The 72,089-nt window shown below is 39.3% G+C and overlaps 2 protein-coding genes across 2 annotated transcripts; both read left to right on the top strand.

Moving 5' to 3' along the window:
• The first annotated feature begins 39,225 nt into the window (after positions 1–39,225).
• Positions 39,226–40,796, top strand: LOC122029737 (peroxidase 31-like). Its single transcript, XM_042588853.1, has 2 exons — positions 39,226–40,271; positions 40,362–40,796. The coding sequence occupies exons 1-2, from the start codon at positions 39,577–39,579 to the stop codon at positions 40,687–40,689; spliced, it is 1,023 nt and encodes a 340-aa protein (XP_042444787.1). The 5' UTR covers positions 39,226–39,576; the 3' UTR covers positions 40,690–40,796.
• A 255-nt stretch (positions 40,797–41,051) lies between these two features.
• LOC122029736 (metalloendoproteinase 2-MMP-like) lies at positions 41,052–42,334 on the top strand. Its single transcript, XM_042588852.1, has one exon. The coding sequence runs from the start codon at positions 41,052–41,054 to the stop codon at positions 42,123–42,125; it is 1,074 nt and encodes a 357-aa protein (XP_042444786.1). The 3' UTR covers positions 42,126–42,334.
• The last annotated feature ends 29,755 nt before the right edge of the window (positions 42,335–72,089 follow it).

Below are 72,089 nucleotides of genomic sequence, written 5' to 3'. Positions count from 1 at the left end.
CTGTTAGGGTCGAAATGTGCTAGAGGGGGGTGGGGGGGGGGGGGTGGGGGGTGGGGTGAATAGCTCGTCGCGCTTGATTGCTTGCTTCGTTGTTATTGATAGGCAGTGGAATAAGACTACGAAGCACTCTACAATGCTAACACGAGGATTTACTTGGTATCCACCTCAAGAAGAGGTGACTAATTCAAGGATCCACACACGTCTCACTCTCCACTAATGAAATACTCCTTCTTGGTCGCAGTCAGAGGCGGAGAAGCCTTGTACAAACTTACACAACGAAAATACAACACACACAAGAAGATAATACAAAGATACAAAGAAAAACTCTTTCTTCTTGCTTACTTGTTGCTTGTTGTTACCTCTTGAACTTTAGAAGTGTAACTACACTTGTCTCCAAGAACCTTTAAGATCTGGTTGTGAAAGTGTGGAGAAGCTCGCTGAGATTGCCGCTGTAGTCGCTGGAGAGGCATCGAAGATCTACGGAGGAAAGCACTCGCCAACGGCTATAACCTGCGCAACGGTCGGATCCCAATTGATTGAATGACTCTCAATCGATTGGGGAGGCTCTGAATCGATCGATAGATCGATCCAGAGCGCCTATGTGCTCTTTGGAAAAAGCTTGAATCGATCGCCCGATCGATTCAGCTTCTATGCGCGATTTCCAGTTCCCCAATCGATCGACCGATCGATTGGAGGTGCCCAATGATCGGCTGATCGATTGGGAATGCTTTTGTGCGCGCGATATAAACTCCTAATCGATCGGCCAATCTGTAAAGACCACCCTTCTTACTACTACTACTACACTCTAAGGATGACCGTTACTTGACTACTAACTCTACTTAACCGGTATGATTAAAAATCACATGGAAACCCTACCGAAAAATTTCGACAGAGTCTCCCTTGTACCGGTGACTATAAACCAAGATACAAGCATAGTATACATCAGCCACAGGCGGCTGGTACATTTATCAAACACCCACGCAGTTAAATCAGTATTAAACACACAAATATCTACTTACTAAACTGAACTCATCCTACATGCAAATCTAAACAGAATAATCTCAATGACATGAACTTAAAATACAACTCAAATGTTTACAATAACTAAAATGCGGAAACTAAAATTAAAACTTCTTTCCTAGTCCCAAGGCTTCCATAGTCCTGGCATCGCACATCCTTCGAACACCTCCTTGTTGCCTTCCTTTCTATATCTTTTCCTTTCCTGTATCTGCAGTAAGAGGAAATGCAAACTATAAGCAAAATGCTTAGTAAGCGCTATCTAACTCACAAAAACTCGATATGCATGTGAATATACTGAAAACTAAAACGGAATGCTCAACAGAAAAACTACTCATGCTCATCTACTAGTAAATAAACAAACATACTGAAGTGTTAAACATGTAAAGCTACTCATGCTCTTCTAAGAACAGTAAGTTAATCTAAATAACATGCTAGCATAAAAGGAAACTAAACCTGCTGATTTTAAGACAAAGTGAAACTTAATTCATTTGTTGTAAACTTATTCTTTTATACCTTTATACTTATGTGAAACTCATTTTGTTTGTTCAAAAACTTATACTTATAATACTTCAAAATAATAATCAATTTCTTCTTGGGCCCGACAACTGTACTTGCTATGCGCGCATCCCTAACTAGACCCGAGATAGCTGGTCCCGAATCTAGTAGGGTTTACTAGGTTATCTAAACCTAGGGACCCGAGGTAGCTAGTCCCGAATCCAGTAGAGTTATACTAGGTTATCTAAACCTAGGGACGACTATGAGAGCCCAACCCAAGGACAACTGAGAGTCCAGTACAGTGCCACTGATAAAAGTAAAATACTTGTTATCTTTTAATACTTCTAATATATAATGTCTCGGCATTTTAATAAGCACCTTGTGTGCCAAAATCCCTAAAGTCTTGACTTTGGGATCTACTTAAGGCCTTGGCCTTTTTCTTTCTTTTCTTTATCTTTCTTATACTTGTTAATACTTCTAACAAAAGAATGCTTCTTTAAAACTAAAATATTTAACAAAAATCTACATATAAGCTTAATAAAAATCTGTTCTAAAATTGGAGTTCTGCATGCAACACTTATCAAAATCTTTAAGCAATACTTATAAAAATCTGCACTGCTACAAAATGCAAAAATCTGCATTTAATAGGTTTACACTTCTAAACTGTTTCCAACAAAGCAAAGCATAAGGAAAAGTTATCTGAGCAGATGTCAAGAAGAGGAACTAATTGACAAGTTATCATATACTACTGTATTGATTCGAAGATACATATATAAACGAGTGGTATTGCATAATGATAACAAATGGCTAATAAATCTCTTTATAAAGGAACTACAAACTGTTATTGACTTTCATAATGATATACATACTGATATCATTGCAGTTATTCTAAATACATCAGGATGATATGTTAACTGAGAAACATTTGTCAGTTACATATTTAATGGTGCCACTAGTCACACCATTAACTCCAAAACATTTGATATTATCACTACTATTAGTGTGACCAATTTATTATCTCTGTTCTGGCATAAACGACCGAGAAAATAAAGCAAACAAAAATCTTGAATACCAGCCTATACAATAGAGGTTAAAGGTGATCAATTCGAAAGATTCACTCTTTTAGTTGTTCCTATTTATTTAAGGAAACCCAAAGCTCAATCTACAATGCTTTCAAATACAAGGCTGGTTATATTCACAGCATAAATTCAAAACCCTAATGCTACAAGAAGGATTGTTCATGCTTGGCAAGGGAGTAAAGAAGAAAACAAAGTCATGGACTACTGTAAACCCAAACTATATCTGTTCTTTACACCATGTGTCATGGCAACAGGAGGTCTTATGACATGCCACAGCTGTAATGCAAAGGAGAAGGCAAACCTCGATCCTACTCCCAAATCTCTAACAAGCTACATCTGTCCAGTGTATTCCGAAAGCCAAAAAAATGCAACCATATTCATCAGGCATGCTTCAAACAACTAAAAGGAGGCTAATCTAATCCGGAAGCAAGGAAAAACAAAATTCCAACATCCTCAATTCTCCACAACTAAAATCTGAATTCAAGTTATAAAGCTTGAGGTATAAAACCATACGTTTGAACTTTACCCATCCTGGTCTTTCTTTGAAGGTCACGGCAGAATCAATGAATCCCATGGTCATCGAATAAAATTCACAAAAACATAGCTGCGCTAGAAACCAAAACAGGATTCAAATCCAACCACACTGCATCTAAACCTAAAACTACTCTAGGGTTTTCAATAAGCTCCGAGAGAAACAAGAGGCTAACAAAAATCCGAACTACTCCTACCGCAGGTGAGAAAACGCTTACCTTGCTGTTCTTGAACTCACAGCCGGCAAAAATCCCTTCTACGGTTCGGAGGAGCCCATGATCTCGGCCTTCCTTCTGTGCCCGCGTGTTCTCTTCGACGAGAAGAGCTCGGATCCGTGAAGATCTCACGGAAAGACCCCTTGGCCGGCGCCGGAGATGAGCCCTAAATTCGCCTCTGTTTTCCGCTCAAGGGGAGTCGCCGACTCGAGAGAGGAGAAGAGGAAAAGAGAGAAAAGAAAAATAACTTAACCCCTCTCTTACTTATCCTTTTATAACCTAGGGTTATGGATTAAGACCAATTCGTGATTGATTTGTTCACGAAACATCAGCGAGCGCGCTTGGTCTGCTGGAAAAGCGAATTCCCGAAGGTCTCGGGTTCGAGCCGCCCTCGGCTCCTTTTTAAACGGAAATTTTATTTCGTTTCTTAAGACCGCTTAACTATATTTAATTCCCTTAATTATAACAAAACAGCCGTGGATCAGCTGGTTGTCTGAGTTCGGTTAAGACTCGGATTCGGGTCCGAGATCTTGGGTTCAAAACCCGACTTCAACATATTCTTTTTCTTTTTTTTTTTTAAACTTCTTCCTCTTGGTAAAAATACCAAACTAACTCTAAAAATTACATAAAAATACTCTAAAAATTTCTAAAAATCCCTAGAATATTTCTATGGCATTTCTAAATATTTTTAAGAACTTTTAAAACTCCTAATGAGGAAAATTGGATCGTTACACAATCGATTGGGCCACTGCTTGTCGCAGCACAACCCTAATCGATCGGTTGATCAATTGAACCCCTGTTCAATTGATTAGTTGATCGATTGGTCTCCCTTTGACTTGCTTAAACCAAGTCTAGGGTCCCCAATTCAAACATCTGGTCAACCATGACCTATTGGAACATCATGCCAAGCATCCGGTCAACTCAACCTGCTAGAACTCCTTCACCAAGTGTCCGGTCAATCTCTTTGACCCACTTAGACTTTTCTTCTCATGCTAAATATCCGGCCAACCTTGACCCACTTGGACTTACCGTCTCGTGCCAAGTGTCTGGTCCTTCATGACCCACTTGGACTTCCTTCCACCAAATGTCCGGTTATCCTTAACCTATCTGGATTTCCTTGTGCCAAGTATCCAGTCAATCCTTTGACCTACTTAGACTTCTCAATACCAGGTGTCCAGTCAGTCTTGACCCACCTGGATTTCCACGTGTCTAGCTTCATCACCAGGTCTTTCCATCTGCCTAGCTTCACTCACTAGGACTTCTCATCTGTCTGGCTTCACTCACCAGGTCTTTCACTTAGCTTCACTCACTAGGGGTTTTACCTGGCTTCACTCACCATGATTTTCCCACTGCCCGTCTTCACTCACCGGAACTTTCACCTGCCTGTCTTCGCTCACCTGAAATTTCACCTAGCTTCACCCACTAGGATTTTCCAACTGTCTAGTGTCACTCACTAGGTCTTTCACCTGGTTTCACTCATCAGGATTTTCCATCTGCCTAGCCTCCAGTTAGGACTTTCCTAGTCAAGTATCCAGTCAACCCTTTGACCTACTTGACTCTTCTTCATATCTAACTGGTCAACTTTGACCAAAGGGGAATTGTATCAACAATTTCCCCAAACGGATAATTACATCTGTAATCTCCATGTATTGTCAAACATCGAAACCCAAATATCAAGACTTAAGCCTAGGGATATTACACCAACAATCTTCCTCTTTTTGATGTTTGGCAATACCTTTAAGTTAGGCTAATCTCATAGCCTTAACTTCCTTTCATGCCATGGCATGAATGAAGATTTCCTTCATTCTCCCCCTTTCCTAGAAGGCAAACTCTCTCTTTAGATAATAAAGGCCTAACTTAAATCCTACATTCTCCCCCTATTAACACACATCAAAAAGAACTCCCCCCTGAAGAGTTACTCACCGTTGTTCACAACTTCACTCGTTGTTCACAACACGACAATGAAGGTCCCATACCATTCATTATCTCCAATGCTCACCCTTGAGTATTAACCAATCCAACAATGAAGGTCTCATACCCTTCATTATCTTCAATACCCACCCTTGAGCATTAAATCTCTTTACAAACACAATGAAGGTCTCATACCCTTCAATGTATCCAATGCTCATCCTTGAGCATTTTTCAAGCGAAGGATATAACACCTTCCATGGGGTCAGAAAATAATTTCCATGTCCTTAGCGAGTGACTCCCCCTAAAGACATACTCTAAACTTCTGCCATTGCACCAACAATGACTTGGGATCCCTAAACCTTTAAGAAATTCAAAATTAGAAGTTTTGAATTTCAAAACTTCAATATTGAAACCAAACCTCAACCTAAACTCCTACTTAGTCTCCCTTAACCAATCCATCCTTTTTTCATCATGAAAACTCCCCCTAAATGTATACAAATGTGTGTCAAGAGGTTAGGAATGATTGCCTAGACTAAAAATAATTTAAAATACCGAAGTCAGACATTTACAGTCGAAAATAGCTTTCTCAATCGATTGAAGTGTTGGTGCCGCGGGACCGGCAAGAGGGGGGTGAATTGCCTGCACGATAAAAGAGTATACTCTCCTCAAGACTTTCAACTCAAAAAATACAACAGTAATAAAGTAAACTAAAAGAAAAAGACTCAGCAATTTATTTGGTTACAACTAAGAAGGTTGTTAATCCAAGGTAGTAGAAAAAGCTCTGAAAGATCTCCTTCTCTGAAGGTGGAGAAGCCTTTTACACACTAGAAACTCAGAACTATTGCTAGAAATGAATACAGAGTTGAATACTTGATTAATATCTCTTTCTTAGGTCCAGGGGTCCTTTTAAAGCCCCTGGAAAGTCTATCCCGTAGGTCGAAGGCGCCTCCAACTGAGGTCCAAGACGCCTCAGCTCGGGTGAATGGATAGAACTCTATCCGGTCGACAACGGTCATTTTGACCAGGGCTGAGGTGCCTCAAACAAGCATGAAGGCGCCTCCAAGGTGGAGGTGCCTCCAATACTTGATGAAGGCGCCTCCAAGGTGGAGGCGCCTTCAATACTCGATGAGGGCGCCTTGAGCTTCATTTCCAGCTTGCTTTCTCTTTTGTTTTGACTTCCAAAGCTTCACGCGTTTGGGTGATTTCGGCCAATCGATATAGGGCTCACCTGAACCTAATTTTCAGCCTTCTCCTCGAATAGTCTTCCGTCCCGGCTTTACATCCCTCGAACATCATGCACGTTCTTCTAGCCCACCGGTGTACTCTTCCGCAGCTCTCTCGTCCTTCGGACGCACCGAGCCCATTGGCTCCCTTCCCGTGCTGTCCTTCTCGCTAGCTACGTCTTCCGCTCGACTTCCTGCGCTCCTAAGCTCCTGCACACTTAGACATAGGGATCAAATAACAAACAGGACCTAACCTAACTTGGTTGATCACATCAAAACAATCACGGGGTCCAACAATCTCCCCCTTTTTGATGTACATCAACCCAAGTTCAAGTTAGGGTAAAACAAACAAGTAATAATTTAAAGAAATGATTAAACTACTAGTTTAAGCATAAATTTGTAATTAAAATAAATTACAACATAAAATTTAGTTCTACCAATTTTTGAAAAGAATATCATTTTACAAAAATTCAAACGGAATGTGAAAATTTTTCTAAGTAAAACTTAGGTAAGATAATTTTCTGAAAAAATTCTAATTTTAGAAGAAATTTTAACTTAGGTAAAAAAATATTATTTGAGAATTTTCCTAAGTAAAATAAATTTATGCAAGAAATATTTTTCTAAGTTTAAAAATATTTTTGATGAATTAAAAAAATGTTTTTTTAAAAAACTTTCTAAAGCATTATTTAATTCTAATTTTAATGCTTTTCCAGAAAGTTAATTAAACATTTTATTTCAATATTTTGGCTTCCAGGTCGTGGCGAGGCACTAGGCCTTCTTGGTTATTGGAGCATCCACCACTTCCTTAGACAAAACCTCATAAAGAAATTATTGTTTAATTTTCTCGCTATAAGCTCTAACTTAAAAAAAAATTTAATCTAGTAAGGATTTTGGAATCCAGTAAAGGTTCGTTCCTGCTGGATTAACCAAAAACTTAGGAGGTACATAGTTTCTAGGAACTTTTCTAAGTTGTCCCTGATGTTTTCTAATATACCAATTTAATTTTCCATAAGTTCTACGTTTTGATTTTGAAAATTTATTTAAGCATGTATGATTATTCTTCAATTTTTTAATTTCAATTTTTAATTTTAATTTTCTAATTTTAAATTATCATACATTTTTAGGGGACATGCTTTTGTTAATTTCAATTTCAATTCAACATTTTCTTTTTCTAATTTTGCTAGATCTTTCGTAAGTACTTTGATAAATTGAAAAGATTGAGTAGGGGTTAGAGCACGTACCTTACTTACCTCACTTGGTGATGCTCCCCCTTCATCACAATTTTCTTTTTCTGATGATCCTCCCCCTTCATCTATGCTCATCTCTGAGCTGGTTTCTTCAAAAAGGTGGTTGGCCATCAGTGCTACTCCTGAGAAGGCTTCGACTTCAGATTCCGAGGATGAAGATTCATCCCATGTAGCCTTCAAACTCTTGCGTTTAGAGGGCGTCGATCTACGAGACTTTTTCTTGTCATTTTTCTTTAATTTGGGGTAGTCATCCTTGATGTGCCCTTCCTCGTTGCAGTTGTAGCATCGGACCGTCCTTTTGTTGCGTTGACTCTTCCTTGACTACGATCGAAATTTATTAGTTTTAAGAAATTTACTGAAACGTCTTACCAGTAGCGCCGCCTCAGTTTCGTCAATCGACGCTTCGGAGTCAGGATCGTCCTCTTCGGCTTGTAGGGCAATGTTGAGGTTCAACTTCTCTACTTGTTTAGGCTCTGCAAGTCGAGACTCGTGAAGTTCGAAATTAGAAAATAAACTTTCTAAACTACTTACCTCAAAGTCCTTAGAGATGTAGTAAGCATCTACTAAGGACGCCCACTCTGGAGTTCTAGGGAAAGCGTTGAGCGCATACCGGATAGAGTCTCGGTTCGTTACCGATTCACCGAGATTTGTCAGTTGCGTTACTAGCTCCTTGATTCTTGCTTGGAGTTGCGCTACCTTCTCACCGGTGTTCATCCGGAGATTCATCAACTGAGTCCGGAGGATGTCCCGCCTTGCTAATTTCGCTTCTGAGGTGTGTTCGTTGAGCTCCAAGAATTTATCCCAGAGGTCTTTAGCAGAGTCGTAGCTTCCATCCGATCCGACTTACCTCTTGGGGCGGAAGAACGCTGAGCAAGTGAAATTCCACCTTTCCGTTAGCCACGAAATCGGCTTGATCCTTCTTCGTCCAGTTGTATTCTTCTTTGTCTTTTGGCGCTGCATATCCATATTTCATTATTAAAAGTATATCAAATTCAGTCTTAAAGAATACCTCCATTCGGTGTTTCCACGTAGTGAAGTCTCCGTCGAACTTCGGGGGATAAATGTTTGCGCCGGCCATCGTCTTGATCTTTGTGCTTCAGTCGGCGGTTAGTCCTTTTAAGGCTGTCGGGCTCTGATACCAGTTGTTGGTGCAGCGGGACCGGCAAGAGGGGGGTGAATTGCTTGCACGATAAAAGAGTATACCCTCCTCAAGACTTTCATCTCAAAAGATGCAACAGTAATAAGGTAAACTAAAAGAAAAAGACTCAGCAATTTACTTGGTTACAACCAAGAAGGTTGTTAATCCAAGGCAGTAGAAAAAAGCTCTGAAAGATCTCCTTCTCTGAAGGCGGAGAAGCCTTTTACACACTAGAAGCTCAGAACTATTGCTAGAAATGAATATAGAGTTGAATACTTGATTGATATTACATTCCTAGGTCCAGTGGTCCTTTTAAAGCCCCTGAAAAGTCTATCCCATAGGTCGAAGGTGCCTCCAACTGAGGTCCAAGGTGCCTCAACTCAGGTGAATGGATAGAACTCTATCCGGTCGACAACGATCATTTTGACTAGGGTCGAGGTGCCTCAAATAAGCATGAAGGTGCCTCCAAGGTGGAGGCGCCTCCAATACTCGATGAGGGCGCCTTGAGCTTCATTTCCAGCTTGCTTTCTCCTTTGTTTTGACTTCCGAAGCTTCACGCGTTTGGGTGATTCCGGCCAACCGAAATAGGGCTCACCTGAACCTAATTTTTAGCCTTCTCCTCGAGTAGTCTTCCGTCCCGGCTTTACGTCCCTCGAATGTCACACACATTCTTCTCACCCACTGATGTATTCTTCCGTAGCTCTCTCGTATCTTCGGACGCACCGAGCCCATCGGCTCCCTTCTCGTGCCGTCCTTCTCGTTAGCTGCATTTTTCGCTCGACTTTCTGTGCTCCTAAGCTCCTGCACACTTAGACACAGGGATCAAATAACAAACATGACCTAACCTAACTTGGTTGATCACATCAAAATAATCACGGGGTCCAACATGAAGTTGGGACTCAATTGATTGAAATCATTCCAATCGATCGCCTGATTGATTCCGCGAACTTCTGTTCACGGAGAAAGTGCTTGGATCAATCCACTGATCGATCCAAACTTGAGTGAATCGATCAGTTGATCGATTTAGTGAGCTTCTGCTCATGGGAAACCCCTCTCAATCGATCACTTGATCGATTGAGACACTCCAATCGATCAGGTGATCAATTGAAGGTATGATTTCCTGAAAATAAATTTTAGCCGATATTCAAAAACTCTCCAAAAATTCTACAAGATTCAAAAAATCATAAAAACTCATGTAGACATTACTTAGGTATATACTATCATGGAAAAATAGTTTTATATGAAAATACTTCCTATTTTAAAAAATTAACATAAACTTAAAAACTTCTAAAAACTTTAGTGTTTTTTTCTAGTTTGTGTTGAACTTTTCAATGATGATTACTATTAAAAGATAGTCTTCACAAAGGTTTTCCAAAGTATATTTAAAATATTTTTAAAAACCAATTTCCAACCATGTTCCTTGAGCTCAATGCACATGACTTGTACATTAGCTTTCCCAATGATTGGAGTACACATAACTATATGTTTTGATGAATCTAAAACTCAAAAAGAATGCACTAAATCAACATCTTGAGTTTTGTTCATCATCCTAACACCTCACTTGTATCTAATGTGTACTAAAACACATACAAGTCATCTTATGGTTCTTTGTGAGATGTAAAATTTGATTTTGCCCTAAACTAGGGATCATACATATCTATCTAGGCATTTTAGAAATTTTGACCATCCACCTAGGATGTCACTTGTTAGTAAATGTCATTTGCCCTTAATTGCAAGGAAATTAAAATAATACATGATGATATATGACATACCAAAAAAAAATTCAAAAGAAAATTTACTATAACTACATGATGTATGTATGCCATGACATGGTATTTTTGTGTTTTTCATAATAAGCATGAATGTAAAATATGATGTCATGGCATATGATGAGCAAACAATCATGGAAAATTAGCATAAATAAAGTATACCTAAATTACCTATCTAAGTATCCTTAACCTTAGCTAACTTAACATTAAGTCCTAGATTGCTCACTTTTTCTCAAGAAAATGTCAAACTCTCAATTTTGACATTTCTTTTGCTTTTCTTAATTTGTGTCAATTTAAATTAAGCATAATTCCTCAAGGCTTGACACATTTTACTCTTTCAAAGAGTAATCATTTTAAATTAAGATCTAAATTTTACCCTTAACTTCTTAAGAAAATACTAAAATCCCAACTTGGCATTTCTTTTACTCTTGATTTGTTATGCCAATTAAAATTATATCAAATTTATCAAATTATGACACATTTTACTCTTACAAAGAGTAAATAAATAAATAATCCACTTCATTTTCAAAGGTTAATAATAACCTTGAAAATGCTCTCCGAGTGTCAACTTCATCAAGGTTGGATTAACTACCCTTCCAATTAGAGTTGATACTCTCTAACCCATCTAAGGGGTAGAGAAAATGCTCCTAGGAACTCAAAATCTATTGGTACTCCTTGGATGCTCTAGGTACTCAGTAGGGATAACCTCCCTAGTTACCTTCCTAATGACCTTCCTAGGCTTCTTAGAAGCCTTGGTCACCTCCTCTAGATCAACTCTCGTGATTGCTTCCCTTGTGACCTTCTTAGTGGCTTTCTTAGACTTCTTAGAAGTCTTAGTCATATTTGTCGTTGCAAAAATACTCCTAGGGATAACTTTCCTTGTATCCTTGACTTGACCCCTAGACCTAGAGTTCGTTCCATAGGTATATGGAACCCTATGATAAGAAGTCTCATCCTTCTTAGTCTTAGGTTTGTATCCCAAACCTCTATGGCCATTGGATGACTTTTGTACTCCTAGACTTAGGTTATGCTCATTTTGCCCTTTTAGGACATATTCCATCCTTTTTAGGGTCTTTTCCATTTTATCAAGCCTTGACCTCAAGACTTGATTTTCTTTCCATAAATCCTTAGATTTTGGTTTTTCATTTGGTCCTTGAGCATTTTTATTTCTAGGCCTATAACTACGATCCTTAGAGTTATTGCCTAAATTTTTATCTACCTTCCTAATCCTAGGTGTGGTAGCCTTATCATGAAGAGCCACATGATTTTCATTAATTCTATCATGCCTCCTATGTTTATGATAAATAGCATTAAAATGATATACCTTAGAACTAGCATGTTTTTTATCATGATTTAGAGGGATAGACTCAATAAATGATACCTTGGGTTTTACCTTGGAAGCTTCCCCTCAACTTGTGCTTCCTCCCTTAGGCTTGACCGATTTTTTCCTCTTAGGACATTGACTTCGATAATGTCCTTTTTGCTTGCACAAGAAGCACATAATGTACTCCTTGCTCTTCTTCGTTGTAGGGTTGGTCTCCTTGGGCTTCTCCTTGCCCTTTGGTGCCACTTGACCCTTATTCTTGGCCAATTTAGGGCACTTACTCTTGTAATGTCCTTTTTCCCTACACTCAAAGCAAATGATATGATTTTTATTATTAATAATTGAAACCTTTATACCTTCACATGTAGGGGAGGTACCTGATTCTTTTGATCTGGATATAGAGGCTTCTTCTTGATCCGACAATGATGGTCCATGCCCCCCCTCAATCCTAGAGGTGGAGGCTTCTTCCTCTTCATCCTCGGATGTTGAGAATCTCTCAACTTCCGAATCCTCATGCATATGAAATAAGGAGTACACTCCTTTTCCTTTATCTTCGTGCCCTCTTGAGGATGGACCTTCCTCTCCTTCTTCCGATGTTGAGCACCTCTCAACCTCGGAGACCTCTTTCTCTTGGTCTTACTCCAATGAGTTGCTCTCTTTAGATTTGTCTTGATTTGGTACAGTGGAGGGTTCTGTTGGGGTTGCAAGGTCGCAAACATAGTCCCACATTGAAAACACATGGAAAACATCATGGATTTATAAGAGAAAAAGATATCTCCATTGGTATGAGGTCTTTTGGGGAGAGCCCAAGAGCAAAACCATGAGGGCTTAGGTCCAAAGTGGACAATATCATACTATTGTGGAGATATCCAAATTCTTTTTGATCTTACAATTGATATCAGAGCCCGGACTACCAGAAGGTTTAACCGCCGACTGTGCACAAGAGTTATGGGTTGATTGAGTCATGTGGTATAATATTGACCTCGAACAAAGAAAATGAGGGCTCCTATGTTCGGATCAAGAGGACCAGACACCAAGCAGGAAGTCCTAGCTGCGACTTGGCAAGGAAGTCCTAGTAGGTCGGGTGGACCGAGGGGCAGGAAGACCTTGTGGGTCAAGGATCGGACGTGCGAAGCCTGTGGTCCTTTGTTTGAGGGGGGGATTGTTGGGGTTGCAAGGTTACAATCATAGTCCCACATTGAAAACACATGAAAAAGATCATGGATTTATAAGAGAAAAAGATATCTCCATTGATATGAGGCCTTTTGGGGAGAGCCCAAGAGCAAAACCATGAGGGCTTAGGCCCAAAGTGGACAATATCATACTATTGTGGAGATATCCAATTTTTTTTTGATCCTACAGGTTCTTCATGAAGCTTGGCCAATTTGCTCCATAGCTCTTTTGTATCTTTAAATTCTCCAATTTGAGCCAAAATATTACTTGGCAATAAATTGACCAATTGCTTGGTCACTTTGTTATTTGCCTCGCTCCTTTGAATTTGTTCTTGGCTCCATCTATTCTTCTTGAAAATTTTCCCCTTTGAATTTGTTGGAGCTTCAAAGCCTTCCATTAGAGCAAACCATTACTCTATCTTCATCATAAAGAAATTTTTTATTCTTGATTTCTAAGAATCGAAGCTCGTCATTGTGAATAGTGGAGTCATCCTTGTGTCGAATCTGAGTCCATCTAGGAATTCCATCTTGAAGTTGAGCTATTGATGAATTCTTTGAGTTGATGAGTTTTGCTCCAACTTCTGCACCCTCTAGCCTTTTTGCCCCTTTCGACGATGATTCTGGTAAAGAGTGACCTCACTCTGATACCACTTTGTTAGGGTTGAAATTTGCTGGGGGTGAATAGCTCATTGCGCTTGATTGCTTGCTTTGTTGTTGTTGATAGGTAGCAGAATAAGACAACGAAACACTATACAATGCTAACACGAGGATTTACTTGGTATCCACCTCAAGAAGAGGTGACTAATCCAATGATCCACACACGACTCTCTCTCCACTAATAAAATACTCCTTCTAGATCGTATCCGGAGGCGGAGAAGCCTCGTACAAACCCACACAACAAAAATATAACACACGCAAGAAGAAAAAACAAAGATACAAAGAAAAACTCTTTCTTCTTGCTTACTTGTTGCTTGTTGTTGCCTCTTGAACCTTGGAAGGGTAACTACACTTGTCTCCAAGCGCCTTCAAGATCTGGCTGTGAAAGTGTGGAGAAGCTCGCTGAGATTGCCGCTGTAGTCCCTAGAGAGGAACTGAAGATCTACGGAGGAAAGTGCTCGCCAACGGCTATAACCTGCGCAACGGTCGGATCTCAATCGATTGAATGACTCTCGATCAATCCAGAGCACCTCTGTGCTATATGGAAATAGCCTGAATCGATCGCTTGATCGATTCAGCTTCTGTGCGTGATTTCCAGTTCTCCAATCAATCGACCGATCGATTGGAGGTGCCCCATCAATCGGCTAATCGATTGGGAACACTTTTATGCGCACGATATAAGCTTCCAATCGATCGACCGATCGATTGGGCCACTGCTTATCGCAGTACAACCCCAAACGATCGGCTGATCGATTGAATCCCCTGTTCAATCGATCAGTTGATCGATTGAACCCCTGTTCAATTGATCAGTTGATCGATTGGTGTCCCTTTGACTTGCTTAAAACAAGTCTAGGCTCCCCAATTCCAACATCTGGTCAACCATGACCTGTTGAAACATCATACCTAGCATTCGGTCAATCTCGACCTACTAGGACTCCTTCACTAAGTGTCCGGTCAATCCCTTTGACCCACTTGGACTTTTCTTCTCATGCCAAATGCCCGGTCAACCTTGACCCACTTGGACTTATCGTCTCGTGCCAAGTGTCTGGTCCTTCATGACCCACTTGGACTTTCTTCCACCAGATGTCCGGTCATCCTTGACCCATCTGGATTTCCTTGTGCCAAGTATCCAGTTAATCCTTTGACCTAGTTAGACTTCTCAATACTAAGTGCCCAGTCAATCTTGACCCACCTGGATTTCAACGTGTCTGGTTTCATCACCAGGTCTTTCCATCTACCTAGCTTCACTCACTAGGACTTTCCATCTGCCTAGCTTCACTCATCAAGACTTTCACCTAGCTTCACTCACTAGGGTTTTCACCTGGCTTCACTCACCAGGATTTTTTCACTGTTCGGCTTCACTCATCGAGACTTTCACCTGCCTTGCTTCACTCACTAGGACTTTCACCTAGCTTCACCCACTATGATTTTTCAACTACCTAGCTTCACTCACTAGGTCTTTCACCTGACTTCACTTACCAGGATTTTCCACTTGCCTAACCTCCAGTTAGGACTTTTTCAGTCAAGTATCAGTCAATCCTTTGACCTACTTGACTTTTTTTCATATCTAACTGGTCAACCTTAACCAGAGGGAAATTGTATCAACAATCTCCCCAAACCGACGATTGCATCTGCAATCTCCATGTATTGTCAAACATCGAAACCCAAACATCAAGACTCAAGCCTAGGGATATTGCACCAACACAAACCACAACAAGACCTAACTTGACTTGGTTGATCACATCACAACTACTATGGTGTACTTACAATCTCTCCCTTTTTGATGTGAGTAACCAAAGTTAAGTTAGGGTTAACCAAACATAAATAATAGAAAACTAGCAAGTACATATTTTGTATTTAAGAAAAATATGAAAAAATTAAAAATGTACCCTCCCCTTAGACTTAACCTCTACTTCTTCTCCTTTGATCACATTAAAAATGGGATATTTTATTAAAATAACTTGAAAAAAAGTGTAAGAAAAAGTGTAAAGGATAAAAATAAGATGACTAACATCCAAAAAAAAAAAAAAAAAAAAAAAAAAAGAGAAATCATTAAGCTTAAATTTCAAAAATCTAGATTTTTATAACTTATAACCCATTTTTTTAAAAAATAATTTAAAAAATATTTTTAATCTGAAAATTTTTATAGCAGTAAAGCAGACATAACCAAGACTATAATATAATCTTTATGAAATTATGAATTTAATTTAAGTAGTAATAAATTTTCTTCTACACCAGTTGAATTTTTTTAAAAAAATTTTAAAAATAGTTTTTAAGTTTAAAAAATTTCTAAGTATGTATTAGATCAAGTAGCTTTGGAGAGAAAATAAATTTTCAAAAAATAACTTTTCTAGAATTTTTAATATTAAAAAATTTTATTTAGATAAATAATTCATAGAAAAATCATCAATGGTTAAAAAATTTCAGAAAAAATTTTCATAGATAGAGAAAATAATAATGTTTCATAGAAAGATAAATTTTATAGAAATTAACTCGGAAAAATAATTTTAAATTAAAAATAAGAATTTTGTTAAAAAATTCATAGAAAAATAATACAACAGTCAAAAAATTTGAAATATTTTCTATAGATGAGTAATAAAATCTTTTTTTCTCATAAAAATTTGGATCAAATTTATTGTTAATAGAAATTATGCAAAACATTAGTTAGTCAATTCTAAGTAAGAAAAAAAAATATTCAATCAATTCAAATGTAAAACACACATAAAAATTTAATCCATGCATGATTTCGAAATCCAAAATAAGTTCCTTCCTATTGGAATAATTAAAAACTTTTAGCCATATATTTTAATGACAACTTTCTAACTTAGCCCTTATGATATCTAAAATACTAATTTAGTCCTGAATTATTTCTAAAATTTGAAGAAATAAAAGTTGAACATGCAGAATTTTTCAAATTTTGTATTTATTCTTTTAAAATTTTATTTTCTATATCTAGTTTGTCGAAATCCTCCAATTAACAAGATGTTGTTAGGGTTCCCTTTAAATCATTATTTTCTTTTAATAATTTTTTATTTTCTATTTCTAATTTGTAAGAACTTTTTGACAACATTTTTATAAATTTAAACAATTTATCCGGAGGTAGAGATTATACCTGACTTACATTGCCGATCTTAGACGCTCCCCCTAAAGAGTTGCTTTCCTCTAACGTTGCTTCCCCTTCATTTATACTCTCGATGCTCATTTCTAATGAGCTTGCTTCATCACCATCTTCGTGACTTGCCATCAGTGCAAATCCGGTGTAGGCTTTGATTTATGATTCTGATGAAATTTCATCTCATGCCGCTTTAGATTCTTGTGTCTTTTCTGGGTCACCTTTATTTTTTCCTTATCCTTATTCTTGTTCTTCAATTTTGGGCAATTGTCCTTAATGTGCCCTTCTTCATTGCAGCGGTAGAATCTTACCTTTCTTTTCCTTCTATTACTTTGCACTTGATTAAACTTATTAGTTTTAATAAATTTTTTAAATTTTCTTACCATAAAGACCGTTTCATCATCATCGAGAGTCATTTCAGATTCTGATTCTTCTATTTTTTCCCTTAAGGCAATGTTGCGCTTGAGCTCCTTCTTCAGATCTGCACATCTAGATTCATGCATGTCAAGTGTAGAAAATAATTCTTCTAATGTACTTACTTCTAGATCCTTAAAGATGTAATAAGCATCACTAAGGTTGACGATTCAGGATTCCTAGGAAATACATTAAGTGCGCACCTTAGTGAATTTCGGTTGGTTACCTTTTCTTCGATATTTGTGAGTCTGGTAATGAGTTCCTTGATCCTTGAGTGAAGGTGTGCAACGGTTTCACCTTCTTCTAGCTGAAGGTTGCTGATATGATTCCAAAGCAAGTCCTGTCTCATGAGTTTAGCTTCAGATGTACCTTCATGTAGCTCTGGGAACTTCTCCCAATCTCCTTTGCTGATTCGTAGGCGCCGATTCTATTGACTTCTTATGGAGGTAGCATGCTCAGTAGATGGAATTTCGTTGGTCCATTTGCTACAAAATTTGCTTGTACCTTCTTGGTCCATTGATACTCTTCTTTGTCTTTTGGAGCTATAAAATCATATTTTAATATTAGTAATAAATCAAAATCTATTTTGAAGAATACTTCCATCTTTCTTTTCCAAATTGTAAGCTCCCCCTCAAATTTCAGTGGGCAGATACTTGGTTCGGTCATCTCTTGTACTTTGGTCGACGGTTAGTCCTTCTGAAGCGTCCTTACTCTGATACCAATTGTAGGTCCCTTGGAGGCCAAAAAGAGGGGTGAATTGCCCTGCACAAAAAATGAATATCCTTCTTAAACTTTACAGCTTAATTAAAACTAACACTTGTATAAAAAAGAATTTAAACAACTAATTAAAGAGAGAAAGAGGCACCAAGGTTTACTTGGTTTACAATTAGGAGATTGCTAATCTAAGATGTTGAAAGTTTACTAAAATCTCCTTCGAACGGAGAAACCTCTTACAGTAGTTGAAGCACTGAATTACAAAGCTAAACAGGAAAAGAATTGATTACAAGTGTTGTGTTTAGCTTCTATGATTAGGATTATATTTATAGCTTTGATCGGGACACTTGGAAGGGTTCCAAGCACCTGGATATGGATAGAATTTTATCTGTGTTGTACTAGATCACGATTGCGCACATTTGATAAGTTTTCTAGTCCAGGCACCCATACCAGGCTGAATTGACCCGTGACCATGGGCTTACACCCGGGCCGCCTTGGCTGCCCCAGATAATCTAGGCGCCTGGATCAGGGTCAACTCAGAGTTGACTTCCTGTCAGGGTCTTCCGCTCCAGCTCCACTCCGGTTGATTTCGGTCATCCGGAATAGGGCTCACCCGAAGTCATTTTCTGGCCTTCTCAAGCAACCTTCCACTCCAGCTTCTCGTCCCTCGGAACTGCCATGCACTTCCTTCTCATCAGCCAGTATACTCTTCTGCAACGCCTTGTTCCTCGGATACACTGAGCCCATCAACTCTCTCCCATGACATCCTTCTCGCTAGTTATATCTTTTGCTCGAGTTCCTGTGCTCCTAAGCTCCTACTGCACAAGGATCAAACAACAACAGGACCTAAATTAATTTGGTTAATTACATCAAAACTACCATGCGGTACTTATAGACTATTTATGTCTAGTGGATTTTACCTACAGTTAGCTAGACAATAGTGCGAGAGTAGTGGAAGCATAGTGAACTCATAACCCACAAAGTCATCACCATCTACTAGGAAGTGGATCATCTTGTAGTTCTAAGAGAGAACCTTTAATCTCTCATGGTTGGAGATTTATTCATGATACTAGGATGGAGTAGTATATGAGTATGTTGCTTAGTTGCTACCATTATATAAGGATCCCTGAGTTAGAGTAGTAGATTTAGGGACTAAATTTTTATTAGTGGAGGAGAATGTAAGATATGACAAATAAATAATATGTGTTATTGGAGAAATAATCTTATAGAATTTGTTGAGAATTTTTAGAAATTTTTTAGCATTTAAATAGAGTCTGTATGACACATTTAAGGGGATGAATCAATTAGATTTAGGGAAAGTCTGTTTGAATTATCATCTAAGTGGGAGTTGATTAACTTGATTAACCAAAATTGTAAATAAAGAAATGGACAATAACCTAATATATTCTTCTCCCAATCCACCACCGACACTTTCCTCTCTTCCGCTTCGGTCAACGTCGACGACCATCTCATCATTGGCGCTGACCATCTGGCCTCCAATCTGGCCGACATCTTTCTCCTCCTAGTCGCGGACACTCGGGGCTCACAGGAGCCTTGGATCTCCCGATCACTTGACATCCTCTACTTCCACTGATTGCCCAAACGTCGTAGTTTCGCCATTGCCTGTCGTTAGCTATGACCTCAGTCATTGGAGACGTCGGTGCCCTACCCGATTCCTCCTCTTCCTCTCCTAATTTGTGCCCCTCTTCATCGCTGACAGTTCCTCTTTAGCCATGAGCCACAACTGCCAACCATCCTTCTGCCTTTCTGCCTCTAGGACCTACACTGAACCTCAGCCTCTGGTTTGATGAGAAGTTTTTGGCCAAACTTTACTGTTCTGGTGATGTGACCAGAAGGTGAGGGTTAATTAGGGATAAGTGGGTAATCTAAAGGTCGTGGATTAAAAATTTGGTATTGTGCTCAGTTGAGGATGTGTTGATTTTGATATAGGGTACTTGATTTGGAAATCAAAAAGTCTACTTTACTTTAGCTATAATTTTTCAACAGCAATGGTTTTGGCTACAAATCAATAGCAGAGCGCACTGGAATTGGGTGAGTGTTGAATTGATTGTGGGTAAACTAAAACCTTATTGGATGGTGAAATGGTTAGAAAGGTTTAATTACTTGGTTATGGTTTTAACTAGTTGATATGAGTTTTTATGCTTGAAATTGATTAATCTAAAGGATGATTGTGTTAATTGAGGATTAACTGATATATAATTAAGTTATATAGTTGGATTGTGGAATGTGGGATATAATTTATCTATTCCAACGCGGTTGTGAAATGATTGAAGATTGATTGATGTTCTAATTTAATCTAATCTCTTGGAGGGATTAAACTAGGGTTGGATTAGATCTGATTTGACCGATAAGGGAATAATTAACCAAGGTTAATTAATGAGTTGATGTTAGCTACTTATTTTGGATTGTGGTTAAGCTATTTGTGACACCATGCAAGATTCTGATTTAGGTCGATTAGCACGATGTGGATTTATTCTGATACGATCGACATATCGAGGTGAGTATTTTCTGCTTTGTCTCTTTAGTACTATGACTTTAGAGCATTAGTTATATTCGGATAATTGCTGTATTTACCTTGACTCCACTCATATTTTTCCTGAGTTTGATACTTACCTACTTGAACTTTGAGATAATTGTTTTGATATCTATGCAATTTCTAGTTATCATTCATGATATTTAGGAGATACTGGATATCATGTTTACTTGCATTGATTATTGTATATTATGTACATTATTGAGCATGTTGGTTTTATTGTAGCATAGTTGATTACTATTTATATATCTGTGGTGATGACTGTTCACATCTTGCTCATCATGTCATTGTATACATGTCGGTGATCGTGTCTCCCTTATGGTTGAGAGAGTTGTTGGTCAGAGCCGCACACTCGGACACTCATGGATGGTTGTAGCTAGAGTACGTGTCGCTTGTCTTATCGTGCTCCCACTCGATCACTCATGGATAGTGGTGGTTAGAGTTGCCATCAGTAGGGGCCCTCATTACTATGTAGTTAGTTAGCTACTACGTAAACTGTCCACTCGGTCCAAGCATGAAGAAGCAACTACCAACTATTTTTAACTCTTTTTCAAAGCGTTGTCAGCAGTAGGGACCAAAAAGAGTTAATTTTGAAAGAAATAGCAATTCAAAAGTTAATTTTGCAATCTACCAAATATGCTGTAAAAAACTAAATCCACAATGAAGAAGCAACACAACATCGAAAACAATTTGCCATCTACCAAATATGCTACTAGCTTGAGGAAGAAATAGTACATCATTGAATCCAAACCCCGTTTCCCAAATCTGATCAACATTTGGAAGTACTAAAGCCTCTCAAAGAGCAGTACAACAAACTGAAACCCATCTATAAATCCTGAATCCTTTCCAATGGAACAGACCATTACAAGGAAGCAATGAAATCATCAAGAAAAACAACCCACATCTCTGAAATTCGGAACAAAACAAAATAAAAATTAAGCAAACACCCTTGCGCCTAAGCAAGGTCAACATCAAGTTTGATTTGCAAGCCAACAAGAATAACCGCTCATCCCATACCTACTAGTAGAAATCTACTTGCCTTGCCATCAAGAGTTCCCACACTTGGAGGAGTTGCATCGTCGACGAGCTTTTCCCCAACGAAGTTGCCCTCCGTCGGCTCTTGCCTAGACGATACCACCCCCCTTCTTTCCCCACCTCCTCTCCCTCTAGATTAATAACCCTACTTCCTTTAATTGGTCCCTAAGCATCACCAGTAAGCCCCTCCCCAATCCAGCCCATAAAACTTTGAAATAGGTATTAAATTAGAACCTTGTAGTATCTCTTAGAAATTTTTTCTTAGTCTTAATAAAACTCGCATGAACCACACACACACGTATATATATATATATATATATATATATATATATAAAATGTATTATTTATTTCCCCCTCATTTTCCCTTTGTCACTGATTTACCCTTGCCTTTGAAATTAACACATTAACTTTTAATAATTTTAAATTCCTAACTTCAACATTCACAATACATGAGCCCTTACATAGAGGAGACAACCTTCATTATATGAGATAAGTTTAATACCCAGAAAAAAATCAAGCATTATCCAAATCTCGAATAAGAAATTATTGATTGAGAATACTTAATAGAGTTGTGATATTCTTTTTATCATTGTTGGTTATTAACCTAGTATCCACATAAATAAGAAAAAATATATCATAGATCATTATTATATTAATAGAATAGAGAAGAATCAGCTTTTGATTCAAAAAATCCTTGAGTTTATAGTCAGTTAGATAATCGATGAAACTATACATGAGGAGCTTACCGAAAACCACATAAGGATTTCTTAAGTTGGCAAATATGAGATGAAAATTACGGATGAATGAACTTAGGTGGTTACTCCATAATTACAATTTTCTCAAGATGACCATGAATGAATGCATTAGAAACATCTAGTTGTCATATAAGTCAATTAGAACTAACAGCAACCAATAACAATAATTTGATAGATGTAATTTTATTGACTGGGTCAAAGGTGTCATTGAAGTCAATATATGGTTATTGACTAAATTCTTTGACTACAAGTCGAGCTTTGTACCTTTCAAGAGAACTGTCAGCTCGATGCTTAAGACAGAATACTCATTTGGAGCCTACAACATTTATAGAGTAAGTGCGTGAAACTAGACTCCATGTTTCATTATGAAGAAATGTATCAAATTATGTAGTCATTGCACTATGTCAATTCAGATCCTTGTTTGTTTATGAAAAATAAGTTGGTTCAACAAATTTTGAAGAGATCACTAGAGTTCATGGAAAAGGATATCGAGTTGTCATTGGTGGACAATGTGTATAGATATTGTAAAATATTGCCACAAAATAATAATTAAATAATAAGGTTTAATAGACAAATAACCTTAATGGAATTTTTAAAAATTTTTAGGAATTTTTCGGAGCTCGTATGACGTATTTTGAAGGGATGAATTTATAGACTTGAGAAAAGTCTGTTTGAAATACTCAAAAATGGGAGTTGATTGAGGAATAAACTTAGGTTTTGATTTGCCTAAACCTAAGTTCATATTATAAAAAAACCTAATCTCCTCTTCTCCTACCCGATTCCCTTCTCACGCCGACACCTCCTCATCTCCTTCTTCTCCACTGCGACCACTTCCCCTCCTCTGGTCGTTGCCTCCTTGCCATGGAGATCTCGATCGCGCAGGCACCATCCAACTCACCGCCGGTCAAGGCTTCCATTACCTCCACTCCTCATTGCGGCTCAGCCTCTACTCTCTCTCGTGTGATTCCGCTGTGTCGCCGGCCGATCCACCGTTGTTCTCTCCCTCTTCTCTCTGATTATCGAAGCTGGACACCACCTTCCTAATCCTAGCTATGGGCACCAAGCACTCACCGTGAGCCAAGCATTCGACCCTAATGTGGTGGCTGCGTCGGCTCAGATCCACCGTCTCCGTGCCGTAGTTTCCGACCCACTCACGGTGCTGAGCCTAACCTGGCAGCGACGCCATCCTCCATTGCTTCGAGTCAGTGCCACCCATTTGACCTAGCGCCACTGTGGCTTAGATTGCGGATGTGAAATCGTAACCATCAGATTCTTTTCTCTGTTCACAAGAGAGTATGGAAGACAGCAGCTCCATCTTCCTCTGATCATATTACTGGCAGCAAGTACTTCCGAGCGAGTCAACAGCAAAGTCTCTTGATTTGGGTAAGTTTGTGATCTGGTGATAAGGTATGATTCCTGTTTTAGCTTAAACTTGAGTTGATGTTGGTATGGTTAAGGATAGTTAATCATGTAGTTTGAAACTATGGAGGTTATCCGTTGGATTTGAACAAAGGTTTGGGTTAGATCTGATTTGTTAATTAACCAAGGTTAACTAGTACATTATAGGTGGCTATTCATTTTGGTATGTCTCAGTTATTTGTAGCATATGTAATTAGATAAATTACTCATGTGACACAGGACTTTGATTCGAGACGAGCGTCTCAATGCGAGATTTGTTCTGATATGAACTACTGATTAAGGCGAGTACCTTTTACTTATCTCTTTTGATATTGTCATTCTGATATACGTAATAGGTTATAACTAATAGTAATGGTTATGTTTATATTTGCTTGGTATGTCACTACTTGATATCCGTAGTATGCCTATATTATTATCTGTTATATATTTATGTTTATGCCTCTTGATTCTTGCCATGTGTACTTATGTTCATAGAAATAGTGACATTTCGGGTATAGGCCTAGCACTAGATATACGTGACATGTGTACATAGATTTATTATCTGGCATGTGTACCTAGTTTTATTATCTGGTATGTATACCTAGATTTATTACCTGGTATGTATACCTGGATCCTTGTTATGGACTCGGTTTTCCTTTTGGTACATATTATGTAGAGGTTGATATTTTCAAGAGTTACATGCTTTAGTGTCATGCACCATTTTACATGATTGCATGCTGAGCGATTGTCGGCTCATTTATAGTTGATTATATCACTAGTTACATGATCTACACACACAACCACTCATGGGTTAGTGGTACATCAAGTAGGGTATGCGCAGTTTGCTCTGTTAGGACTCCGTTGGTCCACTCATGGGTAGTGTGACTGTAACGTGGTAGCAAGCAAGGATCCCTCCTCTTAACTATGACACAGGGAGATGAGAGCTTAGACTCCCCCACTATGTTTGGGGTAGGAGGATAAGTGTACTCCGATAGCATCCTGTCCACTCGGTCACTCAAGAGTAGTGATGGCAGAGTGCATAGTTGTCATAACCCTACCCACTCGACCTCACCATCACGTGTGAGGTGGCTGACTGACGTCAGGGGTGACCATGTCATTTGCATCATATGCATAGATTGTATTTATTGCTTGTGATTGCTGCATTTTGGATGCTGCATTTTGGTGGTTGCATATGATTGACAGACATACAGGAGACATTATGTATTTGGTCTGACAACCCTGCACCTGTTGGTATGGTTCACACCCTTATGTTCGGATAGGAGGTCTTGGTGAGTACAATTTCCTCCAGTTGTTCAGTTTTTCATTACCTGTTATTGTTCGGGAGACTGTACTGCATGATTATTACTGATAGTTATATCTTACTATGTATGTCTGATCAATACCCGTTGAGTTCTTAAATTCACTCCATTGATTTATTCCTATTTCAGGTTAAAGCCGCCTGGAGATCCTGTCCGCTAGTCCCATGTTACATCGAGCGACTTCTTCCGTTATCGCTTCCATTCACTTTATTGATTTTGAACTTATTCATGTATATATATCTTTGTATGGAATTCAACTTTGTGTTTTTCTTGTATTTGGTTTGATGTTATTGTATCAAGCCGGGTCGACTCGCAAGTAGTTGTTTTGTTGGTTTCACGTTCGTTATTTTGTGTTTTTCGCTGTGTTATGTTCCAGCTGTGTGGGCTATTGTTTGCTTGTGAGTAGTCATGTGACAATGTATATATGCTTCATATTGTCACAGTTACAAGGGAGGTGCTGTCCGTTTACCGGGCAGAGACTCCTCTAGGGCGTAACAGATATCACTTAACAGATGCATGTGAGAAGGAGCATTATCATCTGAATCACTTGTTGATAACAATGAAGAAGTATGTTGACATGGTGATTTTGATGACAAACTTATATTATTTGAGGATCCAGAGATAGAAAGCATATTATCTTGTACTGGTGAGGCTTTTGAGATTGGAGCAGCAACTTGAGGTGATTCTGATGGTATAAGGGAGTTATTAAAGAGCTTCGGAGCAAGACTTAGGATGTCATCACTTTCGACAATGTTAGATGGCATCAAGAGTGCGTCACTTGTATCTGGAGGAGAGATTGCAAAAGCTGTTAAAAAGGGGAATAGAGACTTATTAAAAGTAACATGCCGTGAAATATGTATTGATCCTGTTGGTATATACAAGCAACGATATCAATGGTGTAAATTATTATAACCAAGAAAAACATATTGTAGTTAACAAGAGTAAAGTTTATGTTTGAAGTAGGGGTGTAACCACAAATAACATATGCAACTAAAATTTTTAGAAAAGTGTAGTTCAGAGTCTGTTTATAATGCTTTTCCAAAGGACACTTATGATTGAACAATAGGGTAGGAAATTAATTTATGAGATATACAGTAGTGCAAACAACTTCATCTCAAAATTTACGTGAAACGATGCATGATAGAGAAGAGCTAAGGCTGTTTCAACAATATATTTGTGTTTTCTCTCAACAGAGTTATTTTACTCTGGAGTGTAAGAGAAAGAGACTCGATGAATAATTCCAAAGGGGAAAGAGGAAAGATGATAATAGAGAGTTTGATATCGCCTCCCCAATTATTATGTCCAAGTATTAACTTGATTTGATCTGGTTAGATTAAACAATTCTCTTTTATGTTATAGATGAGATTCAACCATTAAATGTCTGATTAACCACTTGAAGGTCCTAACCATTGCACCATTACCCGAGGCAAATTCAAAATTCTCTTTATGTAAAAGTAAAAATAAAAAATAAAATTTGTCATCCTAGCAGTCCCTCATACTGGCCCACACTAAATTCTAACTAATCATAAGGCGTAATTCCTTGCATTCCGTATAACTCACTCTCATCCATCTACCTCTTTAGTTATCGTGATTTACCTCCTTCATGTTAATCCTAGGGTGGGTTACCGAGGGTGCTAGAAGAGAGCGAATCATCATTTTGCCACAACTGCCCCACACTATTAGGAGGTAGCTAGTAAATCAAAATTGAAATAAGTCATCACATGGGAGGGTATTTCTGCCGACTTCATTGAGAATTAACCTTTGCTTAATTTTATAAATCTATCATGTGATAACTGCCTCGACCATGCCTAGAAGTAAATTCTAACTTCTCTTTATGCTTAAGAATCTATAATCAACTTTTTTTACATGAATTATCACCCCTGCTTTGGCTTTCATTAATGTTTTTTTTGGTTAACCAATAGTGTTTTATGTAAAATGTGATCATATTCATGCTAAACGTTTTTCATCGTCAACGGTGAGATAAAGATAGGTAAAGGATTCAAATCTTTACCTATTGATATAAGTCTTACCAACTCAGTCCTGGGCTGGTTAAACACTAGCCTTTGATGGGTTGTTTCAATAAGTAGGAAGCATAAAAGGAATATAGAAGAAAAAGATAAAAATAAAGATATAGTAATGTTTGGCTTTCATATAGTTTTGCCTAGTAAAAATATTTAATTTTAATAATTTTTATTGACAAACTTTTATGCCTCATTATGATAAAAAAAAGTGAATACGTTCACCCCCAACGGTCCCGTCAATCTATTTCAGGATTAACACGAAAAAGATAAATCATAGATGACTTCTTTACCCCACTTATAGATAATGTTATGGTGATGGGATGACCTCCATAGGTAACAAAATTTGAATTTTAAGTATGATATATTATATTTAGAGAATTTAAAAATTTCCTCCGTCAGACTTCATACGTACTTTTTGATTTTTTTTTAATAATTGATGATAAAAATTTTAAGACCATACTAGTTATCTCTACAATTAATTAGTTCGTAAAAATTGAATACTGATCTGATTCAAAAATAGTGAAAAAGATTAGCTAAAGATATGATTCCTCAGTTAATCGTAGGAGGACTCCATTCTGATTTACAACATAAGAAACATTAGTGTCGGATTAGAGAAAGGGTCCCTGACATTGGCCCTCCAACACTCAAGTCAGTTACCAGAATAGTAGAAAGATGGTAGAGCAATGTAATAACAACGAGAGAAAGAGCACAAATAACGTATATCATATACCTTCGCTGGTGCATGGACCCCCTTTATATAGTGCTACAGTAGGCAATATACACGCTCTCAAGATACAGACACGTTTTCCCAACTCTCATATGATGAAAAGATCTGTCAGGAAAGTATCTCTCACACTATACCTTAATAGGGTATGTAAATCTTGGATATGACAGTAGAAGCTTTCATCGTACGATTTGCCTATTGATCATGCCATGTTGTTAGCGGCATTATCTCCCAAAGGGATAATACGGGATATGGGAGGGGTCCCCTTGCTTGACCGAGCGGATGAGCCACTCAGCCAGGATTCCCTACCCGGTCAATCTCAGCTGCTTTTTTCCATAATACCTCGGTTCAGCAGATTGTTTCTTGCCCGACCAGACATGCGCTCCGATCGGCATAACATTCCCTTGGTCAGTTGTGAGTCACTGATGTTTTTCCCGTAGTGACCCTGGCCGAGCATGTGGTCCACTCATATAAGCCACTTGGTCGATGACCCTTCAGGCCCAATCGGTAGTTGGCGTCGACTTCCACTTGACCAACTTTGGTGGGCCTATTGTTCTCTGGCGTTGACCACCTTGACTTTGACGTCTACTGCTGGTCCCGCCTTTGACTTATACTTGATAGACAACTTTTATCACCGCATTACAAGTATTCCCCTCAAGTTTAATTAACGGAGTCTATAAGTTCGACTAACTGGACGAGCAATGTCTTCAATGACCTTTCTCTTGATCGGACATTCTCTGTTCTATAGCTGTCGATTTGCTCACATCACCCTCATAGTCATTGTTCTACTTTATCTTGCTGACTCAAGTTTAGAGTCGTCACTCGACTATCACTTGGTCATGCATCTTTGCTGGTCGGAATGGTTGATGACGACACTTAATAATTTTTCCACTTCTCGTCGCTTCCTCGGACAAGTGTAGTTACTAACGTCCTCTCAATTTCTGGAAGACTGTGCAAATCTTTGGTCATTATTGCTGAGCACGTTGGCCATGCCTTTTAATTAAGCCTCATTAATACTTCCCTGTCGCGCCGCTGACACTCGATCCTTGCCGTCGCACGCTTGAGGTGACAGGTGGATATATATATGGTTGATGTGATAAGCGCCGTTTTGAATTCCACGGCTAGATTTTGGCTTCGTTTTCGGTAACCCTCGATCGAATGGCTCACAACGACTGACCACTGGGTTTATAAGCCCTTATTCATCTTCGTTCTCCTACTTCATCGCCTCTTTCCTTTTTGCAGGCATTATGCCTATTTAATTCTTCCTCGTCATCGTCGGCGATATTTCTTAGTAAGCTTCCTCTTTCCTTTTCTAGTTGCATCCTTGATCTTCTTCCCTCTCTATTTTCTATGGCCTCATCTCCTCAGCCTCCTGAGTCTATCCTCGGGCTTTGGTACACTTCTACCGGGTCCAAGTTCAATGGTGACGAAATTGATTAAATGAAATGCACCTGTTGTTTCCTCACTGACTATCAAATTACCATCCCCTCGACTTACGACCAACCCTATTTGCCTCCCGTTGATTTTTTACCCTTTTTTAAGGACCAATTTTGTGTTAGCCTCCGCTTTCCCGTTCACCCTTTCTTCTAACGTGTATAGATATTTTCACATTTCCCTGCACCAACTTATGCCCAACTCCTTTAGGTTGTTGTGCAGGGTGGTGGTGCTATTCCGTCTGCATGACATCCCATTAGTACCTTAAGTGTTCTATTATTTTTACTATCCCAAGTTATCCGAGCCAGGGACCTTTCTCTTTCAAGCCCGAATGGGTGCAGTCTTCTTTGATAAAATGTCATCCTCCAATAAGCACTGGAAGGAACATTATTTTTTTTATTCATTTTCCCACTCAGCCCGACTTTCTGACTCGTCGGCAGATGGAAGTGATGACGGCTCCATCGCTCGAAAGATATCTAGGTTGATCGGAATACCTTTAAGCAGCCTCCAGTATGGCTGGCCAAAAGTACCACAAACACCGATTGCTATTGGAGAATGTATTATATGTGTTTGGATTGAGCCCGATCCGAATGCAGCTGCGCCTCATCCTATTTATGCTCTTTATTCTCCCCATCTTTGAATCTAACTGATTTCTCTTCCTTTCTTGCAGCTCAAATCATGTTGAAGGCATGATTGAGAGGCAAAAGTAGGCTTGCAGACGCAACAATTAATGGCCAAGGTGTTGTCGGGCTAGAAAGTCATGGCTTACTACCTGTCGACCAATCCGATTATCCGATCGGAGAAGTAGGAGGAAGCCATGTGGCGGCTAGCAAGGCAGGAGTAAGCCACATAGTGGCTAGTGATGCCGTGGTGGCCACAGCCGAGCTCGACCTCGAGCGACCATCAATGGCGCCTATCGCGATACCCTCAGAGTCAGCCACCTCGAGCGAGCCATTGATCCAACGATGCAAGAGGCATTGAGGGGAAACTTTATACCGTTCGGCTTCCTTTGCACTACAAGCCTCCGCTCCCACTACGTCACGTCCGCCTTCCAAGCAGGGCAAGGCTCCATCTCTCATCTTTCCCGAGCAAGAGGTGGCCGTTGTTACCACTCTTTCATTCGACCGGACACCCTCATTGTTCGCGCTGCCACCAGGGACTATATGCGCGCCGCCTGTTGCATTCATTCCAACTCAGTCGTCCTTGCCGGCCACCTATGTGCCCACTATCCACTCTTCCCTCATGCCCAGTTCCACAGGACAAGCCACGTCCAAGCCATCAGGTCTGAGTGACCAAAGACACATAACACCCATCATTCACCTACCAAAAGACGAGTGGCATCATCCAAACGACGTTGAGTTGTGTTCCCTCGAACACCAGATTAGGATTCAAGGACTGCTGGCATAAGTCTAGGCTGATGCACGGGTCCATGCGGTGACCATTTCTCTTGAAGAGCTCGCAGATGGATATGCTCAAAAGTCCACTAGAGTATATATACTATCATTATGTTTGCTTGCGTATTTCTCGACCGACATTCTTTAACTTATTTTTATTGTAGTTCTGGGTCGAAAGCCTGGTCATGTGCCACAGGTTGACCTTCTTGGAGTACGAAGTTAGAAACCTCTCGGGCTCACCTTGAGTAGTTGACAGCGGAAGAGGCTTAGTTGAAGGCCGACCTAGAAAGGTGCTCTGAGTGGCTAGCAGGCTCAGAGAGGGCACTTAGTGCAGAGAAGAATAAGAGCATTGAGCAGGTCTTACAAATTGAGCAACTCACCAAGTAAACCAATAGTTTTGAATCTAAGATCAACTCCACCAACGACAGGAAGCTCCGAGCCATCTAGGACTTAGACATCAAAAATAAGGAGGCTTGGGTTTTGGCCCAAAACCTCAAGGAGGCGGAGGTTGCTCTCGTGACCGAATGGGATAGTCGATCTGTAGAGCAAGCGACCAAAGATGCTGAGCTGGCTTCGTTGAAAGCTAAATTAGAGACGTCCCGAGCGACCTTCAAGACATACCAAGAGGAAGAGCCCGGATGGTTTGGAATTTTCAAGTGCAATTATCTCCGTTCTAACCCTTTTAATGACAGGCTCATAGATCAACCTCTTCGCCTCTTTAACTATGGAGTCGATGGGACTTTCTAACAGTTGAAGGACGGTGGTTATCTTTCTCCAGTGTTGACCAACAAGATTATAAATAGGGAGAAGCTCACGGAGTCACTGCTGGACGATGTGCTTAACTACCTCAACTAATCTTCTTTTTAGATTTTTTAGGTTGCCTCTTGTACTTCCCCTGATAGTTTGTAAAAATTTCTAAGTATTAATGAATGTACACCCGTTCGGTGGTTTCTTAGCTTTTGTCGCAGGGTACATTGTTAAATATTCCAAGTGTCCTTTCATGCATTGTCGCTCGGCTCCATAAGGCTGTCTAGTTTCCCGTCTTACAATATTGTAATACTTGCGCAAACCTTCCAAGTGTGAATCCTTGCGCTTCCATTCTTCTAAGTTGAACCGGGGTTTGTAGTCGCAGCTCGACTCTTCAATAACTTTCTTCTTGAGTTTATGGGCTTCACTAAGCTTTATAACTCGTCGTCTCTTGAGTTTATAGTCGCCACTTGACTTTAGTTGGCATAGAATTTCGGAGTTATAGCCGCCACTCGATTGTTTACTCGTTGACTCTCAGGTTTATAATCATCGCTCGACTTTAGTTGACGTAGACTCTTGGGTTTATAGCCGCCACTCAGCTATTGACTCGTCAACTCTTGGGTTTATAGTCATCGTTCGACTTTAGCTGGCGTAGACTCTCGAGTTTATAACTGTCATTCGACTGTTGACTCATCGACTCTTGGGTTTATAGTCGCCGCTCGACTTTAGTTGGTGTGAACTCTCGAGTTTATAGCCGCCGCTCGACTATTGATTCGTCGACTCTCAGGTTTATAGTCGTCACTCAACTTTAGTTGGCGTAAACTCTCAGGTTTATAGCTGCCGCTCAGCTGTTGACTCGTGGAATCTCAAGTTTATAGTCGTTGCTTGACTTTAGTTGGAGAAGACTCTCGGATTGATAGTCGTCATTCAACTTCTCAATTTTTTGTTTCATAGGGGTTTATAGTCGCCACTCGACTGTTGAACCAGGGTTTATAGTTATCGCTCGACTTTTGATGATCACTACTCTTGGGTTTATAGTCACCGCTCGACTGTTGATATTCAATGCTCAATGGTTTATAGTCATTGCTCGACTTTTAACTTGGCCAATCAGTGCAAGAGTCTGTGATACTTGAGATTTTTATTCATCGTTCCCCTGCAACTACAGAATATACATTTATATAAGTGTATCTAAATTTAACCACACATTTCTCACCCAACCCTATAAGGATGGAGATAGTTCACGCTCCAAGGTCGTTCGAGGTCTCTCCCATTCTCATATTGTAAATAATAAGCTCTCGAGTGGAGCTTCTGAGTGACTTTATACGACCCTTCCCATGGGGCTTTTAGCTTGGTGACGTTGTCGACTGGCTTCATTCTCTTCCATACCAAGTTGTCGACCTGTAATGACCTCGGGATCATCCTCTGGTTGTAGCTTTGTTTCATGTACTACCGGTAAGCCATGAGTCGAACAACTGCCTTATCTAGAAGTTCATCCATCAGATCGAGCTCCATGAGACTCCAATCGGCGTTTCCATCGTCGTAGAGCTGCATCCAGTCGAACTCTACTCCAACTTCTACCAGAACCACGACTTCACCCTCGTACACTAGATGGAACGGGGTTATGTCTATCGCCTCTCTTGGTGTGGTGTGATAAGTCCAAAATACGCTTGGGAGCTAGTCGACCTAGCTGCCCCTGGTATGATCAAGCCGAGCCCGTAGCCCTATGAGGATCTTCCTGTTGGTGACTTCCGCCTGGCCGTTACTTTGGGGGTAGGCCACTGACGTAAAGACTTGCAAGATGCCATACCCCGTTCATCATTCCCTGACCCTCCGCCCTGCGAACTATCTTCTGTTATCCGAGACAAGCTTGCAAGGGATACTGGACCAACACAGGATATTTTGCCGTATAAAGTTGATAACCACGTGCTCGGTTATCTTAGCGAACGGCTCAACCTCCACCCATTTTAAGAAATAATCTATCACAACGAGTAGAAATCTTCATTGCCCGATCGCCAGAGGAAATGGTTCAACAATGTCCATGCCCCACTGGTCGAACGGATAAGACACGGCAAATGCTTTCAACTCTTTAGTAAGTCGATGCGGGATGTTCTGGTACTTTTGGCAGGACAGGCAAGTAGTCATCATCTGAGCGGTGTCATCTTGTAATGGGAGCCAGAAGTACCCGGCCAGCAGGATCTTGTAGGTCAGTGATCTTCCACTTAGATGATTGCCACATGAGCCTTGATGAACCTCTTGCAAGATGTACTCAACGTCATCTGATCCGATGCACTTGAGTAGTGGTATTGAGAAAGCTCTTTTATATAACTGATCTCCAATTAGGGTAATCGTCCAACCCTCTTTTTTTAACAAATGAGCTTCCTCTTGGTCATTTGGTATGATGCCCGATCAGAGGAACTCTATCAATAGCGTCCTCCAATCGCTTGGGAAAGCTATTCCAGTCGTCTTATCGATGTGTGCAATTAGTAAGACCTGTTCGATCGGCTTATCTATGATGATTGGAGATAACGAACTTGTTAATTTAGCCAACTCGTCAGCAGATTGGTAGTCCGACCGGATCTATTGTATAATCACTTCTTGGAAACTTTTCTTCAATTTTTCAAAAGTTTCAACATATAGCTTGAGTCAGGCGTTAATTACCTCGAACGCTCCCGATAGCTGCTAAGCTACCAGTTGAGAATACTAATGAATGAGGACTCTTGTGGCTCCCATATGCTAAGCTACCTGTAGAACAACTATCAGGGCCTCATATTCTGCCTCATTATTTGTTCCCTGATAATCAAGTCATACGGACAAGTGCATTCGATCCTCACGCGGCGATATTAAAAAGATGTCAATTCCTCTATCTTGACGGGTGGATAAGTCGTCCACATATATCTTCCAGGTCGCGTCTGGCTCGACGTTCTGAACCTCAGTGATAAAATCAGCTAAGGTTTGGGTCTTGATTGTTGTCTGTGGTTGATACTGTATGTCAAACTCACTCAACTCGGTGATCCATTTGATCAATCATCCAGATGTTTCTAGGTTAAAGAGGACTCTTCCCAATGTGTTGTTAATCATCACCATATGGGATATGAGAGAAAGTACAAGCAAAGTCTCCGAGCGGCGAGTACTAGTGCATACGCTAATTTTTTGAGACCAGTGTAATGAAATTCTGCGTCTTTCAATATATGTCTAAGAAAGTATACTAGCTGTTGTTTAGAGTCGTTCTACCGCACCAACGCCGAACCAACAACATGCGTTGTGTATGACAAATAAATCAAAGTGGCTCTCCTGCATTGGGCTTTGCCAGTATAGGTAAGGAGGTAAAGTATTTCTTAAGTTCCTCCAGCGCCTTGTCACATTCTGCGTCCCACTGGAACTTCGTCGCACATCGCGGGATCTTGAAGAACGGATGACTCTTGTCAGACGATTTGGAGATGAATCTTGATAACAAAGTGATCCATTCAGTCAGCCGTTAGGCCTCCTTTAAGTTGCAGGGTGGGGGCATGTCCTGTAGCGCCTTCACCTTGCTTGGATTTGCCTCTATTCCCCGCTCGATCATGATGTACCTGAGGAATTGACCACTCTTCGCTCCAAATAGGCACTTGCTTGGGTTTAGCTTAATTCTCTACGCCCTTAGAGTGCGAAAAGTTTCTTCGATATCTGCGCAAAGGTCAGCAGCTTGGAGCGATTTTATTAATATGTCATCGACATATACCTCCATATTTCGGTCGATCTACCACAGGAACACCTTGTTCATCAGTCTTTGATAAGTGGCACCGACGTTCTTCAATTTGAACAACATAATGTTGTAGCAGTAGGTCCTATAGACTGTAATGAAGCTGACCTTCTCTTGGTCTTACTTGGCGAGCGACACTTGATAGTAGCCTTGGTATGCATCAAACATGTAAATCAGCTCGTAGCCCGCCGTGATCTACCATTTGATCTATTCGAGGGAGGGGATAGAAGTCCTTCGGGCAAGATTTGTTTAAATCGTGGAAGTCGATGCAGACTCGCCACTTATTGCTCGGCTTGGAGATCATCACGACGTTGGCTAGACAGCTTAGAAATTGTACCTCATGGATGCGACTGGCTTCCAACAATTTTTCTATCTCTGCTTGAATGATCTGATTCTGCTCTGAGCTAAAGTCCCTCTTCCTCTGTTTCACCAGCTGAGCGTTCGGTCGGACGTGAAGCTCGTGCTGAGCCATGCTCGGCGAGATACCCGGGAGCTCGTGAGTTGACCAGGAAAACACGTCATGGCTTTGCCTAAGGCAGGTGACCAGCTCTACCTTCTTCTCATCTGTCAGGTCAATAGCGACAAATGTTGTGGCTTCTGATCGATTGGGATGGATTTGAACCTCCTCTTTTTCATCATAGACTAACACCAGCGGTTCTTCCATGATTGTGCTTACCTCCAAACGCTGAGTCTTCCAAGCGGCCTTTGCCTCTGACTTGACCATCTCAATATAGCACCGCCGAGTAGCCAATTGGTCATCTTTGACTTTGCCTACCGCATTGTCCACCGGAGACTTGATCTTCTGGAAAAAGGTTGACACTACGGCTTGGAACATCTATAGGGTCGGTCGACCCAATATTACATTATAGGCAAACGAGGAATCAACCACGATGAAGTTTGTGGTCCTTGTCCTCTTGAGAGGCTCTTCTCTGAGTGATATGGCCAGCCGAGCCTAGTCGATCGACAATACTTCATTACCTGTGAACCTATATAGCGAGGTCATCATGGGCTGCAATTCGCTCCAATCGATCTGTAGCTCGTCGAACGCCTTCTTGAAGATGATATTCATTGAGCTACCTGTATCCACAAAAGTTAGGTGAATAGTATAATTAGCTATTACTGCTTGGATGATCAAGGCATCATCGTAAGGGATCTCCACTCCCTCTAAGTCCCGAGGGCTAAAACTGATCTCTGGTCCCTCGACCTTCTCTTTGCTACATCCCACAGCATGTATCTCCAGTCATCGGGCGTATGACTTCCTTGCTCGATTGGAATCACCTTCGATTAGGCCCCTGACAATCATTCCGATTTCGCCCCGAGTGGCATTGCTTCGATTTTCCTCCTCCCGAGCCGAGGGTCTAGTCCGCTTAGTAGAAGCTTGGGCGGGACTTGTGTTACCTCTCCGTTGAGCCTGGCGCTGACACTACTCGGCTGTTGGTCTCTCTTCTTCCCTTCGCCCATCTGATCGGCGTTGATAATGTCAATCGGGAGATAGTGACCGACGGTGATATCCTAGAGGAGCTGGTCGACTTAAAATTGACCTCAAGTCATAGCAATCTTGAGTGTTATGTGTCGCCGATTGATGAATGAGCAAAACAATGGTGTCCAAGGCCTGCCTTTTGCAACTTTCAGCCGGTCTACTGCTATATGATGTACGACATGGGTTCGGGGCTCTTGGTGTGACTGTGCTACTCCCGCTCGGGGACCCTTTGGTGGTTGATGGCTTTTATCCAACCTTTGTTCTTGGACGGTGGTAGGTTCAACGGGTGCCTCCTTCCTTCGTGTCGTCTGGGTTTCCTTCATATTGATGTATTCGCTGGCGCGCCTGAGCAAGTAGTCAAATTCTTTCGGTGGTCTCCGGATGAGCGAGCGAAAGAACTCGCCCTCTGAAAGTCCTTATGAGAAGGCACTTACTAATAACTCCAGAGTGATCGATGGGATGTTGATGGACACTTGGTTGAACCTCTTGATATATGCTCTCAGTGCTTCCTTGGGCCCTTGTTTCAGAGCGAACAAACATTTGTCTTTTGGTAACAGCAGCTACTAGCAAAATGATGTAGAAACGCCGCTCAAAAGTCCCTGAAGCTATGGATTGATCCAATCAGCAAGGGTCTAGACCACCTCTATGTCGATTCAGAGAGAGTGGTGAGGAAGACCCGACACTTCACCCCATATGTATATTGATGGAGTGTGTTCGTGTTATCAAACCTGGTCAGATGATCCTCCGGGTGGGTCATTCTATTGTACTCTACGATCGTCAGTAGAGTGTAATGATATGGTAGTGGGTGGTTCATGATCCCTTGTGAGAATTGCCTGTTGATCTATTCTGGGGCATCGTTGACCTTTGGTGTCTTTCCCTTCCGTTAATCCCGGATAGGTGTGTCATCCGATGAAGATCCTTGCTCTCTATCCCCTCGGCCTTATTCCTTTGAAGGGGTATGGAACAATGCTTGGTGAAAGAAGATCGACACATTTGACGCATCCCGTTATGTGCCAGTCGGCTTCTTGTTCTACCCCCGAATGGATATATTTTCCGATCGATCTCTGTATTCGTCTTGCTATCCCACTGCTAACGCCGCAGGTTCATTTACGTGTTGCTCAGCCATTGCCTGCTATTGTTGCTCCATAATCTTAGCGCTCGGTCTTCTACAGCATGTCTAATTCCTCCTTTGTTAGTGTCACCGTCATGAGTCATCCAACGTCATCCATCTTCACGTCTCAGATACAGGCTACATTCCCATAGATGGCGCTAATATGATCCTGTCAGAAAATGGTGAAAAAGACTAGCTGGGGATGTGGTTCTTGGGTTGACCGCACGAAGACTATGCTTCGATCTACAACACAAGAAATGTCAGTGTCGGGCGAGGGAAGGGATCCCCGGCGTTGGCTCTCCGACGCTCATGTCTGTCACCGGAATAATAGAAAGATGGCAGAGCAATGGACCCCCTTTATATAGTGCTATAGTAGGCGACGTGCACGCTTCTCAAGATGCGGACACGTTTTTTCAATTGCCTTATGAAAAGACATGTCAGGAAAGTGCCTCTGACACCATACCTTAATAGGGTATGCAAATCCCGGATATGACAATAGAAGCTTTCGTCGTACGATTTGCATATTGACTATGCCCTGTTATGAACAACATTATCTCCCAAAGGGATAATACGGAATATGGGAGGGATCCCCCTTCTTGGCCGAGTGGGGGAGCCGCTCGGCTGGGATTCCCTACCCAATCGATCTCGACTGCTCTTCTCCGTAGTACCTTGATTCGGCAGATTGTTTCTTGCCCAACCGGGCATGCGCTACAGTCGTCATAACATTCCCTTGGTCAGTTGTGAGCCTCTGATGTACTTCCTGTAGTGACCCTAACCGGACACGTAGTCCACTCATATAAGCCACCTAGCCGATCAGACCCTTCAGGCCCGATCGACAATTGACGTTGACTTCCGCTCGACTAACTTTGGTGGGCCTATTAATTCTCTAGTGTTGTTCGTTTTAACTTTGACCTTTACGTCGATTGCTAGTCTTATATTTTACTTATATTTGATAGGTACCTTTTACCAACTCCATCAAAAGAGAAAAAAAAAAAAAATAAAGGTAAGACAATGTTTGCTTTTCATAAAGTTTTGCAAAGTAAAAAATATTTAATTTCAATAATTTTTATTGACAAGCTTCTATGTCTTTGATAGATAATGTTTTAGTGATAGGGCGACCTCCATAGGTAACCAAATTTAAATTTTAAGCAGGGTATATGACATTTAGAGAATTTAAAAATTTTCTCCGTCAAAATTCACATGTGCTTTCTTATTTTTTTCTCATAATTGTTGATAAATTTTTTTTAAGATCATACTTGTCATCTTTATAATTAATTGGTTTATATATAAGTAATTGGTTTATAAAAATTGAATACGTAGATTATCAAAGTATCTCTCTGGAGCTTATTCATAGTACGAATTTTGTTTGATATCTAAAAATTAAATATTTAGATTAAACAGGGTCATTGAGAGCGAGTGTATTCATCTTTTACCATCTTAATATAATTTTAATACATAATTGGTTAAAAGATAACAAACTTATTCTCATATGATAAAGCATAAAGCTTAATTTTTCATAGACATATGCCCTCATCTAAATGAGCATAATTTTATTTTTACTACTATTGATAGGACTTTAAATACTCTAGCTCAAATTCAAATTTATCTCCTCCTCCCCTTTTCCCTCCTCCTTTAGCCGTCTTCCTCCTCTCTTTCTCTCTTTTTTTGCTCTCTTGTTTTCCACCTATCCACTCCTCCATTCTCTCGCAGCCATTCTCTTCTCCTCCATTTCCTCTCCGCCCTCCTCCTCTCCCTCTTTCCCTTTCTAAGGAAAGCAGGGCGGTGGATCACCGTCGTCGTCCGCGTTCACTGTACAGTTCGTAATATTCGTTCCCCCGCAGCCCATGAGCAACAAGGTCGGAGTCATTAGCATGGCGGCCACGGCGGTGGCCTCGGCCTCGGTGCTCCTCCTCTTCTCCCTCGCCACTCCTGCCTCCGCCAAGCTCTCCACCGCCTACTACCGGGAGACGTGCCCCAAGGCGGAGCAGATCATATCGGACGTGATCACCGGCAAGCAAATCTCCACCCCGACCACCGCCGCCGGCACTCTCCGCCTCTTCTTCCACGACTGCTTCGTCGGCGGCTGCGACGCCTCCATGCTCATCTCCACCAACGTATTCAACCGCGCCGAGCGCGACGCCGACGAAAACATCTCCCTCCCCGGCGACGCCTTCGACACCGTCACCCGCGCCAAGACCGCGCTGGAGCTGCAGTGCCCCGGCGTGGTGTCCTGCGCCGACGTGCTCGCGCTGGCCACTCGCGACCTCGTCGTCACCCTCGGCGGGCCGTTCTACACCGTGCGCCTCGGCCGCAAGGACGCGCTAGCCTCAACTGCCGCCGCCGTCCCCGGGAACCTGCCCAGCCCCAACATGACCATGGACCAGCTCATCCGCGTCTTCGCCAAGAATAAGATGACGGTACAGGATATGGTGGCGCTCTCCGGCGCTCACACCGTCGGCTTCTCCCACTGCAGCCAGTTCGCCTCCCGCATCTTCGGCCACAACGGCACCGGCGGCCACGACCCCACGATGAACTCCAAGTAACACAAAATCCAAATCCAACCCCAAATTCAAAAGTCAACGAATTGACTTTCAATTCCGGCTAAATCTCCGTTTCGTTGGATCGAAAGGTACGCGGAGGAGCTGCAGAGCGCGTGCGCGAACTACCAGGAGGACCCCACCATCGCCGCCTTCAACGACGTGATGACCCCGGGGAAGTTCGACAACATGTACTACCAGAACGTGCTGCGGGGGCTGGGGCTGCTCGCCTCCGACGCGGCGCTGGCGGCGGACAAGCGGACGCGGCCGCTGGTGGAGCTCTACGCCGCCAACCAGACCGCCTTCTTCAGCGATTTCACCCGCGCCATGGAGAAGCTCAGCCTCGTCGGCGTCAAGACTGGCAGAAAGGGAGAGATCCGCCGCCGCTGCGACGAGTTCAACAACCTCTCCTCCTCCTGATCAAAAGCAAGCTTTACTAATTTTGTATTGACGATAGTTTGTTGCCTTCGTGGCTTCTTCTTCCTCTCCTCTGAATTTTTCGTGTGATGAATATTCATGTTCTTCTAGATGTTACGAGTCCATCACGCCATCTAGTATTCAAATCCTCCACTCAAAGCAAACTAGATCAGCAGTTGACCAACGTTTCCAGAATCCAAGCTTTGACCTGAGAAACTTCTCGGCGTGATCTATCTAATTCAGCAATACGCAGCCATCTCAGAGGACTCTGTCAAAGTTGTTTGATCTATTCTAATCAGTGATTTAAGGCTCAGCGATCGTCTAAATTAGACATTAATTCTTCGATTTCTGTGGTCTTTCTGGCCATGACTTCCTCAACCTTCCTCTTCCTCTGCGCTGCCATCGCCGGATTCATTCTCCTTCCGGCTTCTGCCTTGTTCCCGGCTGGCTCCCCGGCTGCTAGCTTCGTTTCCAACCCTTGGCTCCCCTTCAAAAATTTATCCGGTTGTCGTCACGGCGACGACCGGGCCGGCCTCGCCGCCCTCAAGGACTACCTCCGGCACTTCGGCTACCTCTCCCCGTCCAATTTCACTGACGCCTTCGACGACGCGCTCGAGGCCGCCATCCGCACTTACCAGCGCAACTTCGGGCTCAACGTCACCGGCGAGCTCGACTCGGAAACCGTTTCCCAGATCATCACCCCTCGCTGCGGCGTCGGCGACTTCATCAACGGCTCCTCCGCGATGAACGGCTCCTCGGTCCACGGCCGCAACCTCTACTCTTACTTCCCCGGCACGCCCCGGTGGCCCTTCTGGCGGAGGAGCCTCACGTACGCCATCGTCTCCACCTCCGACGTCTCCATCGACCGCGCCGTCTTCAGCGAGGTCCTGGCCAAGGCCTTCCAACGGTGGGCCAACGCCACCACGCTGACGTTCACGGAGACGGAAAACGAGGCCGAAGCGGACCTCCGGGTTGGCTTCTTCCTGGGTTCGCACGGAGACGGGGAGCCGTTCGACGGGCAGCTCGGGACGCTGGCTCACGCGTTCTCGCCGACGGACGGGCGGCTGCACTTCGACGCGGCGGAGGATTGGGTGGCGCAGGGGGACGTACGGCAGGCGGATTCCGACGCGGCCGTGGATTTGGAGTCAGTAGCGGTGCACGAGATCGGGCACCTGCTGGGGCTGGGCCACTCCACGGTGGCGGAGGCGATCATGTACCCGTCGCTGAGGACCCGGACGCGGAAGGTGGTGCTGGCAAACGATGACGTAGAGGGAATTCAGAGCCTGTACGGAAGTAACCCCGACTACCAGGGCAGTTCACAGAGCACGCCGGGATCGGAGGGTGCCACGGAGACGAACGGCGGAGGAGGGGCGGGGAGAGGATGGGGATGGGGGTGGCTAATTTTGACCGCTGTGGTCATCAGGCTGTGGTTGGACTGAGGACGGGTCGTGGTCGTTGGACATTTTCTATTTTACCCGCTTTTTTGCCCTTTTTTTTTATTTTCAGAATGATACACACATTATTGTTTATTTGATTAGACACCGCACTCGTAGTCAGATGTACTCTGTGATCTTATATATACGTATCCACACTGTACAGCTGTACAAAATGCATTATTGTGAAGTCTCTTCATTGTTTTTTATTATTATTGATTAATTAGGATTACTTAAATTATTAGTTAGGATAATTATAACTCATAATAATTTTAATTAACCATAGCGAAAGGATGAGGTCAATTGACCTCTTATCTCATAGTAATATTATATGGGCAATTTATTAATAACCATTTAAATTTAAACCTAGTGAACTAAATTTTTTTAGCAAATTACTGAACAATATAATTAAAGTTATCGAATATTCAAATCACATAGGTAGATTTTAAAATTATCAAATTATGTATCTAATTTCACTTTTATCTCTTAGTATTCGCTTGTGTCTACTCCAATCGATTGCTATAATATAACATTTGATTCAGATATTATTAGTATTATTCTCCCGAATTGATTGTTACACTTATAACAATCAATTAAAAAATTCTATTCGTGTTTAAAAAATTAATGATGAAAATAGAGAGTTGGAAATAATATGTAATCATATCACATGTATTCGTCTAATTCTCCTAATTATATATATAATTTCAAACATCATTTATATATATATATAAACGGATGGGATATTAAAAAAAATACTCAATAGGAGCACACAATTCACTTTTTGAATATAGAAAAAATTATCTAACAAATTAAATAGGTTCAAATAAAGAATATAAATAAAAGAAAATTTCAACTGAATTTTAGTATAAGGGGGATATGACAAAATCAGTAGACGTAACTTTCAAATTCAAAGAAATCCTAAAATTTAAAATGAAAAATCCTGAACCAAATCCTTAGTTTATCAAACTAAGATTTATCATACTAGAATAAAAGAAAAATAAGTGCAACAATTTTTTAAATATGAATTAATTTTTTTAATCAATTGTTATAATATAACTATTGATTTGTCATTGTTTATTATCATAGTCGTGTTGATCTAGGGATGGATTGACGGGGTTATTAGGGGTGAACGAATCGCTAAGGTTGTAAACGAGCCAAGCCGAGTCGAGCTTTCGGGTGTTCAAGCTTTTTTGATAAGATAACCGAGTCGAGCCGAGCCGAGCTTAAAATGAACCAAACTTTTGAAATGAGTGTTCAAATTTGGCTTGGTTTATTTTTTATGAGCTTGAGCTTGTTTAAAACTTAGCTTGAGCTTGGTTTGTTTAGATGTTATCAAGCTCTCAATTCAAGCTTGACTTGAGCTTGGTTTGAGTTTGATTTATTTAGATGTTATCATGCTCTCAATTTAAGTTTGTTTGATTGTTTGAAACTTTTAATTGTTTGATTGGTTATTAAGATTAATAATTTAAATTTATTTATTTTATTTTATTGTTTATTTATCATATTGAAAAGAGTTTTATTAATAAATATGGTTCGTGAACATTGTTTATGAACGTTGTTCACGAACGTTAACAAGCTGAACACATATGTGTTCAAGCTTGTTTGTTTAGCTTAACGAGTTGTTCAAGCTTGTTTGTTTAATTAATATAATCTTATGTATATTGAACGAACATAAACAAGCTCTTACCAAGCCGAACGCCAAACTTATTTACGAACGCTTGATTCATTTACAGCCCTACGAATCGCGTTTGACCACATTGTTCATTACCATAATAGTCTCTCGAATCAATTGATACACTATAACAATCTATAACAATCGATTCGGAGAGACAAAAATAGAATTAGGCATGCAATTTAGTAATTTCGAAACTCACCTACATGATTTGGATATTTTTAACTATATGATTCAATAATTTATTGAATTTTCTTTAGACAAATAGAATCTATCAAATTTTGTCACGAAAATTAAATAAACTGGAGTGATAAAAAATTGATTAATTCTGTCAATCATCAAATTAAATAATCTTTTTTACCGGTTAACTAATGTTGTACATTAGTCTATTGTTAAATGGATGTGTTGGAATTGAGATCTTAAGATTTTTTTTTAAACACCAGTCGATAAATATAATAGTTGATCTTGTCTAAAGGTTAAGGAAATGACATGCTGATTTTGATGGATGATTTGTTGATTGGTATTAGACTTCTTCAGTTTAGAATAGAACTTTCCCATGATCCTGCACATAATCCGACGACCCAACAAAGTGTTAGTGACTAAAGACCAGGGAAGGAGTCCCTGACAAGACCCTCTGACGCTCAAGTCAGTATAATTTCTGACGGGTGAATGGAGAATAGTAGAGGATACATGCAAAAGTAAGGTTTAGATAATGCCAATTGCGTACCTTGCCAAGGGAGAGAACCCCCTTTATATGCCACCTCTCACAACCTCCGTGATCATGAGGTGACCTAAGTTGTCGGAGTTTGTTCAGTGAAGAAGAGTGTATAACCTGGATAATACGAAATAATTATATGAGGAATCTTTCATCTACCCATTGATATACCTTTTTTGTCATTTATGCTTCACGCCATTATTGAGGAAGTTAAAAGAATATGCTGTCATGATTAGCTGGCTTATGAGAGACATAATAACTTTCGAAGAAGTCTTCAAAGGAATATTCCCGGATAAGTTCTAGTAAGTTATTATAATATTGTCAGAAGATGTCTACTGAGTATATCTCAGCCGGTCCAAAAGGTCGATCATATTTATACATGTCTTTGTATTAATTTGCATCGTTGTGTACAAAATACTATAAAAATCTATTTAGAGATTGATACAGTGCCCAAAGTTTGACAAAAATCTATTTAGAGAATCATATGATCAATTGTATATTAAAGCAACATTTAAAAGACGATATGATATCAGATAATCTTAAACTCGACCAACCTTGACCCTGTCGGTAGTTCGTGTGAAGCTCCTAAAGGATAGGTGCCTTTAAGCCCAACCAGCCTTTACCCAGCTGATCGTATATTGAGAGTTTTATGAGGCTAAGGGCGCTAAACCTGGTCGGGCTTTACCCGACTGAGCATGTACAGAAAGCCTTATGTTCGATTAGTCTTTATCCGACTAGTCGTATATTTAGAGTTTTATGAGGCTAAGGATTTTAGGTTAGTCATGACTTTGCCTGAATGAGCATACACATAGAGTATTATGTTTGACCGACTTTTATCTGGTTGATCGAGTATAAAGAGTTTTAGAATGCTTAAGCCTAGAACCCGGATGACCTTTCATTCGGTCGAGCTCCTTAGAATTGGTCGACTATTTACTGACCGAGTGTATTTTTTTTTAGTTTCAGAGTAAAATCCTAAAGTCCTTGTATTCGATCGGGTGTGTATCTGGTCAGCCTTATCCGCACGTCATGCTTTAGGCTGCACGAGCAGAACCAATAACCTTGAGGCTAGGCGATCAACAAGACTAAGTGTGGAATGCTCCTCTATCCTGAGTTTGACCATCGCATCACCGTAACTTTAATTTGATTACCACATCATCTTCTCGATCTGCTCTTTATAATCCGTATCAATAGTTCATTGATTTTGTTCGATTTAATCAATTTTTAAATTTTAAAATTGAGATGGAATCCAATAAATTGAAATAATTATGATTTTTTTTAAAAAAATCAATTTGTTTATTAAGACAGTAGTATCGTCAATTAGGAGGGACAAAAACAAAATCGGCAATTTACCAAAAAAAAAAACACCTAATTTAGACCAAAAGGCACAGTATACTTTAGTAATTATCAAAGGATGCACTAATATATATAATATTCTCATTCTACCCCTCGTGGCAATTATGTGTGCATGCAACCTCTCTCCACCCGTGAAAAGCAAACAAATTTCTTTCTTCTCTTCTCTCACCTATCAAATTTTATTCAATTCGAATGATTTTTTTTTAAAATCTTTGGAACACACTAGGAAAGATAAAAAATAAAAATAGAGAACATATTTGGACTTCTTATGAGTTTCGATAAAAATCCACCAATTGATCTAGAGATCTCATATTATAACTATTTTAGGTCTGATAGATTTCTAAATTGTAATGAGTTCAAATATATTCTCTATTACTATTTTTCAACTTTACTTAGGGTGGTCTAGAGATTTTTAAAAAAAATTCTCAATTTTTTCCTTTTTTTCTTTCTGTTGGGCCTGATATCTTCCCATATCAAGCCCACGTTGGATCTGATATGAGAAGATATCAAGCCCATGTTGGCCTGATATGGGGAGATATCAAGGCATGATCTCCTATAATAGGCCTAAGAAAAAAAATAATAAAAAAAAGAGAATTTATTTTGTTTACAACCTTTGAACCACCACTACGAATGTCGAAAATAGAAATAGAGAATGCAATTTCCCCTACGTCAAGGTTTACCAGGTTGACTAAACTTGAGTTAACTCAAGCTTGAGTCTTGATGTTTGAGTTTTAATATTTGACAATGTATGAAGCTTGCAGGTGCAATTGTACGTTTGGGGAGATTGTTGGTGTAATTACCCTCTAGTTAAGGGTTGACCAAGTTGATGTAAAGAAGAGTAAAATAGGTCAAGGATGACAAAGTGTTTGACTAGAAAGTCCTAACTTGGGGTTAAGCAAGGACAAGTCCAACGGAAAGGTTGGCTGAAGATGGAAATCCAAGTGTGTCAGTGTTAATCAGACACTTGGTGTAGAAAGTCCTGGTGAATGAAGCCAAGCAGTTTGGAAATTCCTAGTGAGTAAAGCTAGGTGATAGAAAATCATAGTAAGTGAAGCCAGGCAGTTTGAAAATTCCTAGTGAGTGAAGTTAGGTGATGGAAAGTTTTGCTGAGTGAAGCCAGACAGTTTAAAAAATCCTAGTGAGTAAAGTTAGGCGATGGAGAGTGTTGTTGAGTGAAGCCAGGTGAAAAGCACTAGTCAGTGAAGTTAGGTAGAAGGGAAGCCTTAGTGAATGAAGCTTGACAGAAAGAAAGTCTTAGTGAGTGAAACCAAACAGTGAAAATCTTAGTGGGTCAAGGTTGACTAGACACCTAGTGTTGGGAAGTCTAAGTGGGTCATGGAGGACTAGATAATTGACACGAGATGATAAGTCCAAGTGAATCCTAAGCACTTGGTGACCTAGCAGGTCAAGGTTGACCAGATGTTAAATAATGAGAAGTTCCAACAAGTCACAGTTGACCAGATGTTGGAAATGGGAACCCTAAGCTTGAGTGAAGCCAGTTAGGGTTGGTCAATCGATCAGGTGATCGATTGAACCAGAGCCTAATCGATCAGTCTATTGATTGGGAAAGTCTTGTGAGCAAGGGTAGTCTAATCAATCAATCAATCGATTAGGAGTCATTCTCATGAGAGCACAGTGTGCTCCACAATCAATCGATCAATCGATTGGACTACTCTAATTGATCAGGTGATTGATTGGGGAGGCTTTCTTGCGATGGATACGAGGCAGCCGGAATCGATTTTAGGGAAATCTGCAAGAGCACAGAGGCGCTATGAATCAATCGATCGATCGATCAAAGTCTCCCCAATCGATTGGTCAATCTATTGGGATATGACCGTTGAGCACATTACGAGGTTTAGACGGCTAGGATCGTGTGGATCTGACGTGACAATCGATTGGGAGGATGCCCAATTGATTGGTAGCCCTAGAAGGGTAGATATAAAGGCAACGACAAGGTTCAAACAAGATAGCACTTACACGATTCTCTCCACCACTTCTTGGACGATTCAGGATAAGTGTTGCTGCACTTCCGAATCAACAAGGAGCGACTCCAAGCAACAAGAAGATACCAAACTAAGCAAAAACTTCATTGTAAAGTATTTTTACTTTAATTTGTGCTTATATTCTTATTATATTTCTTCGTGTGAGGTTGTACAAGGTTTCTCGACCTCCTGTTATTCCAAGGAGTATTTTTCTTAGTGGAGTGGGTGCTCAGTGTGGATCCTTGGATTATAAACCTCTTCTTGAGGTGGATACCAAGTAAATTATTGTGTTAGTATTTGCTTTGTATTTTTCACTTCATGTCATCATCAATAAAGCGAACGGAGTTAATCAACCCTCCCCCTCTAGCTCCTAAACTGACCCAACAAGTGGTATCAGAGCGAGGCTGCTCTTCACCGAATTCATCATCGAAAAGGGCAATGAGCTAGAGGAAGAAAAAGAAGTTGAAGCCCTAATCTCAACAAGCTAAAGGTTATCATAAAAAAGGAGCTTAATTTTAAGATGGATTTTTAAGATGGACTCAGATTCGACACAAGGATGTCTCCACCATTCACATCTACAAGCTTCATTCTTGGAAATCAAGAACAAAAAACTTCTTCATGATAGAGATAGAGCAATGATTTACTTTAATGGAAGGCTTCGAAACTCCAAAGGATTCAAAAGGCAAAATTCTCAAGAAAAGCAATTGGAGCAAAGAGGAAATGCTAAGAAGTGAGGCTAACGACAAAGTGACTAAATTATTAGTCTATTTATTACCGAGCAACATCATATATAAAATTGGGGATTATCAAGATGCCAAGGAGTTTCGGAGCAAGTTGGTGAGAATCCACGAAGAATCCTCCACTACTCCAAATAAAAAAAAATCTAAAGAGGATAACTCATTGGATCAAGAAGAGAAGGAGGAGGAGATTTAGAAGTTGAGAGTTGCTCAACATCCGAAGAGGAAGAAAGTGAAGAAGAGTCATCCTCAAGAGAGCACGAAGACAAAGGCAAAGGAGTGTACTCCTTGTTTCATGTGAATGAGGATGAAGATGAAGAGGCCTCCACCTCTAGGATTGAGGGGAAGCGTCATTCATTGACACTAGAGCAAGAAGAGACTTCTACTTACAGGTCAAATGGAGAGGAAGATGATGCCATATCCACAAATCAAGCAAAATCAAATGGAGGATTAAGTGTCATCCCTACATGTGAAGGTATAAAAATTTTAAATTGTAATAATAAAAATCACATTATATGCTTTAAGTGTAGGGAAAGAGGACACTACAAAAGTAAGTGTCATAAGTTGACAAAGAAGAATGGTCAAGTGATACCAAAGGCTAAAGAGAAGCCAAAGGAGGTCGGTCCTATGGTACACAAAGGCAATGAGCACATTGTGTGCTTCTCTTGCAATCAAAGATGACATTTTCAGAACCAATGTCCAAATGGGAAGAATCTAGCCAAGAACAAATGAGGAAGCTTAAGTCAAGGGGGAGCCTCCAAGAATAACATTAAGGTACCATTAGGTAATGGTACTTATTTAATTCATGATAAAAACATGCTAGTTTAAATTTATATTATTTTAATACTATTTATCATGAAAATAGGAAACATGATAGAGTTAAAGAAAATATGTAGTGTGTCATGCTAAAACTACCATACGTAAGGCTAAAAAGGTAGATAATAAATTAGGCAATAACTCTAAGGACTTTAGTTATATGCCTAAGAAAAAGAAAACTCAAGGATTTAAGGAAAAATCTAAATTTGAGGACTTATGGAAGGAAACTCAAGTCTTGAAGTTAAGACTTGAAAAATTAGATTAGACCCTAGAAAAATTGACAATTAGTGCCAAAAGGTGAAAGGAGTCAAATCTAGTTTTAGGGAAGCAAGAGCCATCCAATGGCCATAGAGGTTTGTGATATAAACCTAAAGCCAAGAAGGATGTGACTTCATATCATAGGGTTTCATATAGTTATGGATTTAACCATAGGTCTAGGGGTCAAGCCAAGGTTACAAGGGAGGTCATCCATAGAACTAATCTTGTAAAGACCAATGTGACTAAGGCTTCAAAAAAGCCTAAGAAAGTCACTAGGAAGGTCACAAGGAAAACTATCCCTAAAGTTGACCTAGAGTAATTGAGTGTGACCAAGGCTTTTAAGAAGCCTAGGAAGGTCATTAGGAAGGTATCAAAGGAAGTTATCCCTAGTGAATACCTAGAACACCCAAGGAGCATCAATCAGTTTTGGGTTCTTAGGAGTGTGTTTCTTTACACCTTAGATGAGTTTAGAGAGTGTCAACTCTAATTGGAAGGGTAGTTAACCCAACCTTGGTGAAATTGACACTTGGAGGCATTTTCAAGGTTTTGTTAACCTTTAAAAATGTAGGTTTAATTGTTTACTTTTTGGAAGAGTAAAACGTGGCAAAATTTAAGGAATTAGACTTAATTAAAATTGGCACAAATAGGAAGAGTAAAGGAAATACCAAGTTAGGATTTTGACTTTTTCTTGGGAGACAAGGGCAATCTAGAATTATTTTTAGCTTAGCAAATGGTTTAAGGATAGAAACACTTAGATAGATAATCTAAGTATTTTATTTGTGTTAAATTACCATGATTGTTTGTGTCACGCCCCAGAGGAGTCCCTGCCAGACAAAAATCCGGCAGCATCTCCCCTGTACGGATGATAATCTGAAGCAATAAATACACACAATACATCTATATACATCAGCCACATACGACTGGAATATAAACATAAAATAGAAACAACATAACACGCAGTTTAATATACTCAGCCTACCCGGTTGGACAAAATTGAAATAGACACAATCATACAGTTTATATCATCAGCCCACTCGGCTGGAATAAAATAAACACAACCACGTAGTTTAATAAGCCCACACAGCTGAACGTAAACACACAACAGCGGGAAACACAAAACAATACGAACATAAGACCAACAACGACACTAACAAAAATACCTGCAACCACCAGACTAGACTCCAAAACTCCATATCGACTTGTTCAAAAGCAAAATACACAAAATTAACATACCACCCGAAAGTAACAAAACCCAAAAAGATAACTATCCTCAAGTGTGATGTGGGACTGGATGCCAGGACTCTCCAAACATCCATGACTCATCTACTTGTTACCTGGCGAAAGAAAACCATTTTGTGGGGTGGTGAGTATTGGAACTCACCGGGTAAAGAAAGATAGTGCATGAACATAATATACAAATAGAAAGTGAACCAAGAGTATACAGTCTTATAAGAGGGATAGCAGATACTAAAACAGAATCATAATAAATGCTCATACCTGAAACCATATCCTAGGCTAGTAAGAGAAGGTCAGAAGTAGTACTAATCTGTTATAGTACTGCTCATAACTACAGAGGAAATATGTAAGGTATATATAGACTTCCAATAAGTAAACCAAGGACTAAACACCTACTATAAGGGTACATCTCAACATAAGCAAGCATAGTAGCATAAGTGAGCAACAGTCGTACGTAAGCAATAACATCATATATAAATAGCAGCAGCTAAAGCAAGTATAATAACAGTGTATGCACGGATGGTCACTCCCGCCCACCTCTCTGCACCATGACCCTGTATGGTCGAGAGGCCAGGTCAGTGACAGACTGTACACCACTCCAGCTACCACTCTCACGAGTGGCCGAGGGGATAGTTGCATAGTAGCTAACTAGCTACATATGTGATGGGGGTCCCTACTGCTCGTACTCCAGCTACCACTACCCATGAGTGGCCGAGCGCGATACGACAGGACAAACAGCATCAACTCCAGATACCACTCTCTCGAGTGGCCAAGGATGCGGCCTTGGTCAACGACTCTCTCGACCGCAAGGGAGAATTGGTTGTTGACATGCATGTCATGATATGATACACCAAATGCAACAATCATCATACAAATATAAGCAGAAATTAGGTATGTTACATGGAGCCAGCATGCTCAATATAGTACATAAATAAACAATAGTCAAAAACATACAAACATGGTATCTAGTATCTGCTACTTATCATGGACAACAACAAGAGATTGTATAGATATAGAAATGAATATCTCAAAGATCACGTGGAAGTATCAAGCGCAGGAAAAATAAGAGTGGAGTCAAGGTAAAATAGTCCTTATCCAAAATAGTTCATGCACTAAGTTCAAAGAACTACAGAATCAAGGTAAGAAGTACCCGCCTTATGTGTAGACTGAGCTAAACAATCTCCACGTCGAAGTGCTCGTCTCGAATTACAGTCCTGTAAATCACATAATGTACAGTTTAACTAATTGCAAATGACATTTACTAGCTAAACTAAATCCCACCCAAATAGATATGTCTACTTCCTCTAATCTTTCTAATCGTTGAATCCATTAAATCTGAGAATTAATCTCATTCATAACCCATCACCACTTATCACAATAACAATCTAAATATTTTCTATTAATGCTCATGAAATTATTGAAATCAACCTACCAACTGATTAACCCAACCACAATAGAAAATCTGAAATCAAACCCCCCATCTATTCTATAATCACATTAGGTTAAACCCAAGATGAAACAATTCTAACTCACCCAAATTGATATCCCAGCCTATGCTTCACAGCCATAGAAATTCGTTGCTAAAATCTGGTAGTCGAAGTTATAATGAAGTTGCTGCCGGGAACAAAACCAGAGCTGCTGGAAACCAGAAACACCACCTCTTGTAGACCTAACAACCCAAACTACGAATCCATTAATTAGCTTTCTAATCCCAAAACAAACCTAAAATTCAACAACCTTACCTCCAATTCCAAATGTTCCCAAATGGTGATATGCCGCTGGAGAAAGGTGCTGTCAGAAAGTGAAGCTATCGCTGCTGGACAAGATCAGCAACCTCTCCCTGCCTCTCCAACAACGATGGCATCGAAGTGATGGAAGAGGCAATGGTTCCAATCTAGGGCACGACGTCAACAAGGGCGGCGGCACACAGAGATCAAATCAAGGGTTTAGCTGGCCGATCGTGGACCTCGGCGTTGTGGTCGGTGACGCTCTGGCAGAGACGAAAGAGGAGAGGTTCGACGTCATGGCTCGGGAGAGAAGAGGAGACTAGGCGGTGTGCGGCTCGGGAAGGAAGAGGAGATGGGGTGTCTTCTTCTCCGACGATGACCCGCGGCTACAGGCGGTCGGCGCGAAGGGGCGGTCGTGGCTCGCGTGAGGGGGGAAGAGGCTGCGGCTTCTTGGTGCTCGTGTGAGGGAGCGAGATCCGGCGGCTTGTGTGGTGCTCAGGCGAGGGAGAGGGAAGAAGGAGAGGGTGACGTTGCGAGACGAAGAGGGGAAGGAATTCAGCGAGGGGAGAAGTAGGGCACGACCTAAGAAGGGAATGAAATATATAACTTAGGGATTTTCCAATTAAACGCTAGATCCATTCCTCAATCAACTCCCATCTCCGGGTATTCCAAACAGGCTTTTTCTCGAGCCCATAAGTGCATCCCCACTAAATACGTTGTATGAGCTCCCAGAAAATTTTTAAAAATTTCAATAAGATCATTTGTCAAATAACCCTATTTTTAATTATTATTTTGTTGCCGTATTTTACATTCTCCCCCACTAATAAAAATTTAGTCCCCAAATTTACTACTAACTCAGGAATCCTCATCTAAGGATAACAACCAAATAACACACTCATATACTAGTCCATCATAGTGTCATGATCAAATCCTTAACCGAAAAGGATGCTTCTGTGGGTTATGGACTCATCTTGCTTCCACTGCGCCACTCTGATATTCTGCCTTCACTTGTCGACACACAGAGAATCAGACTTCAAAGTTCACAATATCATTCTCTGCATTTTCCCTTTCCATAATTGATATATATATAGGGAGCCTTAGACTTATGAAAGAGTAAGTCGGTCTCCTACTAATCAAGCTAATAAGAGTAAATCAATCCTCTACTAACCAAACCAACGCGAGTAAATCGATACTCTATACATCGGGTCCATAAAAATATCTAGGACACTGTAAACCTAAATAGCAATAACAAGGACTTCTCATGTCCGTACAACAAACATACCTAAAAATAAGATCACTGGCCCAAGGTCTGTAATCTAATCTTCAACTAAAATCACCAACTCTATACTTATCAAGGCATTATACTCTTTAAGTTACTATCAACATCAAAGACTAAATAATAGACCATCAAGTCTAATATCCACTAATAGATTATCAACAGACAACATATCACCACATCTGATCTAACCAATGACTGACACAACACAAATCATACATGGTATAAACACATGGTACAAACAACTAAACAAATACACATGGTGTAAACAACTACCCAAGTACTAATAAATATGTATGATAACAATTTACAAACATACCTCCTATAGCTTGGAGATGTCCTGCCGCTGTCTGGTCCCAAAATTCGAGAGTCACATCGAGAGATTAACTTACAAAGGAAAAATAAAACAATCGGAACACCAAAAATGGAAACAAGATCGAAATCCGAAAATCACAAAACCTAACATTTGACTCGAACCATGTTCTGATACCACTAAATTGGTATCAGATTAACTCGAAAAATCCAAAATATGAAAAATAGGTATCGTAAACTTCGCTCTGATATCAAAAATTGGTATCAGGTCAACTCAAAAATTCAGATCACGAAACCTAGCTCTTATACCACTAAATTGATATCAGATTAACTCATAAATCCAGAGCGCAAAAAAATAGACATCGTAAACCTGCTCTGATACAAAAAATTGGTATCAGATTAACTCAAAAAAAATCATAAATCGAAACAAGATCGAAATCCAGCTCTGATAGTCTGCCCATCATATGTCATGTCATCATATTTTGCATTCATATTTATTATGAAAAATAAAAAATATCATGTCATATCATACATACATCATGTAGCTATAGTAAGCATTCTTTTGAAAAATATTCATTTTAATGTATGCCATAAATCATCATGCATCATTTTAAAATTCTTTATAACTAAGGACAAGGGCATTAATCAACAAGTGGCATCCTAGGTGAATGATCAATTTTAAAATGCCTAGATAAAAATGCACAATCCCTTAGTTTAGGGCAAAACCAATATTTACATCTCACAAGGACTATAGGTTGACTTGTATGTGATTTAGTGCACATTAGATACAAGTGAGATGTTAGGATGGTGAACAAAACTCAAAATGATGAGATAGTGCATCTTTTTAAGTTATAGTTTCATCTAAACACATAGTCTAAGTATTATCCAATCATTGGAAAAGCTAGTATACAAGTCATGTACATTTAACCTAAAAAATATGGTTGGAAATTAGTTTTGAAAAATATTTTTAAATACTTTGGAAAACCTTGGTGAAAGCTATCTTTTGATAAGAACCATCAGTTTATAATTAGACATAAACTAGAGAAAAATATTGAAGTTTTCAAGAGTTTCTAAGTTTATGTCAATCTTTGAAAATGGGATATATTTTCATAAAAAATTATTTTCCCCTGATAGAATATGACATAAATTATGTCTACATAAATTTTTATGATTTTTAGAATTTTATAGGATTATTTAAGAATTTCTTAATTTCAGCTAAAATTTGATTTTAGGAAATCAGAAACCCAATCCATTGTTCGATCGATTAGGGGAGTTCAATTGATCATGCGGTCGATTGAACTAGGTTTTTTCACAAACAGAAGCTCACAAAATCGATCAGTCGATCGATTGACCCCTCGCTTGATCGATCAATTGATTCATTCAAGTGTATTTCCCGCGAACAGATGCTCGCGGAATCGATCTATTAATCGATTAAAGTAGCTTTGATCGATTGAGTCCTAACTTCATTTATGAATGGTTTTCATGATGAAAACAAGATTAGAATAGTTAAGAAAGACTTAGTTGGAGTTTAGGATGAGATTTAACATTCAATATTGATTTTTGAACCTCAAAATGTCAAATTCTGGGTTTCCTAAAGATTTAGAAATTCCAAGTCATTGTTGATGCAATGACAAAAGTTTAGAACATGTTTTGAGGGGGAGCTACTCCTTACATACATGAACTATTTTTAACTAAACATTGGAAGGTTGTAAACCTTCATTATTGTAAATACTCTAGGATGAGCATTGTACGATGGAAGTATGCTCTAGGGTGAGCATTGGGCATAATGAAATGTATGGGACTTTCATTGTGATGTTGCGAATAATAAATGAGGTTGTGAACAACATGAGATAACTCTTAAGGAGAAGAGTTTTAGATGTGTGCCAAAGGGGAAGAATGTAAGGTTTAAATTAGAAAATTCTCTATATTCACAGGGGATGATTGTGAAACCTTTATGTTAAGGAGGAGAATGTAAGAAACCCTCATTCATGCTTTGGTATGAAGAAGAAGTTGAGGCTATGAGATTAGCCTAACTTAAATATATATTGTCAAACATCAAAAAGAGGGAGATTGTTGGCGCAATTTCTCCTGGGTCAAGGTTGACCAACTTGACTAAGCTTGAGTTGGCTCATCCATGAGTCATGATGTTTGAGTTTTGATATTTGACAATGTATAGAGATTGCAGGTACAATTGTTTGTTTGGAGATATTGTTGGTGTAATTCCCCTTTAGTCAAGGTTTGACCAAGTTGATGTAAAGAAGAGTAAAATAGGTCAAGGGTGATCAGGTGTTTGACTAGAAAGTCCTAACTGGGGGTTAGGCAAGACCAAACCAACGGGAAGGTTGGTAGAAGATGGAAATTCAAGTGGGTCAGTGTTTACCTGACACTTAGTATAGAAAGTCCTAGTTAGTGAAGCCAGACATTTTAAAAATTCCTAATGAGTGAAACTAGGTGATGGAAAGTCCTAGTGAGTGAAGCCAAGCGGTTTGAAAATTCCAAGTGAGTAAAGTTAGGTGATGGAAAGTCTTGCTGAGTGAAGCCAGACAGTTTGAAAAATACTAGTGAGTAAAGCTAGGTGATGGAGAGTCCTGATGAGTGAATCTAGGTGAAAAGTACTAATGAGTGAAGCTAAGCGGAAAGGAAGCCCTAGTGAATGAAGTTTGGCAGAAGGGAAGTCCTGGTGAGTGAAGTCAAGCAGTGGAAATCTAGGTGGATCAAGGTTGACTAGACACCTGGTGTTTGGAAGTCTAAGTGGATCATAGAGGATCGGACACTTGGCACGAGATGATGAGCCTAAGTGGGTCAAGGTTGATTGGACACTTGGCACAAGGAGAAAAGTCCAAGTTGGTTAAAGGATTGACCGTACACTTGGTGACAAAGTCCCAGCAGGTCAACATTGACCAGATGCTAGGTAATGAGAAGTTTCAATAGGTCATAATTGATCCGATGTTGGAAATGGGAACCCTAAAGTTGAGTGAAGCCGGTTAGGGTTGGTCAATTGATCAGGTGATCGATTGAACTAGAGCCTAATCAGTCGATCAATCGATTGGGAAAGTCCTGTGAGCATGGGCAGTCCAATCGATCAGTCGATTGATTGGGAGCTATTCTCACGAGAGCACAGTGTGCTCCCCAATCTATTGGTCGATCGATTGGACTACTCCAATTGACCAGGCGATCGATTAGGGAGGCTTTATCGCGATGTATGCAAGGTAACCGAAATCGATTGGTCAATCGATTCTGATGAAATCTGTGAGAGCACAGAGGTACTCTGAATCGATTGGTCGATCAATCAAAGTCTCTCCAATTGATTAGTCAATCTATTAAGATATGACCATTGAGTAGGTTACGAGATTTGGATGGTTGGGATCATGTAGATATGACATGACAATCGATTAGGAGGATGCCTAATCAATTAGGAGCCCTAGAAGCACAAATATAAAGGCGACGGCGAGGTTCAAACAAGATAGTGCTTACACAATTCTCTCCACCACTGCTTGGATGATTCAGCGTGAAGTGTTGCTGCACTTTTGATCAACAAGGAGCGACTCCAAGCAACAAGAAGATAGCAATCTAAGCAAAAATTTCATTATACAGTGTTTTTCTTTTATTTGTGCTTGTATCCTTGTTGTATTTCTCCGTGTGGGATTTTATGAGGTTTCTCCACCTCCGGTTGTTTAGAGGAGCATTTTTCTTAGTGGAGTGTGTGCTCGATATGGATCCTTGGATTAGTCATCTCTTCTTGAGGTGGATACCAAGTAAATCCTTGTGTTAGTATTTTCTTTGTATTTTTCACTGCAAGTCATCATCAACAAAACGAATGGAGTTATAACCCCCCCGGGCTCTAGCTCCCAAAGTGACCCAACATGGATTCCTTGCAACCATTTTAGGTCATGTTGATTTCTAAAATTGTAAGGAGTCCAAAAATACTCTCTATTACTATTTTAAACTTTCCTAGGAGTGGTCTAGAGGTTTTGAAAAAAATAAATTCTCATTTTTTTTCTTTTTTTTTCTTTCTATTGGGCCTAATATCTCCCCATATCAGACCCACGTTGAACCTAATATGAGAAGATATGAAGCTTATATTAGGCCTAATATGGGGAGATATCAGGCCCAACATAGACCTAATCTCCCATAATAGGCCTGAGAAAAAAATAAAAAAAGAAGAAGAAAAAAAGAAAATTTATGTTTTTAAAAACTTTTGAACTACCACTAGGAATGTCAAAAATAGTAATGAAAAGTATATTTAGACTCCTGACAATTTTAGAAATCCACAGGACCTGAAATGTTTACAATATGAGGTCTCTAAGTTGATTAGTAAGTTTTGATCAAAACCCACTAATCGACCTAGAGATCCCATATTGCAACCATTTCAGGTTATGTGGATTTCTAAAATTGCAAGGAGTCCAAATATACTTTTCATTATTGTTTTTAGCTTTTCTAGTGGTGGACTAGAGATTTTTAAAAAACTAAATCTCTTTTTATTTTATTTTATTTCCTTTTTTATTTTTTCTATTGGGCCCGATATCTCCCCATATTAGTCCCAATGTGAGTCTAATTTCTCATAAGAGGTATGAGAAAAAATAAAAAAAATGGAAAAAATATTTTTTTTCAACCACCCCTAGGAAAGCCAAAAATAATAATAGAGAGTGTATTTGGACTCCTTGCAAATTTTAAAAATCCATAAAACCTGAAATGGTTGCAATATGAGGTCTCTAAGTCAATCAGTGGATTTCAGTCACACTACAAAAGTAATCAGGTTTACCGACGGAATTTTCTGTCAGTATCCGTTGGTATATTTGTTTATTGATAAAATTATGATGGAAAAGCGTTTGTTGGGATATTCATCGAAATAGGGTTTTCCAATGGAAATAGATATTCCGTTGGTATTTTTTCCGACTGGATAGATATTCTGTTGGTATATTTGTTTGCCGACGGAATTCTAATGGAAAATCATTTGTTGGGATATTATTCGTCGAAATAGGGTTTTTCGTATTTTAAACTAAATAAATATTCACCGTAACCAAATTTACCAATGGAAATACTATTTTCGTTGGTAATTACCGACGAAAATAATATTTTTATCGGTAACCAATAGCTAGATTTATCGACAGAAACATTTAATTACTGATGAAAATACTATTTCTATCGGTAATCACCGACAGAAAGAGTATTTCCGTTGATGATTATCGAAACTAAATATCGACGGAAATACTCTTTCTGTTGGTATTCCGTCAGTAAAAAAATATTAAAATGGGGCAGCTTACATTCTGGATCTACCCTATTTACAATTTACATATCTATATAAAGTCATCATAAGCGATGACATTTCATACATATAAATATCACATTTTACAATCCATACGTACAATCATATTTTACACATCCTAACAATCCATACATACAATCACATTTACACATCCTAACAATCCATATATACAAGCAAACTAACATAATTATAACAATTCATATATCACAAAGAAACAAATAGTATTGTGGATAGAAAAACAGATAGAAACAAACACAATCTAAACAAAACATAATCTAAACAAACTATAAACACAATAATAGAAATAAATATCCATATATAAATCTAAATTTACATAATCAAATATATAAATCCATACCATGATAACAAATACTCCAAATAAAACTAGTAATATAAAATCATGTAGAAAGTCAAATACGATAGATTATGACAAATTGATGTATAATTTAAAATATTGTATATATGTATAACGAGTTTTACATGTAATAAAAAGATACATGGATGATGATTGTGATTTCTATGTAAATAGGTACGTCTGAAATATATAGTAATATAATATTTAGAAATGAGTAAATTAGAATATCAAAACCAAATATATTTTGCATGGTTTACGTATGATAAATAAAAAATTAAGTTATAGTTGAACAAACTTCAAAAAAAGCTAATCACCATAATCTGATGGGTCTTGTGTCTCTCGTGACTCAAAATCATGTGGTGTCTGGGTGTGGGAGAAATTAGCCACGACCGTTTGCATACGGGCAAAGAGAGTTTCACTATCCACGTTATGCGCGGGTTTGATCCGATTCTCCTGTGCTCCTTGACGGTCCTCCTCTGCTACTCAGTGGCCCTCCACTGGTCCATAGAGGTCATTCTCTCATCCATTAACTTCAGTTGAATACGCAGTTCTTCATTTTCACATATTAAAGACTATATCTCAATAAAAGAAGAGGAACTAGCATGACCCCTAGGAGTTCTCAAACGATCAAATGTTACTTTGGCCTAGGAGCCAAGGCCATAGAGAGTGGAGTTTTTTTCCCCTTCCACCGACAACATCATAATATATGTCATTTAGCGCGTCAGTGGATAGAGACTATGACTCCCCCCCTCTTTTGGTGGCTGAGATGCTTGAGCCACTCTTTCTGTCATTTGCTCCTGTGTGAAAAATATAATATTGATTAATATCCAATTTGATTATAATTACTAAAGTTAATCAAGATAGAAATGAACAAATATGATAAAATTAATAATCTTACGTGTAGGACTTAAGATCGAGAATCAACAAATGACCCATCTTTCTTCTTATGGGTCTTGAGAAAAACCTCCATACATGTGGGTTGTCGAGCAAGGTCATACTCTTGCATACATAAATAATTTGGGACATAATTATACAAGTTTGCTAATAAATACAAAATTTGTTAGAAAGTATAACTTTAAATTAAACTCATCAGATCCATAGCATGCTTAACAATATCATGACATATGCTGAGCGATTCTGGTGCTCGGGCCACCTGGCTCTGTATTTCAATCAGATCAAGCATTTTCAACATTTTCTCACCTTTCTACAACCCAGGTGGTCATCCATGCACTCTATGTCACCATAGAAATATACACCAACCTAGTACCCTTCTTTCTTATATAGTACATAAGGTCTCTGTAAAGTTTGACACAGTAGTTATTCTATATAGCTTGAAATTGTTCTTCTTGCCCTTCTTTCCATGTATATCTTTTTTGCAATTATAAGTTGAGAATTTAGTATATGAAAGGATAAATATATTATGAAATATCAAATATATTAAATTTATTTACTATGAATTTATTGTAATAAAATATCTTCATCTCCTGGTCTACATGCCTCTATGTAGTACCAAAAGTGCATACTCGCTCTTTAAACTTTTTCAATGATATAATATGCAATCTGGTGGTCATCAGGAACAAATATATAAGAAAAAAAAAATACTAAGGTATGAAAATTATTGAAGAAATATATGAACTTGAATTACTAATAATAAAAAATACTTACGAATCTCTAATAACTCTAAGAACTTTGTAGCCACGGGGTGCTTTAAATTGTTCTTCTTGCCCCTCTTCCCATGTATATCTTTTTTGCAATTATAAGTTGAGAATTTAGTATATGAAAGGATAAATATATTATTAAATATCAAATATATTAAATTTACCTACTACGAATTCATAATAAAATGTCTTCATCTCCTGGTTAACATGCCTCTATAAAATACTGGAAGTGCATACTCATTCTTTAAACTTTTCAGTGATATAATATGCAATCCAGTGGCCATCAGGAACAAATCTATAAGGAAAAAAAATATTAAGGTATGAAAATTATTGAAGAAATATATGAATTTGAATTACTAATAAAAAAATACTTACGAATCTCCGACAACTCTAATAACCTTGTAGTCACGGGGTGCTACTACCTGCTTAGCCATAATAATATCTACAAAATAACATTACAACACAACATACTAAAGTTTACAAACATGAATGACATCAATACAAAATAATATGGAAATTAACAATTTCAACATCACATTAACATCTGTCTAATCAACATTAACAGTTTCAAAGTCTTCATCGCTAGACTCTGTTAATATAAATTCATCCTCACTGTTAGACATCTCTCCATGATCTATCTCCTCGTAAGTGACATTAACATTTACAAATAATTGAGATATGGATTGGAGTTGTGAATCAACTGAATGTCTCTCCACTCTATCATTCTGAAATACATCATGATTTTGAGTAGTGATGGTGTTTGACATTTCTATAATCGAGTGAGGCTTCATTCGACTAATAGACAACCATTCACTACATCTTCTTCTCTTCGTAGGATATTCAAGATAGAAAACTTATCCAGCTTGTACCCCGAAAATGAAAGGTTCAAATTTGTTAAACCTTTTGTTTGTATTAACCTCAACTAAATTATAGTTTGGATGTATTCCGGTACCTGTTCATGGGGTAGGATCATAACATGAACATTTGAATAGCACACATCTTTTTATAGGTAATGTAAGATATTCAACATCTATGATTTTCTTAAGTCTACCATAATAATCAAACTGAGTGTTATTATTGTCCATAGATCCTTTAATGAAATACTATAATTATAGGTTAATCTCCGTAAATCTCGTTGTACCACGTGAAATTTGAGGTCATTAACATAGTAGCCAAAATAAACCTTTATTTTATGGAGGAGTTCTGATGTAAAATTCATTATTCTATTATCTTGCACATTTGATATTCTACGATCTTTTACCTATACAAGTGATAGACATTAGGACACTTCTTAATATATATAAACTTAAAAATTTGCTAAATCCTCTAACTTATATATATATATATATATTTGAAACCATAATGTAAATTCGGACCTCTGGACCAATATGGGTCTGATCTCCCATACAAGGCATGAGAAAAAAATAAAAAAGAAAAAAAAAATTAATTTTTTTTCAAAACCTCTGGACTACCCATAGGAAAGCCGAAAATAACAATGGAGAATATATTTTAACACCTTGTAATTTTAAAAATCCATAAAACCTTAAATGATTACAATATGAGGTCTCTATGTTGATTAGTATATTTCAGTCAAAATTTACTGATTGACCTAGATACCTTAAATTTCAACCATTTCAGATCTTATAGATTTCTAAAATTTCAAGAAGTTCAAATATGCTCTCCATTACTGTTTTCGACTTCCCTAGTGGTGGACTAGAGGTTTTGAAAAAACTAAATCTCTTTTTCTTTCTTGTTTTCTTTTTTCTATTAGGCCTAATATCTCCCAATATTAGACCCACATTGGGTCTGTTATGAGGAGATATCAAGCCCAAGTTGGGTCTGATATGGGGAGATATCATACCTAACATGAGATTGATCTCTCATAACAGGCATGAGAAAAATTAAAAAAAGAAGAAAAAAAGAGAATTTATTTATTTTAAATCTCTGGATCACCACTAGAAAAGTCGAAAATAGTAATGGAGAACATATTTGGACTCCTTGCAATTTTAGAAATTCATAGGACCTGAAATGCTTACATTATAATGTTTCTAGGTTAATAAGTGGATTTCGACTGAAACCTAATCATTTTTGGATTTTTAAAATTGTAAGAAATCTAAATATGCTCTCTATTGTTATTTTCGGCTACTTATAGTGGTATAGAGATTTTGAAAAAATTTAATTCAAATTGAATAAAATTTAAAAGGCGAGAGAATGGAGAGAGGGAGAGAGGTTACATGTAAATATAATTATTAGTAGGGGTAAAATAGGAAGATTAAATATATTAGTGTATTATTTGATAATTATCAATATATCTTTTGTTTAATTCAGAAAATTAGATGTTTGTTTTTTTGGTAAATTGTCGGAATAAAATTAGATAGCGGATTTGATAATTTTAAAATTTATCTACTTGATTTAAATATTCGACAACTTCACGTGGTTCAGTAATTTATTAAAATTTCTTTAGACAAATCGAATGTACTAAATTTTGTCATGTAAATTAAAGAACCCGAATCGATAAAAAATAGTGTTTTAATCGATTTTTTAATTTAAAAATTGAGATAATAAATTCAAATAATTGTGTTTAAAAAAATAAATTCCTTAAAAAATTAAATTAAACTTGTAAATTCAAATTGTTTGATCTAGTAATTTGATTTAATCAATCCAACTCTAACTCTTAGGCTACATTTGTGAGGGATAATCAGGATTACAATAAGATTAATTATTTTATTTGGTATAATTTTAAATATGTAATCTGGATTATAAAATTTTATAATCTAAATTATAAAGCTAATAGTATATGATGTGGCGATGGAAGGAGGTCTACCTGTACGAGGTCAACTGTCACGGTGGAGGTCAAAGTCAAGATGGTCAATGCCCAAGCGTCAAAGAGCCGAACGGATGATAAATACAACGGTCGATCGGGACAGTCAGGGCCCGACCAGCAGGAGACATGTTCGAGCGGAAAACCCTTCCGATTAGGGAGGATATGATAAGCAGGCGCTTAAGTCATATTATCAAAACGTCGATGGAGACCATATAGTTTGTGTGAACGGAAGGCAGGTTACTACACAACTACCACACGGAAGAGCAACCCGAGGTTGCCAGAGCAAATGGGTCACAGCCGAGCGGCTACCCCGCTCTGCCAAACAGCGGGACATGACGGCGGACTGAACGGAGTTCCGGTCGAGCGACTACCCCGCTCGGCCCATCAACAGGAGCATTGTAGTATCTTCCGACATCCTTTTGGGAGACGGTGCCGTTAACATGAGACATGGTCGATAGGCGGATTGTACGGCAGAAGCTTCTAATGTCGCATTAAGGATATCCGTGTTGGATATAATTATCCCTATTAGGTGAACTTATTTATAAGTTACATATGTGAATACGATTTGAATCCTTTAAAGTGATCTAACTTAGACTTATTGGGTTTGGTTGTTGGATGTAAACCTCGTATGCGTAGAACCTTTAGTTCCGCATATATTATCATCTATATGCTGATACTAGATGTTTAGTATATATATGGACTTATAGTCTGCATCTATTATTATCTATGGACTGATAATAGATACCCACTATATATAGGGTTGGTCCTCAAGGGTTTAGGAAAGAATCTTGACATAGTTTCTTGTTCCCCATTGACAAGAAGCTTTACGGCGTCGTCATCCCTTAAGTCCCTTGGAAGACCTTCCTTTCCACTGCATCTTCTTCCACAGAAATCAAGCCGAAGACAAAGATTTCCTAGTATTATATAATTTTTTATTGTCAAAAATCATATAAGAAAAAACTAGAATAGACTTATTTTTTTTAGTTTTTCATATTTCTATGAAAAATATGAAAAACGATGAAAATCATTAACGTTTAACTTAATTTTAGGTAAAATTGTGATGATTCAATTAATTATTTTGATCAAGCAATTGATTGTTTAATTTAAAATTTTGAACAGAAACAATTTTAAACTCGCGACTTAGACAAATATGAATCGATTCAATTTTTTTTTCTTTTGGTTCGTTCGTTTGAGGTTGTTTTTATTTCGATTAAGATTATTTTTCTTAATCGATTAAGTAAGCTATTAATGAAAACAGTAGTATTTCATTTAAAAGAAACTACGAAACGGTAATTCATATTTTTAAAAAATACTACTGTTGAAAGATTGTTTCATTAAAAGATATATATTGCTGTTTCAACTCGGAACAATAAATATATATATATATATATATATATATATAAAGCTTTCGATCAATTAGGATAATCAATTGGATCATATCAATCAATTATCATAAAATATCAATCGATTAATAAGTTTAATTTTATATTGTTAAGGTTGATTGAGTAATTTTTATTCAAATAAAGTTCTTAGGATTTCCTTGAGTCTATTCATACAACGTGTGACTAAGTTGAACTAATATGTTGACCCAAAAGAAAACATTTTAAATAGATTTAGTACATTTTGTATTGGTAGACGTTTATCTATGCTAAAAGTAATCGACTCAAAGGAAGGTTACTTTTATGTCAGATATATGCATAAGGTAGCTTACACCTATGTAACAAAATATTATTTTATTCAGATCATGCACAAAATATGTCGGCCCAAAGGAAGACATATTATGTGGCCGATTAAGGTTGTTGTGAGCTATGAACCAAAATATAACTCATATAAAGTATCATATTATACGCACAATGGGTCGACCCAGATGAAGACACATTGTGTGGTTGATTAAAGTTTGAGTTATATTAGAGAGTATCACTAACAAATAATGTGTTGGGCCAAAGGAAGACACATTATGTTGTACTTGGTATCTCATAAAGAATCCATTTGTATGTATTTAAAAATTTATTTTATTTACATAATTTTATATATTACTTATATATTCTTGACTTTAGTTAAATTATGAGCTTAAATAAATTTCTCTCTTAAATTTCAGTGCAATCTGTAACTGCCAGTATTAATAATATCCCAACACTAACTGGTTCAAATTTTAGTGAATGGAAAGAATACGTGACCGTAGTCTTAGGCTGCATGAACTTAGACTATGCATTAAGGAATGATCATATCACACCTCTGACCAGTGCTAGCACTATGGAGCAGAAAACTGAATTTCAACTGTGGGAGAAATCAAATCACATGGTCTGAATACCATGAAACTTTCCATACCGGCACCAATAAAGGGCTCGATAACTGAGGGAGAAGATGCTAGGAGTTTTCTAAACTAATTGACAGATTAATTCACCTCAAATAAAAATGTCAACACTACTATACTTCTTACAAAGTTGGTAACCATGCGGTATACTAGAAAAGGAAACATAAGGGAGAGACTAAGGCTTGAGACAGCTGAAAGTGCTCACCTAGCATCTCGATTTTAAGGTTCAAGCAAGAAGAAAAAGAGGATCAATAAAGGAAAAGGAAAGCAGGCTGCAGATTATGGGAGTTTTCAAAATTTTTTTTAGTTCGGAAGTTAATTTAGCTACAGTATCCATTGACACTTGGTGGATAGATACCAGTGCTACTACTCACATAAGTGTCACTATGCAAGGTTGTCTCAGGAGCCGGCTTCCGCTTGATGGTGAAAGATACATCTATATAGGAAATGAAAAGAAGGCTAAAGTCGAGTCGATTGGTGATTTTAGGCTTTGTTTAGGAACCAATGTTTTTTCTGGATTTAGAAAATACATTTATTGTACCGTCTTTTCGACGTAATTTAATTTCAATTTCTTGTTCATTTAGAAATGAAATTTTTAGTATTTTTTTAATTTAGTGTTGGTTAGCAATGGTTCCTTGGTTGATAAGTTTTATAAATTGAACACCTTTACTCCTACGGTTGACAACGTAATAATGTATAGTATAGGTACGAAACGCAAATTGACCAACGAGAATTCTTCCATGTTGTGGCATAGGTGTTTAGAACATATATCCAAATAACGCCTAGAAAGGTTAATGTCACATGGAATTCTCGATTCCCTTGACTTGTCAGACTTTAATATCTGCATAAAGTGTGTTAAGGGGAAGACCACTAACAAAAGGAATAAGGGAGCTAGTCGTTGTAGTGACGTTGTGGAGCTAATACATATAGATATTTGTGGACCATTCCTTAAGGCATCTTGGAATGGATACACATATTTTATTAGCTTCATAGATGACTATTCTAGATTTGGATATCTGTACCTTATTCATGAGAAATCGTAATCTTTGGACATGTTCAAAATTTTAAAAGCCGAAGTTGAACTTCAATTAGATAAGAAAATTAAAGTTGTTCGATCCAACCGTGGACGTGAATATTATGGTCGATATGATGGATCAGGTGAACAACATCCAGGACATTTTACGAACTACCTTGCTGAGTGTGAGATTGCGCCTCAATATACTATGCCTGGTACACCCAGTCAGAATGGTGTAGCTAAGCGTTACAATCAAACCCTAAAAGATATGGTAAGAAGTATGATGACTTTCACTTCTCTACTAGAGTCCTTGTGAGGTGAAGCACTCAAGACTGCAGTTTACCTACTCAATAGAGTACCTAGTAAGGCAGTAACTAAAACCCCATTCAAGATGTGGATGGGTAAGAAGCCTAGCATTAGGCACTTACACGTCTGGGGATGTCCAGCTGAAGCTAGGCCTTACAAGCCTAATGAAAGACAACTAGACTTAAGAATGGTTAGCTATAATTTTGTAGGATACTCTGAGAAGTCAAGAGGGTATAAATTTTATGATCCCTCTAATAGATCCTTCTTCGAAACAGGAAATGCCAAGTTCATTGAGGATAATGAGAGTAATAAAATCAGGGAAGTATCTTTTGAGAAAAGCATTGGCGATCCTCCTGTGGTTACTACTAGTGTGATTAGTAGCGGTATAATTACCATACCGCACATTATGTGTATCACACATCTAGTAAACTAGTGAACCAAGATATTCCCATGACATCTCCAATGCAATTGGGGGAATCTGCCACTAAAATTGAAGTATTGCCTCATATTGATGAGCAAGTACCTCAACCACCTCAAACACAAGTGCCTTTAAGACAATCCACAAGGGAACGAAGAACCACGAATTCTCATGATTATGTTTATCTCCAAGAGCATGATTTTGGCATAGGGTTGGAGAGTGATCCTATATCTTTTCAAGAAGTCAAATAATATGCTAACCCTGAAAGGTGGATTAATGCCATGTAAGAAGAGTTGAAGTCTATGACAGATAATGACGTTTGGGAACTTGTTGAATTGTCTGAAGGAAAGAAGCCTATTGGATATAAATGGATATTTAAAACCAAGCGGGATTCAAGGGCAATGTTAAAAAGTATAAGACTCGTCTTTTGCCAAGGGATTCACTCAGAAAGAACACATTGATTACAAGAAGACTTTGTCACCTGTGTCGATGAAAGAATCCCTTAGGGTAATCATTGTAAGACCGTTAGATTCGATAGAGGGGGGGGTAAATATCGATTAGAAAATATCGAGTATAAACGCAGCGGAAAAGTAAAATAGACACAATGGTTTTACTTCGTTCGGAGCCTGTGACGACTCCTACTCGAAGGCCCGTGGTCCTTGACCACTTTCGTTGGGCAATCACTAGCAATTCGAAATGATGATTACAAAAGAACCGTACAGGGAATGCTAATGAAAACTGAAAACAAATACTGACAAAAAGGGAAAAGAACGGAGCGTAGTGTCAGAGCTTTGTTGGCGTCACACTGAACGTCGAGCAGCAAGACCAGCAGTAGAAGAGTTCTCAGCTTGATTGATTGATCTGAAGCTCCTGCCTGGGGCTTCTTTTATATGCTGTTCCGGGCGCCTGGATTCCTTCCGGGCGCCTGGAATATGACGTAACTGCCGGATCCCTTCCGGGCGCCCGGACCTCCGGGCGCCCGGATTCCCTCCGGGCGCCCGGACCACCTTGTTTCAGAAAACTCCCTTTTCCTGCAAAACAAAGTTAGTCCGAGGCAAATATACATCCTGTAAAACAGATTGTTAGCACAGTTAAAGTTCAACAGATGGATAAAAAGAGTATGACTTAGATTCCGTCTTTCCGAGACCGGAATCTAGTCACGATCTCGACTTAGACATCCGAAATGGATCTAAGCCGGATCGACGCCTAATGTCCCCTTCCCGGGAACGCGTCCTCACAGTCACTCCCCTCCAGTGACTTACCTTACTTACCTGCCAGACGTCCGGTCAGCCCGTCGACCCGTCTGGACTTCTCGCCAAGCGTCCGGTCAGCCCGTCGACCCGCTTGGACTTCTCGCCAAGCGTCCGGTCAGCCCGTCGACCCGCTTGGACTTCTCGCCAGCTATCCGGTCAGCCCGTCGACCTAGCTGGACTTCTCGCCAAGCGTCCGGTCAGCCCGTCGACCCGCTTGGACTTCTCGCCAAGCGTCCGGTCAGCCCGTCGACCCGCTTGGACTTCTCGCCAGCTATCCGGTCAGCCCGTCGACCTAGCTGGACTTATCCTGCATACTCGATCAGAGTGTTAGATAACAACGAACCTAACTTAACCTGATTTGTCATTCATCAAAACCTGAGTTAGACCGTTAGTGCTAACTGCACCAACAATCATGGTACTTGTAGCTCATTATTGTTGGGACCGAATATGTAGCTAGAGGAGGAGGGGGGGGGGTGAATAGCTCGGTGCGCTCGTCGTGCTCTTCGTTGCTTATTTCTTCAAAGATGTGCAGCAGAAAATACAAAGAAAACAAACACAACGCTAACACTAAGGATTTACTTGGTATCCACCTCACAAGAGGTGACTAATCCAAGGATCCACACACTCACACACCCTCCACTATGAGTAACACTCCTTTGTGGTTACTACCAAAGGCGGAGAAGCCCTACACCACTCTCAGTACAATAAGAAGAAAGGGAAATACAGGATAAGCAAAAGCTTACAAGATGTACAGTAAAAACCCTAACCCTAACTTCTTGTTGTAGCCTGCCTCTTGATCTTGGATCACCAACAAACATTGCTCCAAGAACTCTTCAAGAACTGGTAGTAGAGTGGAGAAACTGCTGTGAAGATCGGGAGTGATCAGCCTTGATCTATCTGGATTTCCTTTTCCTGGCTTCACTCACCAGGTCTCTCCATTGCCCGGCTTTACTCACCGGGACTTCCCTTCTGTCTAGCTTCACTCACTAGGACTTTTCTCTTCTGCCTGGCTTCACTCACTAGGACTTTCACCTAGCTTCACTCACTGAAATTTTTAACTGTCTGGCTTCACTCACCAGGACTTTTACCTAGCTTTACTCACTAGGATTTCCAACTACTTGGTTTCACTCACCAGGACTTTCCTCTTGTCTAGCTTCACTCACTAGGACTTTCACCTGGCTTCACTCACCAGGATTTCCTAGTCAAGTATCCAGTCAACCTTGACCTACTTGACTCTCCTTCACAATCTTCCCAACATGAACCATTGCACCTGCAATCTTCATGTGTTGTTCATATGTATTGTCAAACATCGAAAGTCAAACATCAGGACTCGAGCTTGACTCAATTCAAGCTCAATCAACCAGGTCAACTTTGACCTAGGGATATTGCACCAACAATCTCCCCCTTTTTGATGTTTGACAATACCACTGACAATACCACTTTTGAGTTAGGCTAATCCCATAACCCCAACTCCCTTCATGCCACTAGATAATGAAGACGTAAGTTAAACCCTACATTCTCCCCCTAAGAGGGCAAACTCCCTCTTAGATAATAAAGGCCTAACTTAAACCCTTTCATTCTCACCCTAAAAAGAAACTCTCCCCTGAAGAGTTACTCACCGTTGTTCACAACTTCACTCGTTGTTCACAACACGCTTCAAATAAAGGTCTCATACCCTTTATTTTTATCAAATGCTCATCCTTGAGCATATACCACTTGGTATATTCACTTGTTGTATACAACTCCACTCGTTGTCTTCAACACACGATTCAAATGAAGGTCACATATCCTTTATTTATCATCAAATGCTCACCCTTGAGCATGAACCACTTGAATAATGAAGATATCCACTCTCCATTATAGTCAAATACCCAACCTTGAGTACTTTCGTTACAGAAGGTTAACCACCTTCCAAGGCGTATGAAAAGTAAATTTTCATGTCCTTAAAGAGTAACTCCCCCTAAAGACATGGTCGTGACTTCTGTCATCGCACCAACAATGACTTGGAATTCCTAAACCTTTAGGAAACCCAAATTTAGAAGTTTTGAGGTTCATAAATTCAATATTGAAACCAAACCTCAACCTAAACCTCTACTTAGTCTTCCTTAACCAATCCATCTTTGTTTTCATCATGAAACTCCCCTAAATGTGTACAAATATGTCTTGAGGGGTTTGGAATGGTTACCTAGACTAAAATAGGTTCAAAATACTGAAAATAAGCTTTCCCAGCTAAATTCAGCATCTTCGATCGATTGGAGTTGGGTTCCAATCGATTGAACCAGCTTGAATCGATCCACTGATCGATTCAGGAGGGGTGGATCGATCGGTGGATCGATCCAGAAGGCTTCTTTTCGCGAGAAGCCTGCTCTCAATCGATCGCCTGATCGATTGAGACCCTTCAATCGATCGGGTGATCGATTGAAGGCCTGATAGTTCTGAAATTTGTTGGTGCAGTGGAGGCCGGCAAGAGGGGGTGA

This window comes from Zingiber officinale, chromosome 10B (genome assembly GCF_018446385.1).
Source record: "Zingiber officinale cultivar Zhangliang chromosome 10B, Zo_v1.1, whole genome shotgun sequence".
Lineage (NCBI taxonomy): Eukaryota > Viridiplantae > Streptophyta > Magnoliopsida > Zingiberales > Zingiberaceae > Zingiber > Zingiber officinale.
Note: the sequence above shows the minus strand (reverse complement) of the source record. Positions and strands in the feature narration are given on the sequence as shown.

Bases quoted from the DNA above. Each gene is read 5' to 3' on its own strand.
- LOC122029737 (XM_042588853.1), top strand. From the start codon at position 39,577: ATGAGCAACAAGGTCGGAGTCATTAGCATGGCGGCCACGGCGGTGGCC. The intron at 40,272-40,361 runs GTAACACAAAAT...TTGGATCGAAAG, and splicing joins GACCCCACGATGAACTCCAA to GTACGCGGAGGAGCTGCAGA.
- LOC122029736 (XM_042588852.1), top strand. From the start codon at position 41,052: ATGACTTCCTCAACCTTCCTCTTCCTCTGCGCTGCCATCGCCGGATTC.